The sequence below is a fragment of the Macaca thibetana genome, chromosome 1 (genome assembly GCF_024542745.1).
Source record: "Macaca thibetana thibetana isolate TM-01 chromosome 1, ASM2454274v1, whole genome shotgun sequence".
Lineage (NCBI taxonomy): Eukaryota > Metazoa > Chordata > Mammalia > Primates > Cercopithecidae > Macaca > Macaca thibetana.
Genome location: NC_065578.1, coordinates 215,481,653 through 215,553,741, shown reverse-complemented (window position 1 = coordinate 215,553,741; position 72,089 = coordinate 215,481,653). Strand labels below are relative to the sequence as shown.

The following is a 72,089-nucleotide window of genomic DNA, read 5'->3' as shown; positions in this document are numbered from 1 at the left end:
TTTCAGATTGTTGCACAGTATGGCTGGGAACAAAAGGCAGTGGGTGGAGGGTGAGGGAGGGGTCTTAAAATAAAGTGTGAACAATAGTGACAAAAATGAATAAGAAAACTAGTTGTGGAATAATATTAGCAACTCCATATGTAGACTAGACACCTCTTGCCCATACATTTCTTTCTCAGTTCCTTGGGAAAAGTCAAAAATCTTTTTTCCTTTCCTTTTTTCCTTTCAAACATCTAGTGGGGAGTGTGTGTGTGTGTGTGTGTGGTGTTAGTATCACTAAGCAATTAGTGTATCAGCCTCTCTTAAACATTCACTCTTAGTGATCAAATTATGTTCGAGCCCACCCAATTTTTCTCTGAGAGTTCATCACGGATGAGCTGAGTGCTGGGTGTTAATACAAACAACAAGGCAACACACAGGACGCAAGGGGAGTACCGATTTAGAGAGAACTAACACAATTCAATCAAAGGACGTTTTCAGTGGTGAAACATCTGTGTGCCTTATCCCAACAGCTTCCACCACCCCTACGCGACAGGAAGATGGGTTAATAAGCGCGGAGCCGTCTGTGACGCCCATTCCTCCTGGAGACGTTGGTGTCGGGGCAAGAAACAAGAATGAGTCAAGCAGAGTTAGAGGGCGGGAGCGACTGGGGAGCGCGTGGAACCGGGCTCTGTATTTAGGCTGACAGCTCCATAGCTGGGGTGCTATCGGTGGTCCTCAGCAGATTTGGAAAGCATTCTAATGGAGGCAGGTAGAACCGGAGCAAAATTGCCTGTACACCCGTTACAGACACAGTCTGGGGGGACCTTAGAGATGGATGTCGCTGACTCTGAGCGCGCTGAGAGCGCAGCCTGTGCGTCCGGCAGCCCTGGTTGACCATGTGCATGTGCAGACCGCTGTTGGCTGGCGGTTGCAGCTGTAACTGGGCATTGCCCAACGCTGCCCTGCACGGTGGGGCGTCCCTCCCTCCCTCCTGCCCAGAGCTGGGCTCAGGCGGCCCGTTTGTGGCCACTGCCGCTGCCACCGCTGCTGCTGTTCCTCAGCTGTCCGCAGCAAGGCCTTGTGTTTGAAGTTGGGCACAGTGTGCCTTTGAGGTGGCTCTTTGGCCTGTTCATTGCAGCTGTCCCACTTGTGCTGGCACAAAGCAGCTGCCGGCCCCCTGCACACATCCTGCCCACAAAGCCCGGCATGGGCCTCATGCCCTCAGGTTCCAGGGGCTGCGGAAGCCACGCCCGGCTGCGGCTGTGGATCGTGTCTAATGTCCAGCTCGGCTCTGGCAGTTACCTTTCTGCCAGTTGTTTAGTACAACCTGAGCCGAGGTCACGAGGCAAGTCTGATGCCCATGTGGGCGGGTGAGTGGTACACACGGGTTCTGTGACTCTGGAAGGCTCATAAATGGGAGCCTCTGATGATCACAGGACAGGAAAGGGACGGTGGAACTGACGGCAGGGTGTCACTTCTACTGGGAAACAAGTCAGAATCTGCTGGTTGTGAACAATGGGTTGGTAGGACCCCAACATTTCTGCAGGAGCACAGTGTGTAAATCACTGACTATACAGGACACTTCAATGAAGAAGGCTGGAAGAAAACTCAATCCTTTCTACTTCCCAATGCAGCAAATGGGCTGAGCTTACAAGGTAGATAAAACAATGTCCATGGTCTCTATCTCTGTTACAGGCTTCAGCACACAAACTGCTCCCATGGGACTGTGCCAGGCACTAAGGATTATATTTATAGTATATTGAATTGAAAATATTTGCCACAAGTTCGGAGCCAAATTTTTAAAACAAGCTCATTTCTAGACCACTTGTGTGGTCTTGAAAATTCAGCCTGCCTGAATAAAATAAGAAAAATGACAGTAATTTAATATTCAATCCTGCTCTATATAAACGCAGAATAAAACAGGAGGTCAGCCAGCTGATGAAAGAGGTAAAACAGTGGATGAAAAAGCCATATTAATCAAAAAATTATCATTTTGGTGAGAACTGACCCTTATCTTCAAGATACAGTATAAAAGGGAAGGTTGATAAACCACCAATAATTGCCATTTTCAACTTGATTTTTCTGATCCTTGTATGAATTTTAAGGGCTTAAAAATTAATACCTGATTTATCAAAATCAAAAATTTCCAAACTTAAAAACCTATTTTTTCCTTAAATTTTAGGTTCACTCACAACTCTCATTATTCTATTTAAGCATCAAATACATTTTTCCAACTACTTTTAAGAGTCCTTTTACTTCTTAATTAAATTACTTTGAATATCTAAAATTGTATTTATAAAAATAATATACTCTGCTTCGTTTTAAAAATGCTTCAATTGTCTGATAAATAAACAAGTTTCCCAAGTATCTACATTGCTGTCTTAAATCTAATAAAAAGGAAACTTTTTCATATGATGAATCTTAAGCCTCTTTAAACTTTTTCTATATTGTTTACAACTTTGGTAATATTCTCTTATATTTTTCAACTTAGAATCATAAGTCAAATTAATTACTTCCATTTCCCATTTTAAACTGAAATGTGAAAGTAGAATGGTATTCTGTTACATATTGAAATGTGCCCATTTTTCTTAAGTATTCCAAAATTCAAATATAGCAAACGTATACTTACTCTGCCCAAATTTAGCCTAAAGTCTTAATATATTGGTTTGATTTATTTTAAAATTTAAATATTTAATGCTATAGCTTCCCAACGTTTTTTAAAAAATTTAAGTTATCCACTTAAAAAAGTTTTGTTATCCTAACCCAAGCAAGTTTATGGAAGTTTCTTTAAGACCTAGGACTTGATTCTTGCTGCTACCATGATGAGACAAAATGAAGTGTCTTTATTGTCACTCTAACAGGTACACCAAAACTTGATAAAGAGATTGGTCTCTTGTCCATGTTCCAAGACTTAAGTCTTATTTAATTTTTATCATTATTTAATTTTCTGTCCACTCTCTGAAATCTGCAATTCCCACCAAGATGTAACTAACTCCCTCCACTATATTAGTTGGGTTTGCCTTTTTGACTCTTGAAATATGTGAATGCCAACTTGCGGATTTCGAATATTTCCCAAGCCTTTGCCTGCTTGACCCTGTACATACAATCAAAACAATCTAATGACACGACACCAGTGTGCCTCATTGAAGACAATGAAAGAAATATGCTGTTGATGAAGGCTACCTAACCCAGCCTGATGAGTAGGAGCTGGCAAAGAATGGAAACCTCTTGGCTAAATTCAGGTTTTACCGAGAACGCCCAGATAGCAGTGGGGACAATTCCTTCGACAAGACTTAAGGCAAGGAGGTGGCTGCAAAAATCCTGGTAAGAGATATTAGGCAGTGAGAGGTTATACACAAATGAGTGGGACAAAGGGTGATAGACTGACAGGTAGAGAAAATAAGTATTTTTCAAAATCCAATGTCTTCAAGCTTCAAAAGTGCTTGAGTTTTGGCTGAATTTTTAAATAAGTATCTGTAGGTAGATATTCTATGTTGTGGCTTGAAGTGCGAACAGAAAGTTCTGAATGACTGCTGTATTAGAGTTGGGTAGGAGGAAAAAGTTGTCCTCTTCTAGGAACACTCAGGAGCCAGCTGTGTTCACACTCCTTTTGCAGGTCATGTCCTTTAGCTTAAAAGTCATCTCTTTCTGTTTTCTCAGGCTCAGTGAGGGTGCCCTTTCCTGCACTCTCACAGTGCCCTGTATGTCTTCCTTAAATCACATATACAAATTTGTAATCAGGTAATTATTTGTGTAATTACTTGGACAATATATTTCCCACTCTGTGAGAACTAGAACCATGTCTGTCCTGTTCACTGACACATCCCTGGTAACCTAGTACAGGGTCCAGCATCTAAGAGTCCTTGGACATCAGAACTCCAAGCTCTTCAGCTTTTGGACTCTAGAACTCACACCAGCCACCCCAGATTCTCAGCCTTTGGCCACAGACTGAGTTACGCCATCAACTTCCCTGGTTCTGACACTTTCAGGCTTGTACTGAGCCATGAACCCAGCATCCCAAGGTCTCCAGCTGCAGATGGTCTGTTGTGGGACTTCTCAGCCTCTATAATCATGATAGCCAATTTCCTTAGTAAATCTCCTCTCATCTCTCTCTCTTTTTAAAAAAGAACCTTCTAAAATGTAGGCAAGAGTGTCAGTTTAAAAGCTACAAATGGAACGAAGGTGGTCAGGAAGTGCAGACTTTAGACCTGAGATTCTACACATTTCTTATGAGCAGCTCTCAAAACAGTAAGAAGAAAAATAATTCCTTTGTGAATTATGTCAACCAAATGATTAGAAGTCTTACTAAGTCTAAAACATTTTAAATGGTATTATAATGTAAGGCTGATGAGTAATTTAATGTTTCATGTAGACATTTGTTAAATACATTCAGTGTAATAATTACTTTGGATATTATGTTTAAAAAATACAAATTATAAAAAAATAACTTTTTTCTCTTGCTGAGGAATTCTGACCCCAAGTCGCACAGGAAAACTGGCTCCTTAAGTTTATTGCCAGGTTTATGATGCTCTGATTTATAGTAACATTTAAAAAATACAAATTATAGGCAGGTTTGATATCACAAGGGACATGTGACTTCTAACTTCGGAGTGAATGTGGCCTCTCACGTTTATTACCAGATTATGATTTTATGATGCTCTGATTTATAGGGACTGCAAAAGTTCCTATAAGGCATTCTGTTCTTTATCACAATCATCTTTGAATCTTTATTTATGATCATGTTAATATTGTGCTTTAGTATTTTTGTGTTTCTGACAATTTTATGGCCCATGAGAGAAGGATCCTTGGTGCGTCTGCTCCGCCCATAATTCCTGGCCTTCTAAAGTAACTGACCTCATCAGAATTCATTGAAACAGTACTGTTACTTCACATAAGACAAGAACAAGGGGCTATGGGCTTTTTAAATTAAGTAGACATAAGCCAATGACAAATTCCATGAAACATATTCAGACATGATTACGAATCTTAAGAGTAAATTGGAATCTGAAATCAGTGGCTGCCTCAGGTTGTGAGACCCCTGGTATTTCGGAGCCTCCTTTTAGAAACAGGAAGTAAGGGGGCCACCAAGCGGAGCCAGGGTACACTCCTTTATACCCTCAATCTGGTGCTTGTTGAGGGCTGTTCCTGTTCCAGATGGAGCTATCCACACAGAAGCCATTCTCTGGGGGGCAAGGAGGCCTGATCACTGGAAAGCACCTACTCAATGTGAAACTTCTGGAAAATTCTGCTTGTACTCTCCATAGAGAAAATATTTATCTGGGCCAAGATGTGAATTAAAACCAACAGCTGTCCCCACTGGCCTTGTGGGAAAGCAAACCAAACAGAATTTCTGATGTTCCTCACTCTCCTCATTCTCAGTTAAAAGAGAAAGGAGGCCTATTTGCCATTTTCTCAGAAGTGTGGGCTTTCCAGAGATACGCACTTGGTTCACTTTCATGTTACATATATATATATATCTTTGTTTAGTCATAGTGAAGAGGAGTTGGGTTTTAAAATGTCAAAACCCTGGCCTCAAGACAGTGGGCGTGGTTCCCGTCCATACAGCACAGAATTTCAGGACAAGGCCATCCATGAGAAGAGCTTGTTAACCTGGAATCCCTACCTGCTGTCTCTAACCCTCTGGAGGAAATCGGAGGTTCTGAAGATAATTTGGTAAGTCAGCAAAGCACAGGAAACTCACACTGCCTGCCGTGTTTTTAAGGAGGAGTGACCCCTGATCTTGAAGTCAGCTTCTGGAGTCTGGCTCTTTCCCATGACTTTCCCTCTGTGTGCCCTGCAGGCAAATGACAGTCCAGGCTCCCTGCACTGCCGCCCCTGAGAATGGTGAATCGGGAGCAAGAAAAGTACATTCACACTCAATCACATGAGGCAGCCAGCCATCCGTTCCTGAGGGCCTGGATGGTAAGCTGGCAGGCCAAGCAATAGGCTAGAAATTCAAAGTCTATGGATTTTAATCCCTGCTGTGCTGTGTGTGACCCCAGGGTGAGCCTCTTAACGTTCATCCTGCTTCAGTGTCCACATCTGTAAGAGGGAGGACTGGTCACACAGCTGGCAAATATTAGCAACATGTTGCTGTTGAACTGATGGATGAGGGTTCCTCAGAGCTCTGTCACTTTCTCCTTAGAGGATGGGGAAGGCTTCCAAGGCATGAATCTGTCTAATGTTTTGTTGGATCCTTTGCATAAATGCCTCATCCCTATTTTAGATAAAACCTCATCTTATTCCTCTACTCTTGGGCATCTCTGACAAGGCAGGGCCCTGGCTGCAGTTACCATTGGATGCCAGGATAGGCTGAAATCACAAGGGGGAGACTGAAGAGTGGGGGAAGAGAATGGGAAGGTTGGAGGCAGAGAGGGGCAGAAATTAAAGCTGTGCCCAGGCTAGAGGGGCTCAATGTCTTAAGAACACCCTGGGACTTAGACCCAGACAGACCTGGGTTCGAACCTCCCATGCAGCTGTGACGTAACTGCCCTGTGGCTCATTTTTCCCATCAATAAAATGAAGGATGGCTGGGCACAGTGGCTCATGCCTGTAATCCCAGAACTTTGGGAGGTTGAGGTGGGCAGATCATTTGAGCTCAGGAGTTCACAGCCAGCCTGGGCAACATATAGAGACCACATCCCTATTAAAGAGTAAAAAATTTAGCCAGGCATGGTGGTGCATGCCTATGGTCCCAGCTCCTCAGGAGGCTGAGATGGGAGGATCTCTTGAGCCCAGGGGTTCGAGGCTGCAGTGAGCGATGATCACATTACCGCACTCCAGCTTAGGTGACAGAGCAAGAACCTTTCTCTAATAATAATAATAATAATAATCAAATAAATGTATAAATAAAATGGAGACAAGAGTACCTACCTCAGAGCATTGCTGTGAAGATGGAGCCCATAAGTCCATGCATAGCCCTTGGCACACAGTTGGCATTGATAAGTGATAGCCCTAATGCTACTGCTCAGATGTAGAGGGATTTTACTTTTTATTTACCATCCTACCTTTTTCTGTATATGACTCATAGTCTAAATCAAGAAATCAAGATCTTGCTGGGAGAAGGAGATCTGGATTTATTGCACATTTTTAAAAACAATTTCAACTTCCATTTTAGATTCAGGAGGCACAGGTGCAGGTTTGTTACATGTATTGCACATTCTTTTTTTTTTTTTTTTTTTGAGACAGTGCATGGCTCTGTCACCCAGGCTGGAATTACATCACTACAACCTCTGCCTCCTGGGCTGAAACCATCCTCCCACCTCAACCTCCCGAGTAGCTGGGATTACAGGTGCAAGCCACCATACCCCTCTAATCTTTATATTTTTGGTAGAGACAGAGTTTCACCATATTGCCTAGGCTGGTTTTGAACTCTGAGGCTCAAGTGATCCTCCTGCCTTGGCTTCCCAAAGTGCTAGGATTACAGGTGTGAGCCACCACGCCCAGCCCTTGTATTGCACATTCTTTATGGCCCCCGGGGAGGCTGCCTTCCCTCTCAGTGTTTCCATGCTGCCCCTTGACTCACAATAAAGCATCAGCTCCTGCTCTAGCATGGGATGTGACTTGCTCTGGAGAAGAGGCACTGAGTGTAGCCAGAGCAGCCTTTAGAAGCAGAGCAGCTGGGCATAAGTTCAGATGCATCATGGAGGACATCTGCTTGGAGGAGCGGACAGGGAGACAGCTCATCCCATGACATTAGGGCTGCTTGGCTGTTTCCACTCTGGGTTCTCAACTCCTTAGAGGCAAGGATCCTGCTTCCCAGGGATTTCAGAGAGGAAATAAATGCCTGTGAAACACCGAGCACAGCGACAGGCGCACGGTCCTCACGAAATGGTCCCTACTCAAAATTCAAATGCTACTGCTGATCATAATGCTAATGACATTCGTGATGCTTATATTCTTAAGGTGAGGCTTTTAGGAGACACTCGATAAATGTCTGTCAAGCTGAAAAAAAGTCTGTGATGATCATTTACAGAGTTTATTCCTTCACCGCCTGGGTGGGTTGACATCCTTGAGCCTATAAAGTAGAGAAGGATGGAAAAGATTGTATTTCTTCTGAAACTCCACGAAATCTTGTGGCTAAAGCTAAGAAATGGTGTCTCATCATTCTAGACGGAAGAGCAAACACGCAGGAAAGTTCTCATGATTTCCCCTGAGTCACCTAGTGTCTTCAACATCCAGAAGCATCCACTCTCAGCAAAGTGGAAGCTTAAAAGCCGTTTTAGTTTGGAACAAACATCGTTCTTCTTTATCCATTAATATGACATTGAACCACTTCAACCTTCCACTCTTTCACAGGTCAAACATGGTCAAATATTGACATCATAATAATAGAGATCAATTTCACAAACATCTATTGCATTGAAATAAAAGAAGAAATTGATTGCCTAATATAGATGGGTTTCAGTATCCATTTTTTCAAACGAGAGCCTTGCAAGAAGCCAACAGTTCTTATTCTACATCCACAAAGTTGTCACCAAAATGAACTACATTTCCCTTTCTTCAACAGCCTGTACATATGTTTAAAAGACTTTGGTATCGGTTTTATGATTCATTATTTTCTCAGGCTTACTCTGGGAATGCTATCATTGAATAAAAATTTATTTTTATTTAACAAACACTCAGAGCTCATGATGTGCCAGGCACCGTTCTAGGCACTTCATACACATTAATGCATCTTATTCTCTTAACGATTCTAGTGAGATAGGTACTATTATTATCCGTGTTTTACAGATGAAGGAAGTGAGGCATGCAGAGGTTAAAGAAGTTTGCCCAAAATCACAAGGCTATTAAATACTGGAGGCAAGATACACCTCTTGTCACTGCTATACTGTCATTTCATGCCAACAGGTGAACACCAAAACAATGACTAAAAATGGTATAGCTTTTCTCAGCAGGATTTCTTGACTTCCTTTTCCCCATCTTCTTGGCTATGGGGTGTTTTTTTTTCTTTAATCTTTCATTAATGGTTTGGGACCTTATTATACCTATTCTTTCATTACGAGCTGTTGAAACCACCACACTTTTTATTTTTTAAAGATACTTACGGTATATAAATAATTAAATAGCAATTTCAACTCCCCATATAGTCGAGCCTAAGAGGCATTGTACAGTTTGGGTCTCTGTATTTATTCATTCCCTCTCTTCCTTCTTTGAAAGTGTTGGTTTTCGAGATACTTACGTAGAACCCACATTTCACTATGCATTTACTTAGCTGACAGAACACAGTTACATTCATTGGTTTCTGCCCACACTTATAGTCCAGGTTTTCCAATAGCACTATTAAGTATTTAAATGAATTCTTTGTGAATATATTTATATATCTGTACATTTGCATTTAATATAGACACAAATCATTGTTTGGAAGATTGCATTTTAGCCTGTGGTGATTTACAGGCTCATAATAGCAGTAATAGCATGAAAGAAAAATTTTCAAATTTATGTACAGGTAGCCAATGCTGAGATCATAAATTAAATGACAAAAAGCAACTAAAATAGTCATCAACACTCTGGCTGGGTGTGGTGGCTCATGCCTGAAACCCCAGCATTTTGGGAGCCCTGTGTGGGAGGATTGGTAGCCTGAGACCAGCCTGGGCAACATAGTAAGACCTTCTCTCTCTATAAAAAATTTTAAAAATTAGCTGGACATAGTGGCATGCATCTGTGGTCCCAGCTACTTAGGAGATTGGGACAAGAAGATTGCTTGAGCCCAGGAGTTTGAGGCTGCCATAAGCCATGATCATACCACTGCATTCCAGCCTGGGCAACAGAGTGAGACCCTGTCTCTAAAACAAAAACAAAAACAAAAACAAATTCTTTGTTTGCCTTCGACCAAAACCCTAACCTGTCTCTGAATAAAGAGCATATTTAATCAAGTCATGAAGCTTTCTAGAAAAGCAGCCCCTGCATCTAACAAGACATCAATTTCTGAACAGCTTAATTGAATTAACGAGAAGATTATTCACTTGGCAGGATGTTGTGTGTGTGTGGTGGAGGGGGTGGTGGTTGTTGATCACAGAGCAGCCAGATTCAGGCACAATTGGCTACTGCTGTCAATTTAATTAGTAGTATAGATCCTGTCTCAAATAGTTCTTCATTCCAGTATTTGGTGTTAAAAGAAGAATCAATCATCCTTGGTCTGTTTGGTTGAGTGCATAAGTTACTTCTCTGATATTTAAAGATGCCATATCTTTTTCTCCCCATTCACTCATTCAACCACACAACATTGAACACCACTATGTAGCTAGGAACTGGGGCTACAAGATGATGCAGAGTCTTTAAGGGTAGAAACATTTGAAGTCATTTAGGTGAACTTGAAGGAGAACTCCTTACTTTGCCTCTGAAGAGATTTCCTTTATGGACAATTTCAGGCTTCATTTTGAAAATGTGTGAATAACAACTTATTAAAATGTTAATGTCAGAATTTTAGGATTCGCAAAACAATGCTTTAAACCTCTAGTTTGTGGCATTTACAATTATGTTTCCTGAAATGTTTTGAGTTGTGTTTTTTTCCAGATTGTCTTTTCATGTGGTAGATGGGAGAACAGGAACTTCTCAATGGAGTAATTCCACAGAGCAGGGTAGGACACTGAGCTGGTGATAACCAGGTTGGCCTGATTAGAAGAGCTTCTAGGCACAGCTCTCCAGTCCCCAAATCCCCAACTCTCACCTGACTTTTCACCACCAGAGCATCATAATTTTGGGTCTCAGATGCTGAGGTAACATCAGAAATCCCAGATAATACTGGGACAGGGACACCTGGAGTGGCGGTGGGAGAAGGACTGTAGAAGGGGTAGTAGGCAGAGGAGCTGGAGGCACACCTGGGTCATACTCTGCAGCCTCCAGTAACTGGCCTTCATTAGACCTCCTCATCCAGAGATGCTTAGAGAGGAGGACCGAAGGAAGGCATGTGGCTTTCCTCTCCTTTTATTGTAAGAGAGAGGCTGCCCTTCCAGATTCAGATTCAGGGTCGTTAGCACCCCTTGAGTGAAGACCCTCTGACCATCTGCTCTTTTGTGACCATCACACACCCGTAAGCATCAGCTCCAGGAATGTGTCTTCTTCCCGGGTGGTGAGCTGAGCAAGTTCGTCTCCAGGGCCAGCCTCTGTGCTGCTAGCGGAGTGGCTAAGAGCAGAAACAAGCTGATGAGTGGGGCCTAAAGCCACAGGGACTGCTCTTTATGAAAGTGAATAAATAGTTAACGAGGGAGAGAGCTCAGCCTCACCCATCTCAGCAAGCCCAGGTATAAACCCTGCACCCCTCTGCTGCTCTTCCAAGGCTACCGCAACAGCCTCTTAGACACCAGCAAACATGATTTTATGAATGCTCTCTAGATGGGAGCCCAATTAGTTTTTGCCCCATAACGTTAGTGTCTTCAAGCAGCCACGTTCTCATCTTCAATGGTTCTTAGCTAAAATGAACATCTTTATTTGTATATAGTAACTGATGAGAGTAATTTGCTTCAAAATAGACGTTATGGTTTAAAGGACAATCTATGTGCTTAAAACATTCCAGAAATGCCATAATTAAGCTGTTAAAAGGATATCATACGGAAAATGACTTATATGTGAGAATGTGTAACATAAACCATATTACCTACAATTTCTCTAAATGTTGAAAGGATAAGTATTAGCCCGTAAAAGTGATTTACGCAATGTCAATTCCTTAAACAGAAGGTGTTCCGGTTACCCATTGCTGCATAACAAGCTACCCACTGGTGGCATAAAGCACCAACAGTGACCGTTTATCGTTATTGTTGTTGTTATTGTCTGTCCTGGGTTTGGGAGGCAGACATAGTTCCAGTTGACATTTCTTGCTCAAGGTCTCTCAAGTGGCTGTAGTCAGATTACGGTGACCGAGGCTGGAATCATCTCAAAGTCTTGCTCACTCACATGTTGGGCAGTTGAGGCTGATGGTCAGCTGCTGTATTAAGCATGTCTTTTATCCTGGTACTTGGACATCCAGGGTCTTGCTGGCACTAGAGGGACTTCCCCTCCCAGGGCCAGCTAATTCATAGAGATAATGAATGACTTTCATATGCAAACCAACCAATCCAGAGCCCTGTACCCCAACCACCTCCTTTATTGAGCTTTTCCAGCTTGGGCCACTTACCTATCTGCTCAGGGACCAGACAACTAGAGACTACCCCTATATCCTAGAGACCACGGAAATTACTCAAGCCAATCCTAAACCTCCTCAGCCTGCCTTTCTGTTCCTTCCCACAGAAGCTACAATAAAGACTCTTGCCCACATTTTCCCCTCACTCTCTCTGCCTCCTGACCATCCTTAGCACTTCCCTGTATCATCCCCCATGGTGTGGTGTGCCTTTGTTTCCAGGGATCCGTGAGGGTAAAAACTTCTTCCTTCATAAGAGCCATTTCTGTGTCTATGTGTGTTACCGCACTTTATTCAAACAGATCGCAGGTACATTTTCAAACAGCTGGGACCTCAGCCATTGGCCAGATCGCTGGCATGTGGTATGAGGCTTGGGCTTCCTTACCTTATGACTGTTGGGTTCCAAGAGTGAGCATCCTGGGAGAGAGAGAGAGCTAGATAGAAGTTGTATCCACCTTCTAATGACCCTCACGAGTCACTCAGCATCCCTTCTGTCATGCTTTCTTTGTCAGAAGCTAGTCAGTAAAGCCAACCCAACTTCAAGGGGAAGGGAATGAGATTTCACCTCTCAACGGAAGAGTGCCAAAGAGTTTGCAGCCATGTTTTAAAACCACCACAGGTGGATTTTATTCATGGATCTGTTCATGAGTCCTTAAATAACCAATGAGCTCAGCTTAAGAAGAATAGTTTTGCTCAATTCAGATATTTCCATATGTGGAGATCAGGTTCCATTTTTGAAACGGTGTCTTTATCCCTCATCTTCCACTGTTTCATCATGGCAACGTGCATATTTTTAAAATTGTACCTCTTTTGATATTTCACAACTCTCGATGCTGTGATCTTCAATGCCTTAAGCAGGGCTAAATTATTGAAAATAATTTGAAATGGTTTTAAGTCCCAGTTTGAAACTTTATTTTTTCTTCCTGTCAAGCCACTATCTTAACACAATTTGGAATACAGTGTTCGCTTAAAGAATTGGCTGTAGGCCAAAATTAAAAACAAAAACAAACATTTAAAAATCAATCAATTAAAATGTAAAAATTAGGCTATGTGGAACATGAAAAGTGGTTATTAGGATTTTTAGCTGTAGTGTGACTTGACTGACAAAAATTTCTGTTTTTCTAATCAAATGGTTGCTTTTATTTTTATTAATTTATTTGAGAAAAAGGACTTGAAGAAAATGGTAGAGAGAGCACTCAATCTCCTAACTGATGAGTAAGTGATTAATTCAAAATTCTTGATGACCCATTTTAAGACATGAGATAGGGAAAGAGGAAGGTTTTTGCATAGTGCTTTGGTTTCACTGGCAAATAATACCACAGTAGCTAAATCTACTTCAAGGAAATATGATAAAGGCATTAGAAAGGTCAATCTCAGCATGAGAAAAAGGCAAACCTAGCTGCCTGGAAAATCCTTTAAAAATATCCAAAATTAAATGAACATTAGGGTTTGGAATTAAGGAAGCCGGACTAAGCATAAGAAATGTATAGATAAGTCAATAAAAACAAAGCAAGAAGGGAGATGTCACTTAGTAAAGCCCTGAGCCGAGAGAGAAAACACTCTTCCAAGAAACATCATAAGAAAACATACAGAAAACCCTTTTCTCATTTTTAGATGGGCCTCATGGGCAGAAGACATGAAAAAGGCAGGGGTTTGGAGTAGCAACTTGGTGCCCAGCTAAACAAAAGAATTAGTTTTTACATCTACAGGTTCTGAACGCTTCACCTCTTATGGAATTTTTCCCATCATTGTGGAGATAATAGCTCTCCTTTTTGTGACTTGATGAAGTGCAAAACAATTACAGAAGGCTCAACATCGCATTTGATAACACCAAAGAAAAGGAAAGCAGAAAGTCTCCGAGGAATTCAGTCTCTGGCATCCAAAGCAGATGGCTTGGTGACGGCCCTCCTCCTCTTGAAGGCTGCAAGAGCATGGCAGGAGTTGGTGTCAGGAACAGTCTCGCCCGAGTCTCTATGGCGTGAAATCAGAATATATCCATCTTTTCTTCATTTGGTGAAATAAGGTGTTTTTTAAAGTGTTTCTTCATTAGAAACCCTCTCTGTTTAGTTTTCTTTCCTTCCTTCCTCCCTTCCCTTCCCCTTTCTCTCCTTCCTTCCTTCCTTCCTTCCTTCCTTCCTTCCTTCTTCCTTCCTTCCTTCCTTCCTTCCTTCCTTCCTTCCTTCCTTCCAACAGAGTCTTCCTCTGTTGCCCAGGCTGGAGTGCAGTGATGTGATCTCAGTTCACTGCAACCTCCGCCTTCTGGGTTCAAGTGATTCTCGTGCTGCAGCCTCCCAAGTGGCTGGGACTACAGGTGTGCGCCACCACGCCTGGCAAATTTTTTGTATATTTAGTAGAGACGGAGTTTCACCATGTTGGCCAGGCTGGTCTTGAGCTCCTGACCTCAAGAGATCCAGCTGCCTGAGCCTCCCAAAGTGCTGGGATTACAGGCATGAGCCACCACGTTCAGCCTTCATTTTCATTTGTGAGATAAAATGTCTCTATTTCTTCCAATTTTCCCTTAAGTCATGAAGACCAACTCTGGTCTAGATGCTACGATTCTCTCACAGTTTATATTAGCTGAACAGTTTATATTTGCTTAGGCACACCAGGTTCTTTGTTTAAACTGTAGCACTCTCTGCTAATTATTATCTTTAACCCATGGGACACTCTGACCCTCAAGATCTTTTTCCATCCTATTCCAAAATAACAACAACCACTTTCATATTGGAGTTTCTGTCCCCAGGTTTTAAAACGCTATAAATTACAGAGTACTTCAGAACAAATGACATTACATTTATCTTGTATTAGAGTTTTTTTGTGTACATGTCTCATCTTTTCTATTAATTAAAACTCCTAATTGCCAGGAGATATTTATTTCTCATTATTGTGGCTTTTATATTGTTCAATCAAAAGCCTTGCACAAATCTCTATCAACAGTACATTATGTTGTATCTATGTGTATACTACATATCAACCATCCCATTGTATAATCATTACTCATACTTTTCTTTCCTTCTTTTTTTTTTTTTTTTTTTTTTTTTTTTTTTTTTTGAGACAGAGTCTCTCTCTGTTTCCCAGGCTGGAGTACAGTGGTGTGATCTTGGCTCACTGCAACCTCCGCCTCCTGGGTTCAAGCAATTCTCCGGCCTTAGCCCCACTGAGTAGCTGGGATTACAGGTATGCACCACCAGGCCCAGCTAATTTTTGTATTTTTAATAGAGATGGGTTTTGCCATGTTGTCCAGGCTTGTCTCGAACTCCTGACCTCAGGTGATCTACCCACCTCAGTGTCCCAAAGTACTGGGATTATAGTCATGAACCACTGCGCCCGGCCTCAATATTCACACTTTTCTATCTCCCCACTAGATTGTGTTTCTGTAACTTATCATGCACACAGTAACTGGCACTTACGATGCATGCAGAAAATGTTTCTGAATGAGATGTTGGTTGAATAAAACTTTTGTTGGATGGATAGATGGGTGGATGGATGGCGTAAGTGGACAGACGATGGAAGACGGATGGGTGGATAAATGGATGGATGGATGGATGAATGGATGGGTGGGTGGGGTAGGTGGATGGATGATGGAGGACAGCTGGGTGGATAAATGGGTGGATGGATGAATGGAACATCAACTTGTAATATTAACCAAAAACTTTTTCAGAATAAACTTGAACTTATACAGGTTTGTTCTTCTATCTTCATTTTAGGCAATCTTAAATCTCGTTAAATGGTTATCCAAAATTCTAAAAGTCATGACTAAATTTTAGAAACATATTTGCTTACAAATAATAAAGAAGGGTAGCGAAAGAGGTCATGCTGAGGTGACTGATACCGGTGCCCTGCCCACTCTACGGTGTGCGTGCACGCGGTGCTATGTTCAGGCTGGTCAGATGCTGCAAGTCTGTGAGCACTAAAATATCCGCAGAAACACATCGTTTCTGTGTTCGTTATTTTCCAAATAACAGCAGCAGAATGCTTTGGGAAGAGGTCGTGAGCGACATGGAGGAGGAAGTCGATCTGAAATGCCTGAGGAGGTGGAGAAGAAAAGCCAGAGAGAGCGGAAAGACCTTGGGAAGAGAGGGCTGGAGAGGCCAGACGTGAGAATCCAGTGCCCCGCTGCCACCTCGGCCACACGGAGGCATTTCGCGGAGCCTTGGTTCCCTCATCAGAAAAACCGAGGGGTTGAACTGCTTCGTTTTTGAAGTTCCTTCCAGCTCTAAAATGTCTTAGTTGTAAGCAAGCCAAAATAAACAAAAAATGGTATCACTTCATGCATATGCTCTTCTAAATATCCCAGTGGGAAAGCACAAAGCCTGTGTTTCCAGCGCGTTGCTTCAGAGATGCCAGTTCACAAGTCGCTCTTTAATCTCGGGGACATTATCTGAATTCCTGATGAAAGTGAGTCGTAGTTGTGTATGGGCCAGGGTGTGTATGTGTGAGAAGACAGAGAAAGAGCAGGAGAGCGAGAGAAAGAGAGAGAGAGAGAGAAACAGACAAGGGTAGGTCCTCTTCAATATTTGGACTATGATCCCTGTGACTACAAGCGAGCACCGCTCTCAACACCATTTCATTCGTGATCTGGTTCACTTGGTAATTTTCAAGCCTCTACAATATATTAGGTATAAACACTTCCAAAACATTGCCTCTCCCAATTTCTTTTAACAAGGACGGAAGAATTATCTGCACTCACATAACACCATTCTACTGTATTCTTCACCTCTTTTTTTCTTAATCCCACAGTATCGGAGACATGCACGCATCCTGTTGTCATCTTTGTTTTTAAACTGTCTTAAAATACAAGCAAAGGAAAAAGTGATCCACAGATTCAAAGAAAGAAGGAGATGTGGTTAACACCGAAGCTGCTTTTTTGTGGGAGCACTTACAAGTCTAAAATAAGAATCTTAAGTGCCATTTGCCTGGAAAAGAGCGTAGCAGGAGACAGATGTTTCTCTCATTATTTTTGTTCAGAGGCACCACTGCTGCTACGACATGTCACCATCCGAGAGGGCCACCAGCAAAGGGAAGGACGGCTGTGCCTTATTTACCCTGTGACTTCCAGCAGGGCCCAGGAAAAACAATTGTAGCTTACAGTTTTTAAAAAAATTTAGAAGCCATGGCTTTCAGAATAAAGATATTGAGCAATCATCTGTTTCTAATGTCATGAGACAGATCTCACTTTCCTTTCTTCCCAACTAGTATCTTCTGTTTTTCTTGGTGGGGAGGTATTTTTGTAAGATGCTGAAAACGAAGCAGAGAAAATGGGCAAAGTCAAGGTCAGATGCGTATCTCTCCTTTGGTCTATTTTGAATCATACATACCATTTTTTGTATGTTCCAACTAACTCATGGTGGGGCTTTGCTGAACGTTAGGACCTCTGGGCATGGATGATGTTGCCGAGTTTTCTCATTCTGTAACAGCATAAGCATCTTTTACCAGGTTTACTCAAGTCCATCCTAGAGAGCCAGACCTGAGCAGCCCACGCTCCGGGAAATGCTGCATTCTTTCGTGTGTCGGGCAGGATTTCCTGCAAAGGGTCAAGAAAACATTCTTTCCTATTGTCTTGGTTTAAACTGTAGAAAGCCCTTGTGTCCAAATGGAGACCCTGTTAGTCGCTGCTGTGATAACTAAGGGAGATGGACAGGCCACTCTTTGTCACTGTACCCAGCCCCCCGATGGTCACCTTCACAGCAAAAGCAAATGAGGAGACAAGGTGTTTCTGTATCCGTCGCTGGGCTCACCATGCCTCACACCCCTCCCATTCACCCAGTTGGTAAAACAGGAAGAGCACAGCTGGAACCAAATGGAAGGAACAAAATATGAACCAACTCACCGGCAGTGCTGCTTGGTTGATTAGCATTCTTGCTTAACGGCATGTTTATGATCTATCGCTTTATGAATAATAGGAAAGAGTATCAGTGTGTAGAAAAAGTGGAGGAGACGGCCAGAAATGACCCTGTGAATCTTGAAGGGACAGTCTCAACGTCTTGCCTATAAGGGATTAGCAATAGGGAGCCAGCGGATGGATTAATGATCTAGGATATGAGATGCCAGCAACTAACAATGGGAATAACAATAGAAGCAGTGAGCAGGAAATCTTGGCTACGACTCTCAAACTCAACAGATCTGAAGCTCTGCCCACCACAATCTAGAGCTGTATCACAGACATCTCTCAGCTGGAGCTCCCGTATTATTCAGCCACTGTCTTCCCACTCCCTCGATGTACTTGAAGCAGCTTGCGCTACCATGACTCTGCAGGATTTGTCTGTGGCTGTTTAGAGATGAACATCCGCAGTGAATACATCAGAGCTGTTTGCTGGGTCAATCCTTCCCAGAATGGCTCCATTAAGAAGCTACATTTCAAGGGCTTCTTTCCTTATCCCTCAGAACAACCCATTTGCTATGGTCCTGAGTGCATAGCAGAAGTCAATGCCTACCAGAATCCTGAGAATTGAAAAGCCTTCTAAAAAGGCTTCTAAAAAGGCTCAAAATGAAAGTAAGTGATGCAGAAAAATATTCTCTGTAGAGTTGCACGTTGGTTTTTGACAAAAGGTTTGCCTAGCTTCTGGCAAGCATTAATGGTGGTAATATGTCACACAAACAAACAAAAAGGAAAAGCAGCATAGGAAATGGATGTAAGGGTCTTTTCACAGTGTCATAGCAGCTGGGTGTTTCCCAGATTGGAGAGGAAAACAACCCACTGGTCCCATCATCCCTAGTGGGGCCCTGTGACTCTCTTGTCTGACCAATTAATAAAGTCACCAGAAGGCAGCTACGAGGCTAAGGATAGTGTTTCAGATAAATCCCAAAAGTCAGCTCCAGTCTGATGAATCCTCCATTAATACTATTAGGCAGGGGGAAAAAAACACCTTATTTTTTATTATCATGCATAATTTCAGAAATGTTGGTTAAATTAGGCAGTGATGAATTGACAGAGAATAATTCTATGCACACATGTGAACACACACACACATACACACAGAGTGGTGTCTAGGAAAGATGACTAGAATAGAAACTAGATCCCCATCCTCCAACGAGTTCATGGTAAGGTCTCAAGTCTGCGTCTCCACCAGCTTGGCTGAATTGAATAGGTTTAGAAGCATTCAGTTTAATGCATTCTGTTGAAGGCACTGTTACAGATTCTGCTTTTTTCTACCAAGAAGTTACATAAAGGAGCTTGCATTCTCATCACTGAAAACACACACAAAATTTGTAAAATATCACAATCCAGGCAGAATATTAGAAGTGCCAAAAGGTAAAAACAGTATCATTTCATTTACGTAAAGTACAAAATAGTCAAAACTAATCTATGCTATTAGAAGTCAGAGTAGTAACTATTTGGGGAATGGGGTGAATGATTCCAAGTGGCTTCTGGAGTGCTGGTGTTTCTAGAGTAAGAAACAACTAAATCTTGTAGGGACAAAGAGATTAAGGCCCACAAGAAATTCAACCTTGTGAGGAAAAGACAAAAAACTAAATGAATGGGGCAAGGTTTCCTAGGAAATTCATGGGTGAGCCTTGGGAGAACATTATTTTTCTTTGATTTGCCTTTCCGTTACTTTGATCATTGCTTTCATTAAAAATAGTGTTTGATGGCTGAGTGCAGTGGTTCATGCCTATAATCCCAGCAGTTTGGGAGGCCAAGGATCACTTGAGTCCAGGAGCTTGAGAGCACCCTAGCAACATAGGGAGACCCCATCTCTACAAAATTTTTTAAAAATTAGCCAGGTGTGATACTGTGTGCCTGTGGTCCCAGCTACTCAGGAGGTTGGGGTGGGAGGATCGGTTGAGCCCAAGTGAGTTGTGAGCTGTGATTGCAACACTGTATTCCAGCCTGGGCGAAAGAGCAAGACTCTGAAAAAAATAGTGTTTAATATCAATCATGTTATTAAGATATTTTGCTTCAAACGGGTACAAGGGATTCCATTGTACATGGTCAAGTAAGGCAAAAGTAATTATTATTACCACAGTATGGCGCTGAGATTAGTGTCCTACAGATCACAATGAAAGGAAGTATACCCTGACACCTTTTCACATAGGCCCAAGTTCAGTTGGGGGAAATGTCACGGAAAAGAAACAAATGAAAAGTCTTCCGTGTCTTTATTTCTACTTTCACTATTGAACATCATGAGATACAAAAGTCACAGTGTTCGTGTGGGGCCCGGATCCTCCTGGTGAAAGCACAAATCCAGCAAAACTGTCCAGCCTCTCAACAACATCAGGCAAGGTAGTTATTTTTGGCTGGAACCTTACCATAATGCAGTTTCGCTTCAACACAAAACTTTGTTTTCATACATTTCTCAAAGATGCTTATAATATTCCTAAGGAAAAGAATTCACACACAACTGTGGAAACTTTGTCCTGGAAAGTAGTCAAAAGAGATGTAGTTTGGATCAGAGAAGGAATGTTAAAACAGTATTCCTGTCAAATAAAGTCATCTACTTCAGAATCTCCAGCATTTCTTTCTATTATTTGATGAAGGTCATAGAAGAATTGGCTAATAAGCCATTTCCCTTGAAGATAGTTGCTGAAGTCTTTCAACACATCTACCTTTTGGTTTCTGTCCATTAGGTGCACACTGATGCTATCAGAGAATTCCTATGCTGTCAGTCTTTTCTGGAAACCTCAAAGGCCATTGACATCTCCAAAACTATAAAAGAGTTTTGTTGCCAAACACAAGCCTGACTTGGACACAAGATCTTGATTACTTGTTGAGTTTATGAAGCACATGCTATGCTTAGCATCAGTGCACCTGGTTTTACTTCTGCGGTACATAAAGAAACACCACATCCCATCGTGTCTCATTGCTTTTGACGTTGGCATGTGCTCACCTCTAAGACTTGACTGATGATTTTCAAATTGTGTCCACCACTGCTTCACATCTGATAATTTCAGCAGTGTCAGAGCCTTGACTTACCCATTAGCTATTTAAAAGACTTTTGTCAAGGATGTAAAAGACACTATGACATTCTTCCTTAATCCACATAAGTTCAGCGACTTTCCAAATGGCAAGTCTTGAAGTATTTGGTTTAACCTCAAGCATGAGCTGTTTTGTTGTTGTTTGCTTGTTTGCCTTAAGAAAAAACAAAGGTTCTTTCCTAGAACACAGAAGAGATTATTCACGGGCTTGAGTTACTTAGTGGATAATTCTTTCCATAACATTGATATCGATCTTTCCATTCAAGACCCTACGTCATGATCATGGGAGTCATCACTCTGGAAGAAGACAACGTGAGCAGACAGTTATGTAAATGTTCTAGTTCTAAAGGAAGTGTTCTGTAGCTTGAAGACTCAAGGGTTCTGTAGCTAAACCTTATCAATGTCTTTGAAGGAAAATAACCCATCTGTGGTAGTCAGCCTCTAAAATGGTTCTCTGTCATTCTCACCTCTTTGTATTCAGATCCCCGTGTAGTCCATGCCTACAATAAGTAGTGGCGATCAGTGGAACCAATAGGATACTATAGAAATGATGATGTGTCATTTCTGGATAGGTCATCAAAGACATTTGGGTTCTATATTCATTTATGTTGATTGTTATTGGTGTCCATTTCTAAGTATACTATTTTGTAAAGTTATGCCTCCCCCCTCATTCAGTCAATGTATCTTTTCTGAGCCCTATAGCTCCCAGTGGCATATCTGGCACCCACTCGCAGGAAATCAGTGTACCCAGCAAAGGGATTGGGGAAAACCACGAAGTAGCTGAGCTGCAACGACTCCGCCTAGTGACACAGTATCACGGGAGTTCCCTCTGTCTGCTCTGAGGTTGCCCAATTCTGCCTGACCCCCAGTTAGAGAAGAAATCTGTTTAAAAAGAATCACTGAGATTAAGATTTCGAGTCAGGGCTTTATGTCTACTTTTTGTGTAAAACACGAACAAATTTTGGCTAGGTATGAGGTAAATAATTTTTAATCTTTTTCCTAGACTGCAAGATATTTCAATATATTCAAGCTTTGCATTTTGCTTTCATTAATTAGTGGGGACATCTGCATTAACACAGGATCATTAATTTATGATCTAGTAGATCTTTTCCACCTCTCACTTCGCTGATGAAAGAGAATGAAACAAGAAGGAACTGTTTGATCAAGACTTCTCCCACAGATTCAAAAGATGGCCCTTGAATAACATTAAAGATATTGATTTTGCTGTTGTCTATTTAGTTTGCTGTGAGATAAACATATTAGCCAAAAATGAAGGCATTAAAATTCAGATTTTTGTGTTACTGTCTGCTAAATCATTAACATGAAAGCATATTGTCATACTCTTTAAATTCTAGATAAAACCAAATGTCAGTAATGTCAACCGAAGGTGTACCATTTCTTGAAACTAAAATCACAGCTTCCTCTAAGGGACTGTCAGAAAATATAACTGAAATGATAAATAGTTTTGTTGCACTTACTCATTTAGGCCACATCCTCATCTTTCCATATTCATTTTCTTCTCTGTCTTGGTTTGAGTCTTGGTGAGTTTTCCTGATGCAACACGTTCCAGAGGCAGTCAGAGTCATAATTCCAAACAGAATCCTCAGAAACAAAAAGTAACATGTATACCAAGTAGATTAGTCTCCTGTTGCCGCTGTAACAAATTACCATAAGCTCAGTGGCTTAAAACAACACACATGTATTGTCTTACTGTTCTGCAGTACCGAAGTCTGGCACAGGTCTCACTGGGCTAAAATCATGGAGCCCAGAAGTTTGAGACCAGCATGGGCAACATAGTGAGAGCCCATCTCAAAATAAAAAAATTAAAAAATAAACTAGCTGGGCATAGTGGTGCATACCTGTGGTCCCAGCTACTCAGGAAGCTGAGGTGGGAGGATCACTTGAGCCCAGGAGGTCAAGGCTACAGTGAGCCATGATTGCGTCACTGCACTTCAGCCTAGGTGACAGAATGAGAACCTATCTCAAAAATATAAACAAATTTAAAATTTAAAATAAATAAAACCATGGTTCCCAAAAGGCTCTGATTCTTTCTGGAGGCTTTAGTGGACAGTCCATTTCCCAGCCTTCTCCACTTTCTAGAGGATGCCTGCATTCCTTGACTCATGATTCCTTTCAAAGCCAACAACTGTAAGTTGAGTTCTTCTCATACCACATCACTCTGACCCTTGCTCTGTAATCACACCTCCTCCAGGCTCTTCTTCTGCCTCCCTCTGCCACTTTCAAGAACTTTTGTGATTACATTGGGTCACCTGCATAATCCAGGATCATTCCCCATCTCCAGGCCCTTAATTTAATCACACCTGCAAAGTCCCTTTTGTTGTGTAAAGTAATATATTCACCAGTTCAGAGACTTTGTTTGGGGGTGAAGCATTATTCTGCCTACCACAGTAATTTTTAGGGTGTCTAAAAATAACATTTTTAGGATATGGTGCATTCTCCCTCCTGAAAAATTGTGTTTCTAAGTTATAAGAAGCCCATGAAAAATCAAGAAATTAATCCCATTTACAGTAACTACAAAAAAATTACTTAGGAATAAATTTAACAAACGAGGCGAAAGGCACCTATACTAAAAACTACAAAACATTGATGAAAGAAATTGCACAGGACTCAGATAAATGAAAAGATACCTCATGTTCATGGATTGGAAGAGTAAATGTTGTTAAAATGTCCATACTACCCAAAGTAATCTACAAATTCAATGCAATTTCTATTAAAATACTGATATAGTCCGCTTGTTTGTTCCCTCCAAATCTCATGTTGCAATGTGATCCCCAGTGTTGGAGGTGGGGGCTAGTGGGGGAGTGTTTGGGTCATGGGGCCAAATCTCTCATAAACGGCTAGCTACCCTCCCCACGGTAATGAGTGAGTTCTCTCTACTAGTTCACATGAGAGCTGTAATTTAAAAGAGCCTGGCATCTCTCCTGTTCTTTCTCTCGCCATGTGACTTGCGTATTCCCCTTTTGCCTTCCTTCATGAGCAAAAGCTTTCTGAAGCCTCCACCGGAAACCAAGCAGATGCCAGTGTCATGCTTCCTGCACAGCCTGCAGAATCATAAGCTAATTAAATCTCTTTTCTTTATAAAGTACCCAGCCTAAGGTATTCCTTTGTAACAATGCAACACAGATTGATACAAATGCCAATGAAATTCTTCACAGAAGTATAAAAAACAATCCTAAAATTCCTATGCATTCACAAAAGACCCCTAATGGACAAAGCGATTTTAAGCAAAAAGAACAAAGCTAGAGGTATCGCACTACCTGACTTAAAAGTATACTACAAAAGTATAAAAACTAAAACAATATGGTACTGTCATTTGTTTTTATGGAGGAACAAGAAAAAGAAAACCAAACCAAAACAATATGGTACTAGCATGAAAACAGGTACATCAACCTATGGAATAGAATAGAGGGCCCAGAAATAAATCCATGCATTTATAGCCAACTTATTTTGACAAAGGTGCCAAGAACACACAATGGAGGAAAGAACAGACTTTCAATAAACAGTGTCGGAAAAACTGGATATCCACATGCAGAAGAATGAAACTATACACATTTCTCACTATATACATAAATAAACTCGAAATAGATTAAAGTCTTAAGTGTAAGACTGGAAATGATGAAACTGCTGGAAGAAAACATAGAGAAAAAGCTCCAAGATATTGGTCTGGGCAATGACTTTTTGGATATGACCTCAAAATCACAGGCAGCAAAAACAAACATAGACAAATGGGATGACATCAAACTAAAAAGCTTCTGCACAACAAAGAAAACAGCAGAGTGAAGAGATAACCTACAGAATGGGAGAAAATACCAAACTATACATCTGATAAGGGATTAATAATCAAAATATATAAGAAACTCAAACAATGCAATAGCAAGAAAACAAATAACCTGATCTAAAAAATGGACAAAAGACCTGAATACACATTTCTTAAAAGAAGACATACAAATAGCGAACAAGTATGTGAAAAAAATACTCAATATTACTAATCATCAGGGAATGCAAATTAAAACAACAATGTGATATCAATTCAGTCTTGTTAGGATGTCTATTATACAAAAGACAAAAGATAACAAGTGTTGATGAGGATGCGGAGAAGACGGAACACTCATACACTGTTAGTGGGAATATAAATCAGTACAGCCATTATGGAAAACAGCATAGAGGTGCCTGAAAACATTAAAAATAGAATTACCATATGATCCAGCAATCCCACTACAGGTTATCTAACCAAAGGAAATGAAATCAGTATGTTGAAGAGATATCTGCACTTTCATGCAGCACTATTCACAATAGCCAATATATGGAATCAACCTAAGTGTCCATCAATGGATGAATGGATAAAGACAATGTGGTATCTATACATAATGGAATACTCTTCAGTCATAAAAAATAGAATGAAATCCTGTCACTTGTGACAACATGGATGAATCTAGAAGATATGTTAAGTAAAATAAGCTAGGCACAGAAAGACGAATAAGACAAATACTGTATGACCTCACTCTTATATGGAATCTAAAAATGTTGATCTCAGTAGAGAGTAGAATGGTGGTTACTAGAGACTTGGGTAGTTGAGGGGAAGAAGGCAGGTAGAGATGTGGATTAAGGCATGCATACTTACAGTTAGACAGGAGGAACAAGTGCAAGAGATCTATTGTACAGCATGGTGACTGTAGTTAATGACGATATATTGCTTTCTTGAAAACTAAGAGAGTGAATAGTGTTCTCACACAAAAATACCTACGTGAGGTAATGCATTTGTTAGTTAGCTGTATTTAGCTATAGCTATCCCACCATGTATACATACTTCAAAACGTCATGTTGTATGTAATAAATACATACAATTTTATGTCTATTTAAGTAAAATATATACATTTTTTAAAGAGTGGAAGAATAAAAAAGAAGCAAATGAATCTCCCCAGGTCTGCATCCACTAAAGTATCACACAGACAGACCATGGCAGCCAACAGCAGGGGTCTGTGCTTTCTTCGCAACAAACTTCCTGATGATCTGAGCATACAAAGATCAGGGAACACACGGTCCATGAAGCAGCCCTATCTAGAGAGGGAGCTTGCATCTCCCAGTGCTATTGTTGCTACTGTTTTTAAGGTTCCATGGAGTTATCAAGCATTAGTCCCGTAAGTGTTGCTGTTATATTTAAGAATTATTAGAATTCAAAACTTAAGAATTATTAGAATTAATTTTTAACTATAAAAATTAATAGTATTTGAGCCATAGGGAAGAAATGAACATCTTAAATTTGTTACACATGAAAGAAATAAGGAGGACAGCCAAGATTTCTTTCCATTTGACATTATTCTTGTCTCTCTCCCCAAGAGGCAGGCATATAATGGATCTACATTTTGGATTACATTAACCATTGGATTACGTTAACCATGTTCTTCCCAACAGTCATTGTTTATAGACCTAAGCAAGCAATACATTTCTTAACTATGCCTTTTTCCTACTAATACTTATGTTTTCCTACTGAAATTCATGTTTTCTTATTTACGAGATATATAAGTGGTATTTATGAAACCAGGATGGTTGCATCACTCTGACCGTATGGTATGGGCTCAGTGATTTCATACATACATGAAATTCACCCAATTTTGATCAGATTAGAAAAAATAAATAAAAATGAAATAGCTGCAATTATAAAGCTATTTAACTGGCCAAAAGTTTCTCTCAAATCTACATTCCACATGTGAATTTAGTACACCTAAAAATGTTACCTGGAATTCCAAAGATGAAATAAGATGAAACAGGGTTCATTTGGACTTCTTACATAGGAGCCAGGGCAAAAGTGAGTAAAGGAAGATTTATTTCTCCACTGGGTAAATGGCACAGATTTCCTTTTGATGGTCAACCCTTTCCAACGCAGAAGGAGCCCTGGTGTTGCAAACTCCACCCTTGATCGTAAACATAGGCAAAGTTACAATAAGGATAAATCTAAGACATGTGCTGCCCACATTTTGCTTCCTATTAAAGCATCTTGGACAAATGAGAAGGGAAGACAGAATATTTTTTCAAATCCTACAGGTGGTTTCAATTACTCTATATGTTTGTGTAATTGCTCAAATGTTACCTACATAATATTGAGAGCAAATAATCTTTTGTAAAGTTTTTAAATCAGCGTTGAATGTTGCCTGCACCCTCTTTAGCATAATCCCTTTTTCTGCATGCAAAAGCTGAAATATGCCGTGTTCCTGTCTTACCCTTTGCCATCCAGTCTCAAGAAGCTGGATCTGACAAGCATAGCATTTTTAAAAAGAAGGGGGGGGTGCAGGCAGGGGACTGCCACCAGCTGTTGCTAATAAAACAACTGCAGCCCCTACATTGGTAGCTTCCTCCTCTAACTTCATATCCCTGTAGTGATGGCAGTAATTGGGCGGGGGGTTAAGGGGGCATTTCTCTCTCAAGGGACACAATACGAATATTAATATTAATGCAATATCTGCTCCTTCAGATGGGAATGGATAAGATGAAATGATTTAAAGGAGGCTTGATCAATCATTCCGTTTCTTGGCAAGAAAATGATGCCTTTGCATTTAAGAAAGAACATCTGGGTAGAATCACAGTGGTTAAAAGAACTGGGTGGTTGGCAACCCAAAATTCACCTTGACAGAGTGAGACTTTCCCTTCACTCTGAGACCTCTGGCTCTGCTGGGGGCAAAAGCAAGACTTTGAAGTTCCTGCCTTGAAAATCCGCTCTTACCTTTTGGCATTTTTCTTTTTTTGTGACCTTGCTCCTCACTGAGAGTCTAGGAAGGCTGCTGGGGTAGCTGGTTGACTTGTCTGATTCTGAGGAAAGGATGGGTGCCCTGAGAACCTCTCTGACTCGGTGACCCTGCATCTGGCCCATGAACCTCTTTCGGTTCCCAGCGTGGTTTGAGAAGTGTCTGCAAACCAGGAGCTTTTTGGAGCGATGTGGACAGTGAGTCAAATCTTTCAGAGTCTGGGAGGGTCAAGAGGTGGCTGCTCACTTATGATCAGGGCACTAGCGAGGCTGCCACACAAAAGGAGCCTGCATATAGCGAATAGATGTGAGTTTCTTAAGACTAAATATTTCAAGGTTTTGCAACTGAAAGCACAAATGAAGTCTTGTGTAGGAGACAAAGATGTGTGGCCTCTGGGAGGGGGTGGGCACACTGTTCCTTCTACTGTTCTCTCTCGGAATAGTGATGTTGCCAGCATGCAGACATTTGTGACCTGCAACCCCCTTGCCAGATGCTAGACGGCCGGTAGTTAACCAGAGAAGCGACCTTTTCAGTGACATCCTTGCCACCTATTCACTCCCCACAGAAAGGCTTTTGAGAGTCGGAGCTGGGGATACAGAGGAAGGTGGGGCTCGTCAGGGCAAAGTCAGCACACAAAACAAATTTGGAGGATTACAGGGAAGGCTAAGGCACTCAACTCCAAGTCAACAGAGGGGGTAAACATTCAAAGAATCTTTCCAACTTAATATGAGTTTTCAGGATCAAAGTTACATCCTAAGAGATATACCCCATTTTCCAGAAGAGCGTTCACCCACACGGAACTCATTCCTTTGTATTTATTTGTAATACCTTAATTGCCCAAACCCCCTAAGACACCCTTTGCTATCCTTAATGTAGTAAGGTTCATCCTAGATCAGAATCCTGGCAGAGCACCCCGGGAATCAACTTATCAGTTATCATCATTCCTAGCACTCTCCTTTTCCATTATTCCCGGCATCTTTCATATGTTATTGCAACATGCGTTCTTGCGAAGTATTGAAAATGTCACTGACATCACCAAGGAGCACTTCTATATGCACATGATGTGACATTCCTTGTTGTTAAAAAAGAATTTTCTTGTTTTCCCCATTAGAATGTAAACTCCATAATGTCACTGAGTCCTCAGTGCCTAGAACTGTGCCTGGCATATAATAGGTGCTCAATACATATCTGTTGACCAAATGAACTAATGAATGAACATAGATCTATTCTCCCCCATCTAAGAGCACAGAGCCTAAAAAGACACTACACAGATGACCAAAAGCAGAAGGCTGACCGTGTTAGGCAGTAGAAAACTGGCCAAGTTTCATTTCATAAGATGATGATTGATTCGATTAGTATTGTTGTTCCATTTTGGGACCACAAGCAGGTGAGATGCTTCAAAGCCCTTCGTGGGAACATGCATCCATACACGTGGTTTCTAAAGAAACACCATTCTACTCTTTAGTACATTATGTTATTGCTATGGAAACAGCGATATTTTAAAGAACACTGGAACTTTCCAAATACAGTATTTATTCTTCTTGTACTAGCAAAATAATGTGTTTCGCCTAAGAACTTGTTAGGTGCCCTGCAGCTAAATATAAAGAGACAGATTCTCATCATGTGTAAGTCTAGGGAAAAATTTGGACCACCAGCTTTTCAAGATACATTTTAAAATAAACTCAGCAAAACTCTAGACATAATTGGGGACTTCAATGAAACACTTAATATGTTAGATTTGTTTTTGAGTTAGAAAAACTATTTATATTTGAACCCCAGAAGCACCCTCTCCAGAATACAAGCTGGCATTGCCTTTGGACTTTTAGACGACCAACTTTCCTTCTTTCTTTTTCCTTACTTCATCCATACCTGCATTAGTGTTGAACTGGCTATGTGGCCCCACCTTTCCTGTACCAATGTCACTTTTTTTTTTTTTTTTTTTTTTTTTTTACGGAATCTCGCTCTGTTGCCAGGCTGAAGTGCAGTGCTGTGATCTCAGCTCACTGCAACCTCCGGCCCCCGGGTTCAAGCAATTCTCCTGCCTCAACCTCCTGAGTAGCTGGGACTACAGGTGCCTGCCACCACGCCCGGCTAATTTTTGGATTTTTAGTAGAGACAGGGTTTCACCATGTTGGCCAGTATGGTCTCGATCTCCTGACCTCGTGATCCGCCCACCTCAGCCTCCCAAAGTGCTGGGATTACAGGCGTGAGCCACCACACCAGGCCCAGATGTTACGTTTTAACCAAGAGGTTATGAGACAAAGCATGAACCCGTACGTAAGCTTTGACAGCAAAAGAGAGAAGGGCGCTAAGTAGGATTGGATGAGCGTTATCAAAGTGCCACTCAATGCTGGTTCACATACATGGAAGTTCAGTATCATTAATAATATCCACTCATACAATTTTGCCTTCTAACTGATCTATTTTTAAAGCAAACCTAGATAGATGCATTTTTAAAATCTGCTGATAAGAAATTAGGAGCCATTTGTTAAGATGTACATTCCCAGCATTGTAGTGATCATAATTTCTCCCCTCCATTATGTGCAAAATTGATAGTGTTTTAATGTTTATTTTTTGTTTCAGTTATTCATGTGCCTCTTCTTCACTAGTGATGGAAAGAACACAGACTTGAAGTCAGCGAGACCGACGTTTGCCTTCCACCTTTGTCATGTGAGAGCTGTTTCCCTGGAGCGAATTTCAACCTCCTTGAGCTTCGTTCAGTTTCCATCTCACAGAGTCACCCCGAGGACTACATGAGAACACATGTGAAGGACCTAAAACAGGTCTCAGTAAACAATGAATTCTCTTCTTTTCCCTGAAATTATAAAATGACCATGGCATATCTTTTTATTTTTGTCAGCCTGTAAAGTACAAGGGTCTTTGAAACTTTCAGCAGTTGGAAGATTTTAGAATCGTGTTTCCATGGACATAGTTCACTTTAACCAAACATTTCTCCTGATAGTAATTTAGCTCAGGTAAAAGATAAACACTCATTTGACGAAATATATTGCTCACATTTTTATAATTTGTAATGGATGTGTCATCTAAGCAAGAGATCAAAGGACTTTGCAAGTAAAAAATACTTGCAATTTGTAAGGATATAGTTAACTATTGTATTTAATTGATAGGTAAACTAACTTGTATATTCTGTCTACCTTCATGAATGGTAAATATGTGGTAAACATACCCCACTCTCCTCTTCTGCAACCTTACCAGCTGTCACAAGTTGACCACAACACCGTTTCCTGTTGATCCTCCAAATTTTCAGTACAGTACTCCAAGCAGCCACCACCAAGCAGGAGTTGGTTTATTAGTTTAAATCTATTTATCTTCCTTGAGTTAGACTATTTTCCAAGTGCTGGCTACATTAAAGATGTATTTACATAATGGAACCCAAAGGTTTATTTGCATACCTCTTTTCTATTGAGTTTTAATATTCAATATAGAATATCCTTGAAAATGTACTTATTCAGCATTTTAAATTGGGCCAGGCACAATTAAATTCCCAATACATTAACCCCCAGAGAGAAATGATTTCCTGAAAATTCTTCCTCTCTCCTATTCAGCGAAAATAATATGCACCCAGTTCCCCAAGAACTCTCTCCACCCCCACACTGGGCCCCATCTTTCTACTTACTGTATTTTACCTTTGCTCCCATCTCCTGCCTACTCCATGACCTGGCTCCATCAAGTTTCTGCCTTCTGTCTCTATCTTTAGTGTTTCCTTCTCCTGATCTTCTCCCACTCAGATTTCATGGGAAATTACCATCCTATCTGGCTCCTCCATCACCAGCACGTGATTCCTGATGTTATCTGGCCCTCAGGAGCCAATTCTACATAACCTCAGTTGGTTCCATTCTCCATCCACTTCATCAGAGCTTCTAAATCTTCTCAGTCTCCACCTCCTGGCTCCTTTGACTCAACAGATGCCAACCTGTCATAGAGAACACAGGTGCGTTAGGTATGGACTGCCTCCACTGTCCTGAGCTCTGCCTGCTCCTCTGCATCTACTTGTATTGACTTGGCCTCAACTTCTTTCTTAACGAGGTCCCTGCCTCCCCTTGGCCCCTGTGTCCCTCATCTTGTCCTGAACACTATGCCATTATTTTCCTACCTCTCGCCTAACACACCTTTGAAATTTTTTCTTGCATGAATTCCCTTGAGCCTAGAAATGAGACCAAGAGAATTCCTCACAAAAATAAACTAGCAAGCAAACAATAACAAAACGGAAAAAAAATAAACAAAAACTAGAACTTAATGCTGCCAAAATGCTTGGAGTTTCACCTAAAAATGTGTGCTTCATCTCACCTCTGTGTGCTTTCCATCTTGCTCCCTCTGCCTGGGGTGAAATTTTACCTATTTCTCTACATCGAAATGTTGCCCACTCTTTTTTTTTTTGACAGGGTCTTGCTCTGTTGCCCAGGCTGCAGTGTAGTGGTGCAATCACAGCTCACTGCAGCCTTGACCTCCTGTGCTCAAGCGATCCTCCTACTTCAGCCTCCCAAAGTGCTGGGATTACAGGCATGAGCCACCACACCTAGTGTCTGCCCACTCTTTAAGACCCAAATCAAATTTATTTTCCCTCCCAACATCCATCCCCAAATGCAAATAGCCACCTGCTTCCCTGGACTTCAGTAGCAACCTATGCCTCTCTTACTGACCTCATCTCTTTTTTCTTCTTTGTATTGTAATTACCCGTACATCTGATCTCATAACTACTGGAAGTTAAATAAGGTCCCCAGAGTGCCCAACACATGATTATAGATAGTAGGTACTTACTTAGCAATGACCACTTTAGAGGGGTGAGAAATCTGATGCACAAAAGCCTTAGCAACATGCCTTAAATCACAAAGCTTGCAAGTGGCAAGGTTGCCACCAATTTTAGTGTTCTTTCAACTCCTTATACACCAAATGTTGCTTCAATCAGATCACAATTACACAATGTTTGTGCTCTGTAGCAAGTTTCTTTGAATATCTGCCTTCTGAAGACTTTTCAGTTTATTTCATGTTGCACACAGTAGGAGCTAAATTATTGTTGGATGAATCAGTAAGTGAACAAGTTTGGGATGGTGATATTCATAAAGCTTAAATTTGTTATAGGTTAAAACCAATCAGAAGTGTTTGGAGAGTGGGCACATCAGGGAGGACAACACCACTCCCCGCCAGCAGCATGCTCATGGGAGCCAAGTGAGCTGTTTGCTGTGCACTCCGGGACTGCTGCCCCTCAGCCCAACCACAAGGTTCCATTCTTTTTTGTTTTGCTACATTTGCATATTTAGGATTTTGACAATTTAACATATTTTTTAAAATTATAACATAAATGCCATTTCCTCTGAAATCTAGCTGTCAAATTCTGATTCTTAAGGTCAAAGATGAAAAAAACATCAGTCATAAGGAAAATTATTAGATGATTTATTTCTGCTCCCAAATTTCACACCCAGGAAGCATCTACCAATGTTGAGCCAGAAGATCAACTCCAGATGATTAAAGAAAACTGCTCAAGGACATTTTATTAGCTGCTTTTCATAAGGTCAGATAGAATATAAATTCCAATATATGCACAGCTGGGGACAACCCTGCTGAAGAGAATTTGGGTGGCTTTGTTGCTTTTTGAGTTATTGATAGTAATTGATGTTCACCTGGATCTAAGTTTTATTCTCTTTGACAATGATAGGATTATGTAAAAATCCTATAGCACCACAGGTATTCTCAGGAGATCAAAGCACAGCCCGTGGGTAATAAGCAGTTTGCAAGTGCTGAGGAATGTACATTTTGTTATTGAATGGGACAATTTGTGATTCTGAACAGGGCCGGTGAAAACATTCACGTGAACCCAGAGGAAGATTCTATTATCCGAAGAATGTAAGAGCTCTATTACACCTTTCACACACACACACACACACACACACACACACACACACACACAAAGAGGTTTAGTAGCAGATAACCACACTCCAACAAGAAAGGGAGACTGTTAGCCCTCAGCAGAAATTTCCAGTAACTGCTTCACCGAAAAGGCTCTAAATAATCACGAAAAGGTAAACTGAAGGATATAAAGGAATGACTGAGCACATTTAGGTGAGGCAACTAATGCCTGGCTGTGTTTGTTTCTTATTCCTCACTGAAAAACAGGAATTGTGTTTCATGTCTGTGAGCAGGAGCTATAGGACTGAATACAGAGATTAAAATACATCATAATTGCTTCAGTCAAATGAGCAGACTTTATATATAAAAAGGACCTGTAAGTATAATTTAGGCAGTTTTGCATGGAAATGAAGTATCAGTTACAACTCCAGTTTCCAACTACCTTATACAAATTGCCTCCCCAAAATGGATATTTTAATCTCTAATTTATTAAAAGATGAAATGTTGGAATGTTGGATAGATTGAAATCATTTGTCAGATCACGAAGTCCTCATAACATTTCTCAGCCTTAATAACACATCTGCTCTTAGAATGTGGTCTCTTGATAATAGCTGTCTGAAAGTGTCTGAATTTAGGGATTATTTGAGACAACAGATTTCCTTCTATTTGGAATTGAATGCGGCATCTGCTCCCTCACCGTTAGCTTTGTGTGATAGTCTCAAGGCATTCATAAAAGGGCAGATCATTTTGAACATTATAAGAGGGAAAAAAGACCTCTGTTGACAATATGAGATTCAGAAAGAGGAATTAAGAAACTTTAAGGGTTGTATTTTATGTTTAAAAATGTTATTCCATAGTCTGTTTTGCAATCTGGAGAGAACATGGTAGCTAGAACTAGAGTAATGCAATCTTCCAAAACCAACAATTTAGAAAAAACTTTCATAGAACGTTAAGTGGAAACTCACAAAATTTTTATCCAATTTGATTCAGTACAACCAACAGAACTCAGTGGAAATGGACAGCCACGATCCTTCCAAAGACCATATGCCAAATTAAGTATCCAACTGCAAGACTAGACTAAACAGAATGAAAAATAATACATAAAAATTACCTTCTCCATTTCACTTCTAAGAGAAAATACTCTAAAAGAGGAAACCATAACAAAACCTTTCTGCAAGTTCAAGGATTAACTACAGATACAAAGAAATGCAGGTCAAGCACTCAAACATCTTTGGAGGAGCTTGACTGGTAAGGAAGAAGCCAGAATCAGGCTTTTTTAATTTTTAAAATTAATTTTTAATTTTGTAATTTTAATTACAAAACTACCATTTATATTTGGGCAGATTCATTTCTAAATGAGTGTGTTGCCCTTTTATTTCCACACGCCCACAAAAATATTCTTTACATTTAGAAAAAAGTGAAAGGATTACATATCCTCATCCTACAGATAGCTTCACAGATGGCATTAATGGATCCATAACAACAATGAGATAACATTTTCGCTTATCAAACCACACTCTTCCATGAATTAGCCCATATTACACGCACATATACAAACATATACACAAATAATACATAGATTAAATATAATGGCATTTTTACTAGAGTAGATCCTCAGATTGTGTAACTGTGTGAGCATGAGTATAATAAAAAAACATGAAAATTGAGCCTTCCTTGAAAAAATACAGCTGTCCTATCACTGACCACATAGGACAACACGTAGGCATTTTGGAACAACCGAAGGTGTTATGAGAAACACCTCCCCAATTGTCTTCTGTTTCTTCAGGGTGTTCTTATTGATCTTTCTGTTTCATTTGACACCACTGACTACCCTCCCTCTGGGAACCTTTTTGCCTTTGGATTTTCTGCAACACTATTATATCTTGGTGCCTCTTGGACAATTCTTCCCTGAATGCAGATTCTTTCCCTCCCCAGAGGAGTTCTCAAAGGGCCGGGGTTGGAGGAAACCATATCTTGTTTAGATATGTGTGGGGCCTTTTCCAGTTGTCCCAGTGAGTGGAGGGGGCTGCTGACATTTAAAGGGTGGAGGAGGTGGGGAAAGGGGATAGGAGCAAGAACTTTAAATGGGATATATGGAACAGTTCCACATGACAAACATGTGTTATGTCAAAACATAAACAGCGCTACCCTCTACTGAGTGGGAAACCAATCCTTGACCTCTCGTCCGTTATTTCCGAGCCTCTACTCTTGAGCTCTTTGCCTCAACAGGGGTCAAATCTCCCCTGTACACACAAGACGCCCAAATGTGGCTCTCCCACCTCTTCCTTCAGTGCTACTCCATGCCCTTCATTCACTTCGGTTACTGCCAAAGATCTCGTGGGTAGTAGAGACTCATCTCCACCCAGAAGGTGGGCAGATGTCTAATATGTTTTGCTTCCTTCTTTCTCCTTTATTGCCATATCGAAATGATTGGGTTCTGCACATTCTTTTTGTCTATAACTTCTTTTGGAAATGTTTATTTTCCATTCCCTTCCCTTCAACCCTTCCTACACGCTGTTGCTACAATCGTCCTTATGGGACACTCCCCACTGTTTTTGGTAATTCACTATGACAAATCTTGCCTATCAGTTCTCATAGGTTGAGACTCAGGTTATGACTGCTCATCTCACTCTTAATGACTTCCACATCTCTTTCCCCATTTCACCTTTTATCTTTTCTTTTCTTTTCTTTCTTTCTCTTTTTTTTTTTTTTTGAGATGGAGTCTTGCTCTGTCTCCCAGGCTGGAGTGCAGTGGTGCGATGCAACCTCTGCCTCCTGGATTCACGCCATTCTCCTGCCTCAGCCTCCTGAGTAGCTGGGATTACAGGTGCCTGCCACCATGCCAAGCTAATTTTTGTATTTTTAGGAGAGACAGGGTTTCACCATGTTGGCCAGGATGGTCTCAAACTCCTGACCTCAAGATCCACCCGCCTTGGCCTCCCAAAGTGCTGGGATTACAGTCGTGAGACACTGCACTTGGCCCACCTTTTATCTTTTAACATCCCCTTACCTGGATCTCTGTCCTAGCCAAGCTTCTCTGCCTGACAGAATTATGTGAGTTTTTCATTCTTCTATCCATACCCTGGTAACTATCTCTAATGCACTAGCCTCCTCTCCTCCATCTCCTCTCCCTCCTCACTTACAGGCTCCATGTGGAGCCATGACAGAGTCTGAGAAAAAAAGGGAAAAACCAGTAATATCAACCCTGTCGTTCTTCAACATTTTGACATGTTGTTCCCTATTGATTTTTTTGTACTAGTTGTGATTTTCAAAACTCTTGTGTTCAAATATGCTTAATTTGACTCCTGAGTTTTTTGGCACCGTTTTAAATTCGGCACCAGATACAAATGCCTCCTTTGCCTCTCCCTCTTCCTAGCCCTGCACAGAAGTGCAGCTCCCTTGCCTCCCACTCTGCTCCTAAACGGCGCCTCTGATGAAGACCTTCAGTGTTGACAGCCCTCTTGATCTGCAGTTTCAGCGCTGATCTAATCCTTGTCTGCTGTCAAGTATACTGTGGGTATACGTTGCCATGGGAGAGTTCTTGTCATCCACAGGGGTAGGGCATTTTGTCCCTCTCTCTACGATCAAGGTTCCCATGCTGTGCTTGCCACAGGGCTAAATATCTCACCCTCCACTCAGTGGGTGCTTAATAAAGAAATCCATATACATCACAGAATACAAGAGCTGGACAGAGACTGAAACCTCAGATAAGATATCAAGATGCAATAATGAGAATGTCGACCTTAAAGAACACAAGAGAAACAGACGGGCCAAAAAACAAAAACAAAAAACAAAAAAACCCCACTCACATGATTTTACTATTATTTTGCTTTAAAAAGTGTCTGTGAATAGGTTAGATGTCACTTGTCAAGAATCCTGGAAGGACAGAAACAGAAAAGTGAAACGGGCATTGGCACTGTTAGTGGGTTACGGTCTCTGGGAGGTGTCTGAGCACCCCCTGGGTCCTGCTGGGCCACAGCGCATTTGTTACGTTACAACTGCCATTCCCAACTGCCGGGGGCACCCTCTCGGTTCAAACAGTCCATCTCTTTCACAGTGAAAAAGAGTCGAAACAGCTCCTCCTACCTCCGCACGAAAACACATGGCTATCAAATAACAAGGTTAAGTATTTCTGAAGCATGTGGCAGAATACATTAGTTTCATCTCACTGGAGAAAGAAGACGTACCATGTTTGAAGACAGGCACATGGGAATCTGAGGGTGGGGCTTTAGGAACTGAACAGGATTTGGTGACACAGTTTTGAAAATGAGTAGAATCAGATATTCGGACTCTTGAACTTCACGCTTTGGAAAGTTCTGTTCTCTGCCCCTCCCCCAACAGCATGTAAATGAGTTCTGATATTCAGAGACTGGGCAGCTGGGAATCTCGGTCAAACCTGCTGCCTTTCTTCTCAGCGTCCTTTATCTCTTTCCTCCTCCCTCACTTTCCGTTCAGCGACTCCCCTCTCCTTTCCCACCCAAATCCCCTTCCTCACACCCAGATACGGATAACAGCCCTAATGGTACCAGAGCAAAAATTCGGTAAGCCTGAGAGCAATAAATGATTCTTTGGTGTGGCTGCCTTTCTCAATAGTTTCAATGTAGGATACTTTTTATGCAGAGCAGACACAGAAATTATACAGGACCTGTTTCAGACTCTTCTAAAATGCAGTCACTTTTCTTAAGATTTGATTATTTTGAACATTAGACAGGTGGCAAAAGAAATACAGGAACAGGAAAAGACGGATTAGTAAACATGAATTCCGTTGCTGTTACTCTGGGACACACTTGGGGTAACTACCCAATTCCAATTGGGTTATTCAAAAGAGGCATTAGATTGTCCAGTTTTTATAAAAGACAGCAGATTTAGGTGAGATTCCTCAGAGCTACACGGGATGTTGGGGGGAAGGCGCTAAGCTGCAAGGGAGGCTCTCCCTGGGTCTCCCCCCCCCCAGAAAGGCATTTCCCCTGAGCTATTAGCTCACTGGGTCTACTGCCATCTGCAGAACTTCTAGCACAAAAAATTTTAATTTACCGAACAAATAATAACTGGTAGCTGGTAAGCATTCTTGTATCATCAATATTTGAAAACCCAAAAAGGAAGACATTTGAAAATCGTTATATATCTGTCCAAACAGTATTTTATGTTTTCTGACCTCTACATGACAACATTTCAAAAGACCAGTGTCAAGTATGGATGTCAGTCTGGCAAGCTCAGATATTATAAGGAAACTTTTATGGAAACATAAATAACATGTATATAGATTGAAAGGAAGGAGGAGCATACAACCCAAGGAGATTACAAGAGTTTCAGGAACATCAAAGAATAACACAAGGGAGTGTATTAGTTTCCTGCTGCTGCTATAACAAACTACCCCCCTACCGTCTGGTGGCTTAAAACAACTGAAACTTATTTGCTCAGAGTTCTGGAGGCCAGAAGTCCAAAAATAAGTATGACTGGGTTGAAATCAAGGTGGCGACAGCTGCCACACTCCCTCCTCAGGCTGCAGGGGTGGACTTGTCCTTTGCCTCTTCTGGTTTTGAGTGGCTACCACTTGTCTTACGGCTGCATGGTCCCAATCTGCCTCCGTGGTCACCTCGCCTCCTCCTCTTCCATCTGTATCAAATCTCCCTCTACCTCCCTCTTAGAAGAACACTTGTGATTACATTTAGGCCCCACCAGGACAATCTCCCCATCTCAAGATTCTTAACCACACGTGCAGAGTCCCTTTTTCCATGTGAAGCAACATTTACAGGTTCCAGGGATTAGGACCTGAGAATTTTGTGGGCGATTATTCTGCATACCAACCGTAGGAGGCTCAGACGCAGGATGACTTACTGGGCCACGTTCACAGAGGGAGGTGATGGACAAAGGAAGGACAGTCTTCTTTCTTAGGGATGAAACAAGTGGAGCTACTTAACTTCCACTTTGCTTCTAGTTTTTCCTAGATGGGGAACAGTCTTCACATTTGAGATGGTTGAACCCATACCCTTGACAGACAGTTAAAGATCAAGTTGAGGTTGGGCGTGGTGGCTCACCCTGTAATCCCAGCACTTTGGGACGCTGAGGTGGGTGGATCACTTGGGGCCAGGAGTTCCAGACCAGGCTGGCCAATACAGTGAGATCCTGTTTCTAATGAAAATACAAAAATTAGCCAGACATGGTGGCAGGTACCTGTAATCCCAGCTACCAGAGAGGCTGAGGTGGGAAGATTGGTTGAACCCAGGAGGCGGAGGTTGCAGTGAGCTGAGTTCGTGCCACTGCACTCCAGCCTGGTGACAGACCAAGACTCTGTCTCAAAAAAAAAAAAAAAAAAAAAAAAAATTATTGAACAGAGATTGTGAATAATGTGAGATCACATCAAGTTTAGAAAGGATCTCTAAAAAGGCTGGAATTTAGGCCCCCAAACCTGTTGTACAAGTATAGTGTAAATATTAATAGAAATATATGTGAAACGAAATAAAAATGAAAACATAAAACTTTGCGCCTACTTCAAGATTAATACAAGTCAGCATTATGCTCTAGCCAAAGGAAGATGTTGTCATTGCTGACTGTTCCAATCATAGAAGTAGAGTGTCCTAATTATGGGAATAATAAAAATTGTGGAAAACATGTTAGAGTGGAGAGAACATGAGTCAAGTCGACCTTGGTGACATGAGCAAATTACTTACAATTTCTAAGGTTTTCTTTACTTACCTATACTACGCATGCCTTCAAGGGTTAGTATGAGGAGTAAAATAAATAAAGAATTAAGGGTCTGGCACCGGGTAAGTTTTAAATAATATGAGTTCACTTCTTCCTTTCTCCTCCTTTCATTTCTACTGTAAAAGGCCAGTAATGGATGAATAGTGAGTTAATTTAATTCTGGTCCCCACATTTTAAGGAATGCAATGGCAAACTACGGGCACAGCCAAGGGAAGCGTGCTAGATCGGTGAAGTGGCTGGAAACTGCATCTCATTGTGATAATAATATCTTACGTTTTCATAACATCTGACAATTTTCAGAGGGTTTGATTCCGCAAAACAATACTACTAGGTAAACAGAAAAGTGTAAAAATGCCATCTTATACATGACTCTATAAATGACCAGAGCAATTAAGTGGCCCACCAAAGGTCACATCGATCATTCGCAGCAACAGGACCCCAAACGCAAGTTTACTGAGCGCTCACCTAGTCATTTCCTCTTTCTTACAAGCAGTGGTGGAGGGATTGGGAAAACATTATTCTGGGGACACCTAAGGGAAGATGTGATAACCGTCTTCATGTGTTAGCAGGATTATCCTGTAGTAAAGGGAACAGACTACTCCCTCCAATGTACAGACCAGGATTCATCGGTGGAAATTACAGTCAGACCAACTTTGGCTCAACTTCAGGGGGAGCTTTGGAACCATTTGTGGTAAGCAGTAATAGACTCAGGGTGACTAGTGAGATATTCAGGAATGCAGAGAAGGGCTGCCTGCATCAGGGTATCAGTTACACTGGCCCGTTCATTTATTCTAATGTTAAACACAGGATTATTGAGCAAAACCCTGTGCTGGGCATTGTGGGAGATGGAACGATCATTAAGATGTTGTTCCCAACCACGCGTCTCGCCTCAGATGCCCCCTACAACTTTAGAAATCATACGAGGGTTTGACATTTTTATTTAAACAGATTTTTAAGACATTTGGGAAAACACAATTGGCATCAACAGTGGAGACTTCAGCAACTGACAGAATGATGCTTTTACCCACCTAAATGCTGCTTTATTTCCCAATGCCGAAAGGACATGTGGACAAGTGTGTGTGGTCCTGGGAGCACCGTGTTCACCTTTCTAAGCTAGAAACCGACACCATGACAAGGTGATGAGTGTCTTCTCTGTCTCTGTTCTCCTTCTGAGAGAAGCCATTCTGCTTATTCTTGTACAGTCTAGAATGGTAGCTGTAATTTGGAAGGAGGTCAGGTCAGTTTCTCTAATTCTGCCTGTCCTTGAAATGGTTAGAATGTAACCATGTGCTATTCTAAAGTGTTTCAATATTTGCATTTCTAATTCCTATAAATTATAAGGATTTATTTTATGAAACTTGGAAAGATCACTATTTGTCTCGAATTATACCAGTTTCGCCGGCATCACACCAGAACACAGAATTGTGGAACATATGAGATAGAAACCTGACACTCAGTTCTCTGCGATGTGTTAAACAGAGAAAGAAAAATAGTACTGCTGTATAAAAAGCTGGATAATCAGTCTCCAACCTCAAATTATAAGATTAAATCAATAAAGAAAACAATGGAAAGTGTACACTCACATCAGAACTGCTGAAGAGAGTGTAAGGGGCGTGATGGAGATGGAGGAAGGCAATCAAAGCAAACATTCTTAAATTGCTACTGAATGTATAATCTGGATTAAAAATGGATTTTTGCTCAAAACCATTGCTCATGTATATTTCTCTTAAAACAGCATGTTGAAGTATGTTTTGAGTGTTTGGAAATTGTTGTTATTGTTTCTTTTGAAAAAAAAAAGTCTGGCACTTAATGGCACATAGAGAATAATATTTTCAATGATTGAAAGTAGAGAAGAAAGACAAGAATAATCTTTTCCAGCAAATGAGTTTTACAAGCTAGCCCTACTCGTCCGCAAGCAATTTCCAGCCCACAAGATTTTCCCAGGCCTTCTCACATTTTATTTTAGTTTCAAAATAATGATGCATCTGGTGACAGCATGCCATCAGAGCCTTAAGAAATCACCAAAAACAGCTCCCTGGATCAGAGTTCCAAATTTTATCAAAATTCTTACTTCCCACAGACTGATTTATCACTGATATGATCTCCCCAAGCCCCTATCTCTCCCAAAGAATGCAGACCTATGATGAATCACTAATTAAAATAGACCTTGAATTCTTCATTTAACTGCTGCATGCATACAGATTTCTTCTTTGATTAATGATTACTTTAAGAAGTAAAGATTTAAAACCTTAATTGTTTCCAAAAGTTATTATTTCATTTTTTTATTGCTTAAAATAGAAGTGAACTACAACTTTAAGGGCTTGTGAATGATTAAAAATTTGCTTCCAGCAAAAATTTTTTTTTTTTGGCTCGTGCCTGTAATCCCAGCACTTTGGGAGGCCAAGGCGGGCAGATCAACTGAGGTCAGGAGTTCGAGACCAGCCTGACCAACATGGTGAAACCCCCACTCTACTAAAAATACAAAAATTAGCTGGGTGTGGTGGCATGCGCCTGTAATCCCAGCTATTCAGGAGACTGAGGCAGGAGACCTTCCTGAACCTGGGAAGCAGAGGCTGCAGTGAACCAAGATTGTGCCATCGCACTCCAGCCTGGGCAACAAAGCTAGACTTCATCTTAAAAAAAAAAATTGCTTTCACTATAAGAACTACAAAAAAAAAAAAGGTGATTTTTTTTTTTTTTCTCTTTTCAATGGCTTTACAGGACAGAGTCTTGTACCTCCGGAATAGGAAAAAGACTGTTCTAATTGTATTTAATTAACAAAATATTAAATTAGGATACAATCCTCTTACTTGATTCATACCCTTCCTTCCAGCACTCATTTCTCATCTAAACTGGAATCGTGAGGTTAAAAATAATGGAGTTTCACCCAGTTTTGACTCCCAGTCTTCTTTCTGAGTCTGCAAATATTTGGCTATCATGGTCTCAAATGACTTATTGCTAGAAGAATGTAATGCCAGAAGACTATTTAGAATTGTAATGGTTACAGAATCCTAGAGTAATGGTTATAGAATCTTAGAGGGAAGGAATTCTGCATCCTCCCTGTGGGTCTTCACTTCTGTTCAAAGAAAAATCTATCCTATGTTTTAAAGGGCTCCAGCGAAACAGATTCTGTCATTTTCCTTGAAGACACATTCCTGTGTCTCACAACTACCTATATGGGAAAATATTTTATATATTTAAACTAAATCCTTCATATTCCAGAAGACATTCATTTATTTCCCTCCTGGGGAACATTGAAAAATAGTCTGTTACTGGCCTCTGCATAACAGTCCTGGGCCTTGGAGACTGGGAATCACCTTGCCCTGCCTCTCTCTCTCCTTCATGTCAGTTAATCTTCCCCCACTGTCCTGAGCAAATACTCCCATTACAGATGATTTGCTTCAAAGTCTATATTCCATGAGTAACCGCTTTAAGAAATCTGAACTAAGTATTTTAATGTTAGCACAGCACTCCTCTTTTAGGTGTTGGGCCTGGGCCCCCTTTCTCACTGGCTTCAGTAGCTGTACCATCACGAGCAAGTTGCTTACTAAAGTGGAACTAATAACGCATTCCACAGAAGTTAGTTGACAAAACTCAGGGAAATAATGCACAGAAAATGCTTAGTTCATTGGCTAGTACACAGTAAGTCTTTAATAAATGTTAGTTTAATTTTACATCAGTAACTTATCTGCTTGATTATCAAATCCATAGACTTAGATGTCGGGCTGTTATACACTTGGGGAATTACCACGGACTGGAGAGTTGGCCTCTTGTATGTGTCTTTAAAACTCACGTGACATCTAAGTTAAGATTTAATATTGGTTGACACCAAGCCTGATTCTTTTTGATACCTGAATCACTTCCTAATAACATGATGAGCACCAACAGAACCCTAGCACCTTGGAAAGGTTTAAGTGGACAGAGGTTAAAAAGATCCAAGAAATGTCTCCTTCATGATTAATTTTACTTACAGATTTGGGCTTTCTAGGGTAAGTCTTTGCAAATGCTTGTCTCACTTATTGCTAAATGTTAACATTTTCTTTAACCCATCTGGAGGAGGGTGAGAGTTGAGAGTGTCCCTGATCAAATCCAGAAGAGACTATTAGGATGTAGTCCAAAACACGAGATTCAAAGAAAGGGTTGATGCTGCAGGATCGTGGTTACAGTGAGATGGTGTTCAGGAAGCAGCTGAGATTCATTGCTATGAGCAGCCTCACTTTGAGCTGGGTCCTGATTTGGGCAGGGAGCTCAGAAAAAGGAGCTGATTAAGAGATGCAAGAAGGGAGAGTTTCAGGAACACAATCACACGCATCCTATGTGTTGGGGACAGCTTGGTTTACACCCACATCTCAGAGAGGGCTTTGCTTGAAGAAGGTATGCTATTGTGTGCTGAACTGGGAATGGGGAAAACATTGGCCTAAATTACACTTGTACTTTCCAAAGCATTAGCCATCAAGTGAAAATTTTATAAGACTCTCTAGGGTACTTCACATAGTTGAAGCACACTACATTGAGTGTGCTAGGAAAGCACCTTAGTTCCCTGTGCTGTTGAAGTTTCTGCAGTCTCTAAGTTCAGAGGTACTAATGAAGGCTGTCCCGACACAGGGATCATGGATCTTGCTCATACATGCACAAATGTGGCTAAGAGCAATCAACCAGGCCCGACTGCCTTTCTTTACTTCCCCCCTCCCTCCCTCCTTTTTTCTCTCCTTTCCTCATGCAAATATCAAGCAGTTTTGCTCATTCTTTAGTTCTGGATCCTCTACAGATTTTCAAGTATATCTGAAATGCATCCCAATGATGAAAATCTTAACAGCAGAAAACACTTAACATGGGATATTTATTGAGATAAGATGAAAAAGATGTTTCCTTAATTTTATTTTTAAAATAGTATAAAATCTATGTACACAAGGCTATACTAGATAAGTAGAGAGAATGATGGGTTGATCTAACTGTAGCTGTAGAATCAGAAGGAAAATATTTCTTTTTTAGGGTGATTTCTCAGAATAAGCCTTATACTTTCCAGTGTTCACCAAAAACGCAGACAAAATTACAAGGTTGACCCTTTTTTTCAATCTATTGCCTCTCACTACATAGGCGTTGCCAGAAGAGGAAGCATGTTGGTTCAAACTTTCAAAAAAAACCTATTTCTGAAGGGAAGTTGTACTCTAAATGATTATTAGATGTTAAATTAGATTATTATTATTATTAGATGTTAGATTAGTAGATGTTCTTTCTAGCAAAACCTTGGCAAACAGGATAAAATTTATGATTTGCAGGTAAAATACCAAGAGGGTAGAATTGCCTACTCACCGCATCAAATCCTAGTTTTGATGAAAGGCTCCTTTCAAAGTCTCAGGGTCTCATTTCCTAGACTTGGAGCGTGCCAGAGCTGGAAGGACCTTGGATGGTCACTAGTCTCAACCTCTAGTTTTACACTGGGGATCTAGGACCCCCAAGAGAGATAAGTGACTTGTACAAGATCCCCAGTTAGTATTATAATTAGCAGAGCCAGGATTGGAAGGGTGTTCTCCTGAGTCCGGGCTGAATGCTTTTTCCGCTACAACATTGCATCTTCTCTTGACAGAAATGGAACCTGCATCAGAAGAAGTCTCCTGAGAGATGCCATGTGGGTTTTTTTTAAAGTGTGATGCATTTTTTAATCCACTTTGAGAAAAATGCTGCCAAACTCTTCTCTAGGGAGTAGAGCCTCTATAAGGGGAGGAGGAGATCACAATGAATAATCATTCCTTTAACACCTAGACTGCATCCCAAAGGCCACAGCCACCCTGGGGAAGATGATCAGATGTGGAGCATCTGAACTGGGTGAGGGAGAAAAAGACACAGAGAAAAGTGGAGGAACTTAGCAGTCAAGGGATATTGGGGTAGAACTGAAAAGTGAGCAAGACTAGAGAATGGAAGAGGTATAGGTAGTAGAAGAGAGGCTCAGATCTTCTCTCTCTATTAGAAATATAGTATTTTCTTTATACATATGAAATGCTTTGTGACAGCCAATGAGAGCACAATAAAGAACTAAATAGATGCCTTTTGGCTATGCTAGAGTATTGGGAATCCAGTATCTACGTATGAAATGCTTTGTTACAGCCAATGAGAGTCCAATAAAGAACTAGATAGATGCCTTTTGGCTATGCTGGTATTGGGAATCCAGCATCTTTTTATGTGTGTGTGCTTTTTAAATTCACTAAACCCTTGGGGAGTAGGAGACAGTCTGGGAGAATACAGGAGTCAGGATAGGGGTCAGATGAAAAGAAAAGCATCAAGAGGTGAATAGAACTGAAACATAATGATGGGGTGGGACCAGTGCAAAGTGCTTTGTGCCGAGATCAGTGGTGAAATGTTGATCAGTTTCCTTAAGACTGATAAATTCTGAGGATTTCTCCCTTTGTTTTAGAATAATTTCAATTAGGTTTCCCTTGGTTTACAAAAAAAAAAAAAAAAAAAGTAGTTTTAAATTAATCTAAGCCTACAGAATGAGTCTAGGTATGCCAAACTTGGTACATCAAAGTTCCCCCATAAGACTTTTAAAAATCGCTGTATTTTCCAGATAGTATTCATTATTACAATATCTAGCATATTTCTATACCTGTAGTAGGTGCTGTGTAGATAAGATGCTTTAGGAGCCACCCAATTGTTTGTTAATGAACTTAAGATAGTATACGTGCAATACCAAGTTACTGCTATGCGCATATTCAAGAAGCATTTTTTTCTCGTGTTTTCTTCTCTAAACACAGTCTCAGAATATAAGAAATCTGATGAGATCTCACATCTAATTGATTTGTTTTTCTTTCTTTTCCCATCAACGTTGAGAAGGATCTTTTCAGCTATTCCCAGGAATCACGTGGCTTGATACTTCTTAAATTTTCCTCTGCACTACCTGACCACAAAACAACGCAATGATGGGAACACGTTCTTTCTTTGAATGAAATTCACATTTATTCTGAGAGCAAGATTTCGGGGGTTTGCCTGCGACCCTAATGATGAATCCAAAGACTGGGCAAGAGAAAATAAAAGACAGGTCTTGCTTAAGGGTCTTTCTTACATTCTTGAATGCAGACCATCTGGGTCCCTCCACAGAGAACTGCCTGCTGCCTCTGGAGAAGACAGCTCCAGCAACCACAGGTGCCTGCAGGTTCCTCAGACTTCCAGAGTGTTCCAGGGAAGGGCCTGCAGCTGATGTTGAACTGCAAGAGCAGTCCTGAGTTCCAACCACATTTTCAGTTATGACTTCTTCAAAAGAGAGCATCTGAAAAACACAAGATCGTTTCTACTCACATGAAAACACATTCAACAGAGAAAAGAGAAAACCGCTGTCCAGAGACGTACTTAATTTCCATCCTACATTCGGACAAACCCATTAACACTGCAGGTGGCTTGCAAGGATAGACCCCCAGGCTGAGACAAGTCTACCGCTGAGATTTTAAAAGTTACCACATTGCGGCCGGGCGCGGTGGCTCACGCCTGTAATCCCAGCACTTTGGGAGGTTGATAGGGGCGGATCACGAGGTCAGGAGATGGAGACCATCCTGGCTAACACGGTAAAACCCCGTCTCTACTAAAAATACAAAAAAATTAGCCGGGCGAGGTGGCGGTGCCTGTAGTCCCAGCTACTGGGGAGGCTGAGGCAGGAGAATGGCGGGAACCCGGGAGGCGGAGCCTGCAGTGAACTGAGATCCGGCCACTGCACTCCAGCCTGGGCCAAGTTACCATATCTTCTCACAGTGAGGACTTTTCTAGGGAAAAAAAATGTAAAGGGGGCATCATATTTCATCCAGATGAAATACAATTCTAGGCAAAATTTTTTTATTTAAAATTCAGTCATGATAAATTTTACTTTGTTTCTTTTATTTCTAGTACGTAGTTTTGAATAGAAAATTTTATCATTTTCAAATACGACTTTTAAAACAATCCTAACAGGTACTGTCGCATTATTATTATTATTATTATTATTATTATTATTATTCAAATTTCAGGAAATGTACTTCTGTATTGTTTATTTGGAGTAGCCTAAATGTGTACCATCCTTGAAAAGACTGCTATGTTTTGTTATCAATTTGAATTAAAGTGCTTAGAATTCAGTATCACCAGCAGCAAATGACCTTTTTAAATACACCTAATTTACTGAGTCCATTAGGTTTATGATAATAAATAAATCCTCTGCAATGCTTCATAATAACAATAATGCCTTTCAAATGATTCTGCACTTAATGGCCAATTTCAGAGCATTAAATGTTGTTAACAATCAATTTACTGGATATTATTGTGCTTCAGTTTATAAATATCAAATTATATAGGTCATAGTATTACCTTTGCAGGCCAGTTGCAGGATTTATATCGATGTCCTGTAGAATAATTGCCAGACATTTTATCATGCTGTTTCTTTAAAGAAGTCTGATTCTCGGCAGGTTCCTAGGCTTTTGCACTGACACTTTTCCCTAACTTTTTCCCCCTCAGGATCAGGTAATTAAAAGGGTATTGATGCAAAGGGAAGCCGAGCACCACATGGCTTGGCAAAGTGTTTCCATAAAGTTCTGTCCTGTAGCTGTGGATACAAACTCAAGCTGGTCATGTGCAGAACTCCAGCATGTCGAGCCCACTACCCCTCGGCACAGCCAAATGTTTCAGCAGCTGCCCTTTTGTCCTGTTTCTTAAATAAACAAAGAACAGATACAAATTAATGACCTAAATTTATGGCAAAACACACTGCCTTCCCAGAGCAAATAGCCTTAAAAGAACAGATGCTAAAATAACATTTCTTACCCACAGACCCCCAGAGAAGACACGTCTGTAAGCACGTTAGTTCATATTCTATAGAAACTAATAATTTGTAGAAATGTAATCGCATTGTGCAATGTCACGCTTAGGCCAACTTCACGAGCTTCCAGGCATGGGCAGAGGGCACTCACATGGTTTGTTCCACGATCCGCCGCTCCATTCTGCTCCAGGATCTTAAATCACTTTATTTCACCTTTGCATTTTATTAGGCTTTTTTTGCCCTGAAAGATCCAAAGATCATGTTTCTAGGATTTTAAATCATACCTGATGATGGGAGTTGATTGACATGATCGCTACTATGATTTCTAAAGAATGTCAGGAATGTCAGGAAATCTTCTTTGTTTTGCTCTGAACCGCAGGACAGAATTGTAGAAAAATGGGGTTGTTCTTGTTTAACTCAGTTCAAAATTTGCTTTCTGCTTTTTTTTTTTTGGTCTTAGTTTTTGTTTTAGCCAATGCCAACTACACATAACAAAAAGCCGATGGAAACAATGAAAACCTCGCTGCCGACTTTGCATCCAGAGCCTTAGCAGTAGCTTCATCATTTATGGCACATGGGGAGGAAGCTAGGTCACCTCCAGGCAGGCATTATAATGAAAAGGTACAGTATGTTCATTGGCCACACGTTGCGCATTCTCTTTATCCCACACTGTACAATATTTCCCATCTTATTCAATAATTTAATATACATTTTCTTGTCAAGCTTCTTGGCAGCAGGCTATGCAGCTTGCAAGATGGACCGAGAATGCCACAGGTGGGCTGATTAGCGGGTGGCATTTCTGAATTCTAACAAGCTGTTAGCATTATGTCTGTTTGCTTTAGGTACAGATGTGAAATGATTTGACAGTAGATTTCAGAAGTGTGTGAGTACATTTTTGTATGTCAAACTATGGAAACACGGGGTTTTAAAAATTTCACACATTGATGGGATGTATTGTATTTATTAATTTCAGAAAGTATATGCCACTGACATGGCATAAAAATTAAAAAGCAGTCTCCATAATGTATAAAATGAACAGATTGAATAAACATCCCACTCCCAGTTAATCAGAAAGTCTTATCTCGCGCTTCAGAAGAAGTCAGAGGTTGGAATAGCTCAGCCAGAAAATAAGTGTCTTTGGAAAGTTTGTTTTAATTGGTCTTATAGTATGATGGTGATTAAAAAAAAAAAGACAGAAAGAGAAAAGAAGCAAAAGGGAAAAACAACCACCACACATAACAAACTGCAAGCAGAATGCTGGCCGGTCACATTAAGTGACATCTGCCCTTGTCTAAAATTTCAAAGGTGATTTCAGGATGGATAAAGGAAAGTCTGCCTAACATACAAAAGGGAAATTTAAAATAGATCTTAGAAATTTAAATTTCGGTATATGCCAAGGCTACATTGCAGACGTGAAAACTGAGAGACACCCAAAAGTTAGAGCGTGAACTGGCTGGCATCTAAAGGTCATTCCAGGTAACTCGGGGGAAGAAGCCCTTTCTTTCTTTCTCAGGACGGCTCAGCCATGAAGCAGGAGGGACTCAAAGGCAAATACTCGTGCTCAGGCTTACAAGGACAATTCCGCTTTGAGGCTATGGCAGAGGATTTGGATGGTTCCGCGGTACTGCAATGCATTCTGTTCCCCAGCCCTTGGGGAATCCATCATCACAAAATCCATCCCCGCCTCGACCTGTGGCAGAGCCTTACAGTAGCCGTAGATGGGAGGATGCCTCCATCCTTCTTTGGGAGGATCTGAGAAGTCCCTCAATCACATTGTAATGGGTCAGAAGGAAGACTTGAGCATAGCAGACCCCAGAGTTAACCCCAATTGCATACCCAGGAAGCTCCGGGTGGGCAGCAGGGATCCCCCAAAGGGACATGGGCAACATGGGTCAGAATTCTGTTGCCATCAGGCACAAGAGATGGGGGCTTCAGGATGGAACAGGATGGAAGTGCCGGGCAGCGCATCTGTCGTCAGGCGTAAGGAGTCATCACAGTCGGTACCAGGCAACATGAAAGAGGCTCAGATTTTTGTCTCCATCATTACCGTGGACTGTAAGAGGGCTAAATGATCTTAAAGTATAGCTAATACGGCACTCTGAATTTACAGATGAAAACCATGGCTTAGAGAGGGAAAGTGTCAAATCACTTTACAAGCAGGGCTGCATTTGTTCATCGCAGCAGTGCTATGAGGTGAACAGAGAAAGCATGCTTCCCAGGTGAGTAAATAGACTCGGGGTGAGCCGTTTGCTCACGGTCGCACAGCTGGGCTTCTAAAGCCTGAGTCCACCACTGCAAAGTGGTCACTAAAGTATCTTTTTAATAATCACATTCATCTGATAAATATTTCCTGGGCATTGACTTTGTGTCGGACACTGTTATAGGTACCGAGAATGAGCAGGGAATAACATAGACAAAATTCCTGCCCGTGGGGATTCTGCCTGCTGGTGGGAAACACCAACAATAAACAAAGTGAGTGTCTTGCATAGCAGTTAAGAAGGTGAAAGGGCTAGGGAGGAAAATGAAGCAGCCGTGGGTGAGTCCGAGCGTGGAGGGTTGGGATGACTGTGGTCAGAGAAGACCTCCCTGGAGGGAGAGAAGCAGTGAGCCACACAGAGATTGATCAGGGACTGGCATTCCAGCCAGAGGGAACCAGTGCAAAGTCCTGAGCCAGGAGCAACTTTACAAGATCCTGGCACAGTGAGTCAGTGTGGCTGGGACAGCCGAAGCTGGGAGACAGTCGCGGGGCAGCAGTCACAAGGCAGTCTGCGCAAGGTGACAAGTGGGGTGTGGGGCCTTGAGGCCATTGTAGAGAAAAAAAGCATTTCCAAAGGTCATCAGGGGACTCTCGTTATTGTAAAAATAATATATATATATATATATATGGTTTTTAAGAGACAGGGTCTCACTCTGTTGCCCAGGCTGGAGCACAGTGCCTATTCACAGTCGCAGCCACACTAGAGATCAGCATAAGAGTTTTGACCTGCTGCATTTCTCATCTGGGCTGGTTCACCCCTCCTCAGGCAGCATGTGGTCCCCATAATGATGCTGAACTTAGCGCAGTCTCCCCATGGGCCAACCGCACTTACAGCCCAGAGCTCCTGGCCTCAGGTGATGCTTCTGCCTCAGCCTTCCTGAGTGGTGGGGGTCCCTAAATGTCTTATATTCTTTATCCTTTTTTTTTTTTAGATGGAGTCTCACTCTGTTGCCCAGGCTGGAGTGCAGTGGTGTGATCTCGGCTCACTGCGAACTCCGCCTGCCTGGTTCAAGCGATTCTCCTCCCTCAGTCTCCCACATAGCTGGAATTACAGGCATGCATCACCACACCCGGCTATTTTTTGTATTTTTAGTAGAGACAGGGTTTCGCTATGTTGGCCAGGCTGGTCTCGAACTCCTGACTTCAAATGATCCGCCCACCTCAGCCTCCCAAAGTGCTGGGATGTCAGGCATGAGCCACCGTGCCTGGCCCTAAATGCCTTATGTTCTTATAAAGCAGAGCAGTCTACATTCCACGAGACAGACTTCCAGGTCAGCTTTTGGAGCCCAACTCATTTAAAAATGGGAGCCTTCCTTTCTATATGAAATAGTCCAGAAATCACACTGACCTTTCTTGGGGGTCAAGCACTGTCAAGCACTTTACACACACAATTGGAACCTTCTCTCGCTCAAAATGGCCCTTATAAATTTTGTCATGGTTTTCCTCAGTGTATCATGGTCTCCTCCTCTTGCCATATAAAATTGTCTTTCTTAGACATCTCCAACACTTTCAACAAGCAACAATTAAAAATAATCGTCATCTTAGCTCCTAGATCTTAGAGACTATATTTTCCTGTCTTCTTTTTTAATTAGTTTTTCTCATAATAGGCCTTTGGCTAAAAAGATATTCCACAGCCTCAAGTATGACAGTTATAAGAAAAGAGGTATAATATGGCACCCACGGGGAAACCCTTCCTGACTCACCTCAACCTGAGGATCTGTGTCATCACCCCTTCGCCTCAGTGGCTGGTGTATTGCAAGGGCTTAATCAAAATCTGTTGACTGTTAAAAGGCACTTCCATCAGAAAAAGAAAGTGGCCACACAGCATAGGAACACTGTTTTGAATTTTACCTTCTCAATACTATTGGAATGTGGGTTATTTCCTCCTCCATCACACAACCTACTTCCAGAAATAGCATGTGCAAGAAGAAGGTGACTCCACCCTCGGAGGGCTTGCAGCTAACTCCTGGGTCAGCATCTTGGGATGGGGTTTATACACAGACCCTCCGCTGGGTGTTATTCCTGGCTGTGGGGCTTTGATGTATCCCACCATCCAGGGGTGCCTAGGGAGAAGTCAGCGTCCACAAACACGGCCTGACCTCTCGCGTTTGTGCAGCTGCTGCGGGTTGTTTCGGCCTCCCCGCTGCAGGCCAGCTGCCTCACGCTGCCATCGCGTGCCTGCCATCACTCACCCTCACGGTCAGTCCCCAGGACCCAGCCGGCTTTTCCGAGGACTTGAAGCTTCCTCCGCCCCAACCCCGACCTCACCGCACACACACTACCTTTAAAAAGCCCAAGTCATGAAATAGATACCAGTCGACATTTATTTTCAGCACAAGGCAAAAAAAAAAAAAAAAAAAAAAAAAAAAAAAAAAAAAAAAAAAAAGATCTCCTTTAAAAACCAACACCAATATTTGTAAAGAACCTTTCTTTATTACCGAGTGCCATCTCTGTGCAGAAGGAGAATGCTGCTGGTCTGTCATGTGGAGGACCAGCACTTGAGTGATGCGTTTGGAGAGATGATGGATTTGCGCTGATCCATCCACACTCCCAGCTTGCCTGGTCCCCCCTGTGACCAATGGCAGGCATTTGCGAGACAGCTGGCGGGGTGAGGGGTGCAGGCGGAGGCTGTGCTACGGGCTCACTGGCCTCTGCACGGATCAAAGACTCATTAGCATCCCGCTCTCACCAAATCAACTTATTGGCTCAGACAATCTGTATTGCTTTAAATCTTCAAACAGCTATAAAATGTATTTGTCAACTAAGCAGGGTTAGGATTTGGTTTTTGACAGTTCCCATCCAAAGACAAAAAAAGTACACACCCCCAAAGCTGCACCTATTGCATATGTTGTCACTGTAGGTTGGGTTTTTTTGGCAAATACAAATTAAAAATTATATCTGAAAGTACTAAAATAGGACAAATAGGCCACAAGAAAACGAAGGCAATATCTCATCTGGAAGATCTGGTGACAAACCACTCAAAATGTTTCTGAATGGCTTATGATGCCTCAAGAATTTTCTGAAAGATTTACAAGATTGTAGCATTTACACTGTGACCATGAGTGTTTTCTAGTCTGTTGAATATTATTGTTTGTGTGACTCAGTGGATGAAATGAAAGTTGAGGACTCAAAAGACACTTCGTTTTAATTTAGATTCTACCACTGAGTGACTCCTGACTAATAGCAAGTTATTTTCCTCCTCTGTCTCCTAAATTTGCTGGGCACAAAACGGCAATTGCAAGAGTCCATTATTTGCCCTTTGGGTAAACTATGGAAAGAAGATTTTTTTTTTAAATGGAAGGGACTCTTTATGCAATAGGAAGGTCTAGCTACAGGATACTGAGAATTGCTTTTCTGCATAAGGGAAAATGTACTGCGGATGTGAACGTTACATTTGGGCTATGTACGTTTGCCCATTCTGACGATTCTCTGTGTAGGCTGTCCAGTCTGCTGGAAATAGCTGAGGCACCAATCTTTCTGCTGTTCATTTTCCTTTTAAGAATCCTCCGGTTCCCATTACGTTATTGCCTGGAAGGAAAGGAAGGCAGCAGCCTGTTTTCCAGTTGGAGCCTGATGCGATCTGTGTGGTTCCTGGGTACTGAGAGAGAGCTCAGGGAAGATGCAGGCTTTGTGACTCTCACCCTCCAGCGAGGCTCCAGTGGCGATGTCGGCCATGGCACTGGCACCTCGGTGAAGGCTGCTAGGGCTGTGACCTCCTGTGACTCTGGTCTACCTGTCCAATTCACTGAGATGTTAACCCTGGGACGGCCAGCCTCTTGGTTTGGTGGTGTCAAATATAGACATGGGGGAGGAGAGAAGAAGAGCAGTCATTTAGTTAGAGCCCAAAAGGAAATCATGAAAACTATATAAACATCTTTTTTTTAAAGGCTTAAAAAAGCCTCACGTTGCACGGAGCAAGCAGGAAACAGCTGTTGAGTGGAGGGGGTAATGGATGGCGGGTCTGGTGAGCAGCGCGGAGGAGATGGCTCTGTGGTCCTGGGCAGGGGTGAGGATGCTCCTGCCAGGGGAAGGGAGTGCATCAGGGCAATCAATCAAGTCAGGAATTTCAACCATCGGGTCTGCAGTGAGGATTTGCTTCCCAGTGGGTTGCATTTTCTCACTCATAATTCTCTTCAGTGGAAAAGAGAAAGGAAAGGGGGAAACTTTAGGATCATTTCTATTATGAGGGGATCAGATTGAGTAAAAACACTTCCCATTTTAAAGCTGACCTGTCATGAAGGACCTTGTGTCTTTTCCTCTTTGCTAAGCATGTAATTAGGCACTTGAATTCCTAACCACAATACAGAGGTTAGATAATGGGTGTACAGTTGTTTATAGGACTTAAGGCTGACTTTAAAATCGGAGATGCCTGCTCTATGAGTCCTTAGACGTTTTCTGAGCCTGACTGTTTCAGATTTTCCATCCTGGCACTTCTGTCCTCTTATGCAGTGACTCCCTGTATGGTATTTTATGCAAATTAAATAGTAGGTCGACAGGCATATTAGCATTTTTAATAGTTTAAATTATTTCACTTGAGTATCTATAAATTAGATTTTTCAGATGCTTTGCTGTGTATTCATACTTACTCATACAAGGTTAAATTTCTATTAGACTAATAAGCCAGTGCATTTCTTAAATGATATTAATAAAATATGTGTAAGGAATTTTAGCTGGAAAGTGTGCTTTTACATCCAGATTGAGCATGTTGCTAGTGTTGTGTTGGGTTTTTTTTTTTAATCCTATACACTTTACTAAAAATAAGTTTACCAAAAGAAAAGTCTGCTTTAATTTAATTGTGCTTTAAAAAATCCCATCATCTTCCAGGAATTAGTTACAGTATCGTTAGAATTTGAAACCATAGTCAGCAAAAGAAGAACCCCACATAAAAGAAATTGTATGATCAGGATGCAGAAACCTATGCATGTACAGGTCTTTTCACCTTCATTTCCTGGGCTGGGTATTTCACGGTTAATGGTGAAAGGAAGGGATTTGGAGACAACCTGGTGCCCTGCTAGGTGGGGTGGAGGCTTTGCTGGGCGCCATGGGATGACAGCATCCTCTTGACGCTGATACAGAGAGAAGGGTCATCGCCATGCCAGGACAGTGACAGCAGGGGCAGCTGCCACCCCCACTGGCACATGCTGCTTGACTCGGTGCCTAAAGATAACAAAACTAGAGCCATAGGAAAACAGAAGAATTCCATTAGCGGGAGCGTTCATCCTCGGGGAGAGGTGAGCAGGCTTCAACCTGCCAAAGTTCCGTGAGTAATGAACGGCCCCGGAAAATTCCTGGATTCCACCGTTTTCCACTGTCCTACAGGGTTTTCTATGCCTGTCAGCAATTTTAAATGTATGCTTCTCTGTTGCCTTCCCGACTGCCATGCTGAATTGGCAGCTTGGAAAGCTGAACCTCCTCTTTCCTGGAGGGGGTACTTTCCTCAGTGGGAAGAGCCGTGTTGAACATTTAGGATAGAAGAGGAGAGAAAACTGGGAAAGGAGTGATGTAAATAAAGGCAGTAGGGATGTAAAGGAAGGAAAGTTTAAAACACTGGAGTTGGGCTAGTGCAGAGCAAGAGGGTAGACAACAGGCAATGAGAACAGTACCTGCCTTCTTCAGTAGAGATCCGGGGCTTATTCCGAAAACATTTTAAAAATAGAAACCCGGAAGTACGAAGAAAAAAAAATTCATCCAAGCAAAGAAAAGCGGGACTATGGCAGTGAGACAAAAATCTGAGGTGCACAAAAGTCAGAACGTTCGCGGTGCAACAGGGAAACACCATAAGAGGAAGGGAAACCTAGGTATCTACACGTTATAGACCTGAAAGTCTAGGGACAGTAAGAAAAGCCATCAAAAGAAATTTAAATCTTAATTAATCTAAATTGTTTGGCAGTGTTATCTCCAGGCTACCTGAACTTCTGGATAATTCCAGGTTAACCTGGAAACTCCTGAGTGTCCTGGTAAGTACAGAGGACTGAATGTAGTTAACTCTTTCCTTAAAGACTGAGGAATTCTCCTTGAGGTCAAGTCATCGTGAACTTCAGTTCTTAGTTTTGCTGGACGCCTGTTTTCTCAACTGAGCCCAGTGTTGAAGAGCATGGGCTCTGGAGGGAACCTGAATGCAAACGCTAGCTCTGCTCTTTACCAGTTGCAGGACAGTAACAGCAACTTATTCATAGGATCTTGTGAGGACGGAATGAGATAATGGATATAAATCAATTAGCACAGTGTCTGGCACACATTAACACTCAATAAATCTTCGTTGTTTTATTATTATCACAATCTCCATTCTACACTAGGAGCTACAAAAGCTCTGTTCATCAGTCTGAATATGTTTATCATATCACCTCTCTCAATCACACCTCTGTTTTCTCAGGCTCAATTCTCTCTGCCTTTAAAATAAGATGTATTGGGAGATGGATGAGGCAGGCCAGGAGAGGAGAGGGGATTTTACCAATGGAAGATTCCAGAAAGGTGAGCCACAGTTCATTTTTATTGGTATCTCCAGTGTGATGAATTATTACGTATTTAGGCACAAAGTCATATTTGTGAAATGCCTTCCATTGCACTAATCCTAAAATGGAAATCCACCACTACCTTCTGTTTGCTGTCTCCCAACGCTGGGGTTCTAGTTTCTAAATGAACTCCACATGCAGCTAAGTATCTCTGGTGGTGGATGAAATTTTTAGATTATTTTTAAAACATTGTTTAGCCTTAAATTACTTCATAAAAATAATACAAAAATGAAGTAAACAAACCAAAAAAACTCGAAAGCACTGATTTTTGTGGACCACCGACCCAGGGGCAGCTCCAGACACTAACTCAGGGTCAGCTTCTTAGAGACCCAGGAGTCCCCTCTCCCTACTGCGTGGGAATGGAGTTTAGCATGTGCCTACTCAACAGGGGCCAAGACACGGGAAGCTGCGGGGCAGACAGCGAATACGTTTTCTGGTGAAATCAGAGATTCACATGGACTGCATGGAAAACCTGTGGGGTAGGAAACCGACTCCCCACCTCAAACAGGATCTCAGGGAATCTGATGGGTGAGTCTTAGAACAGATAGATGCTCACAGTCCCCATTTTATGCTTCTTTTAGAAAATGGTATTTAACAGCCCAGAGACTCGTCATGTGATGCAGGAAGCACACACCATCCGGGCCCCTCAGGTACATCTTCCTTCCCCAGGACAAACCCTACTTAGCATGGAGGAGTTAACAAAATCACAGCCCAAGATGGTATGACAGCAGCTTGATTAATAACGATTATCACAGCAGATGGAAAACTGTAGACAAACTTTCCATAGAATGAGTCTACCACAAAATTTCTTGATGAGACAGAAGGATGGTTAGCGACCACAGACTTATTCCTTACTGAACGGAATAAAATTGCTGAATTTCTACTCACCCCTTTTGATAATTTTCACAGATCTCCAGTGGCTTACATTTGAGATTCAGACCCCTCATTCATGTGTGAAATATACTGCTTACTATGCGGACGTGTGATACTTCATAGGGCAGCGAACGGCGCGTTCCTCCTTAAATGTATGTGTGTGCATGTGTCTCTGAGCAAAAGTGACTACAAAGGTATTCTGTTCAGCACTTCAGCTTTCCAGTGGGTATGGATACTTGGACCTCTGCTGCTGAGAGAAAGCAAGTTTTACACCCACCACTAGAATGTTTTTTGATCATTTGGGTTGTTTTGCTTCGTCCCTGCTTTTGTTGTTTAATTTCCATTACAGCGCGAATAGCCTCAGCAGACGCTAACCATTAATTCTGGAACACAGAGCCAGCGTCTCTTTTTATTCCCTCCCTCCCGCCACAGCTCATCTCAACATGGAAGAGAAAGGACCTTGCCCTCCTCCTTGTGCCGCTGCTGGAAGGAGAAAGAGCCCTCCGTCCCCTCACGTCTGCTGCAGGACAGGGGGCCCAAGAGGGCCTCAGCACACTGGCTGCAAGACGGAGACCAGTGACCAGAGCCAAAGCAAGTGGAAAGCAAGGAAAGCCTCCTCTCTTGGATCCAAAGAGCCTCCCGGTGCTGGGTAAAGATGCCAGTCGGTGCGCGAGTCTTCAAATGTTGCTCTGCTCCTCCTGCCCCCATACCAAGGGGAGCCCCCTCCAGCAACTTTGCTTAATTAACCTGTTCAGAGAAGCTAGAAAACCCCTTCAGCTGAATAGTTCACAAATTGAGCCTCAACTGCCAGCAGATTCCTGTCTTGTATACTATTCAGAGTATTAATTATCCTATCAAATACTCTGTGTTCCTGCCCCACTCTTAAAGAACCAAAATCCAAAGGAGAATGCATTTGCTAAGCAAACCCAGACACACGCACCTGCACTGTATCAGTGAGAGGCGTCAGGCAGGGGAAGATGTGGAGCTGAGGCGTTTCTGTACCATGATTTTAAACGACTTGCCACCAAAATGGTCCTGGTGAAGGCCGAGGGGCTGAGCCAGAAGAACATTGACCAGGAGCTTGCAGGTCTGGGCTCCGGCTCCCGCTTTCACTCCTCACCGGCCTGGCTGCCTGCATTCCTGCCTGCCTGCCCCTTGGCCTAGTCACTTGTCCTCCCTCACAATCAGCTTCCCATCTGTAAAATGTGTCTGGAATTCACGGGACTGTTGCAAGAACCTATGAGATAATGAAGGTGGAAGCACTTTGTAAACTCTAAGGAATTACACAAGTGTAAGGGCCCTGGCCATGTCTCAATGGCATGACCGCTTCCTTGCTCGTGAACCAATAGGATTGGGAAGTAGGTTAGGGATGGAGGTGCCCTCTCGGCCTCACCTATCCCCTCTGAGATACATGTGTGTTTACCTGGCCCCCACTGATAGTGAGACTACCAAGGATGGCTCCGTTTAAAAATAGGACAACATGTATTGCCTATTAAAGAGGGAAATATGCTCTGGGGAAGGTTCTAAGTAAGAGTTTGGGGGCCAGAGGGTCAGGGTTGAAATCATTCCTCTGCGCCTGGCTGTGTGACACTGGGCAAGTTACTTAACCTCAATAAGCCTCCATTTCCTCCACTGTAAAATGCAGGTGGCCATAACATTGCCCTTCTTAGGGTTACTGTAATGATTAAATGAGAGAACGCATGTTAACCATTTGTCTCAGGACCTGGCACGTGGTCAAGTCGGTAAGAGCTACCCAACCTTTGTGCCATGGAGTTCGGAGCAGGCCTCCAGACGGTTGTTGGTAAATATGGTGGGCATTACGTGACTTGGTGGTGTTCAGCCATTCATTTCAGCTACTTTCTCAAGCCATCCAAGGCTTTGTTCAAATGCTACCACCTCCAGAAACCCTTTCTTAATCCAGTCCCCAAGCCTGCTCCCCGCGATGTAGTCATTTAACTGTTAGGTCGGGCCAGCTTCATGGGCACAGGAACTGTGCAGCGGTAAAGAGCCCTCACTCGCAAGACCCACATGTGGCTTCCTGCTCTGCTGTCTTTTGGATCAAGGGACCTTGTATTTTCACTTGGCACTGGGCCCTGCAAATTAGGTAGCTGGTCCAGGTTACAATATTTCATTTTTGCCCCAGTTCTGTCTCAGAAATTGTATAATTTGTTGTTGACAGGCCTTTCAGAATACACAATTTGTCCTCATTCTTCATGAATGCCAGAATTGTGACTTTGCCCACTTGCTGAATTTATGTTACCCCCAAATCAACACCGTGGCACTTTCACAATCAGGCGCAGATGTGTGCAGAGTGGAGAAAAACTCGAATCGTCCCACACACATGTTCCCACGTGAGGTCAAACCAGGGGATGCTCTGCCCGCTCATTTTAATTTTCAACCTGTAAACAAGTGTCCTCTTTGTGGTACGTTTAATGACACATTTTTTGCACCTTTGTGCTTTTTGTTGATGCTATTGCCATTTAAAATGGCCCCCAAGGGTAGGGCTGCAGTGCGTCTAGCATCCCTAAGTGCACAAAGGCTGTGATGTGCCTTATGGAGAAAATACATGTGTAGATATGCTTTGTTCACCCATGAGTTATGATGCTGTTGGCCATGAGCTCAACGTTAATGAGTTAACAATATGTGTTAAATATCATGTCTGTAAACAGACACACACTCACAAAGACAAGGCATGTATTGATCAACGGACAAAGATGTTGTGACCAGAGGCTCACAGGAACATAACCCTGTGTTTCCCCTAGGAAGAAGAGTTCAGTATTCACTTGATTCAGTGTTCACAGAGACTTTATAGAACATTACTACCAAGAATAACAGGAATTGCCTGTAATTCCTTTAAGGTTGATGACCCGTTTTATTTCTTTTCTCACCTTCCCATCATCACCTTGGCCCTCTTCTCAGTGCCTAGGAGAGTACTATGAATATACTGGTATTCAGAAAAGTTAACTACAGTAAGTGACGATTCTGTCTTTGAAGAAATATTAACAGTTGCTTGTTGATTCTGAGGTTGTATGGCTTGTTTCATACTGCATCACCCTCCCTTTGTGAGACTGTGGATATTTGAAAGGCTATTCTGCAAAACTTGGAGGGTACTCTCAGTCTTTTCCTTGTTGAAATGAAATAGTAGAGCAGGCGATGGTCATGGACTAATGCACCTAGATTCGTTATAGTCCTAGGACAAAATATTAAAGACCCAGACTTGAAACGTGTTAAGGAGAGAGTTGTCATAGAGTTCTAATGGGATCCATAGCAAACTAAGGGGTCTGTATCTTGAGGAAAATTCTGGGTAAGGGAGAGCTCCTACTCTGAGTTCCTCTTGAATGAACCATTTATAAGGGTCACCTGGAATAAATAGCGTGGCGAGAAATGGCATCCACTACTTAGGACAGAAGTTAAAGACTTCTAGAATAAATAACCTACTTAGCATCTATCTAAAGCAGATGGGATTATGGGATCCCAAGCCAGGAGTGACTCAGCATCTTAAAAACACAATGGATGAAATGAGTTTTGTCAGTTGTCACTAGGATAATGCTCATGTCCATTCTATCATAGGTGAGCCAAAGGTGAGCATCTTTTATTTTCTTTTTTTTTTAGAGAGGGGCTTTTACCATGTTGCCCAGGCTGGTCTCGAACTTCTGTGCTTAAGCAATCCACCTGCCTCAGCCTCCCAAAGTGCTGGGATTACAAGTGTGAGCCACCATACCCGGCTGGTGAGCCTATTTTCTAAGTACTAAAAATGCCTCTTCTCTATTGGCTGAGTCCAAAACCTGCTGAGGTCTATCATGATCCCCTTTAGGAAGAAGAGAATTTGACTTGGTTGTTTTATTCAAGGCATTTGAGGAATAACAGGTGTGTTGAAGGGTGTCAAAAGGAATGAGCATCTGGCACCTGGACCCAATTGCTCCTCCCATCCCATCTTGGGCCATCCACCTCCAGGTTCATGGTCCTGGCTGCTGGCTCTGCCCTCCTTCCTTGGAGGCATCTCCATAGCTAGGTAGGTTTCTTCCAAAGTGGCCGTCTTCGAAAGTAATCGGCACAGACTATGAGGTAAACAAGTAAGGCTGAGAGAGACCTGCCCCTGAGAAAGACAAAGTTCAGATTTGACAGACAACCCATTGAGGAGGCCGACATAAAAGCACAGCAGGTAATAAAGAACCTAGGCATGTGTCCTGACGGCTGATGAATACAATCTGCTAGACAATGTGTCTTTTGAGAAGAGAAATTAAAAGAGCCTCACCACCCTCAATGACGTGTCTCTTTGGGTTTGGCTGGTAAAAAGCAATAAGCTTATGTGAATTGAAAGGCAGGCAGGAAACAGGAGGTTTCAGCTGGAGGAGCGGCGGTCCATAAAGACCTGGCAGGAGGGAAGAGCAGGTAACACGTGCGGGTCTAGAAATAGTACACCTGGGTTAGAGTGGAGACTGTGAACTTGAATGTGGGATGGGAGGCGGGAATAAAACCTACATTACTCAATTGAGTGATATGATAAAAGCCCCATGAATTCAAGGTAAAGGACTATCTACTCCAGCAGGAGTGGGGATTTATCACATATCTTCCAGGAGGAGAAGGATATACTAAAACTGCAATTAGAAAAATAATAGCAACAGTGGTGCACAGATGATAGAGGAAAGATGAGAACAGGCAGAGAGGCCAGTCAGGAGACTTGGCAGGGAAAGAGGAGTTGGGGACCCGTGGCCATGATAAGGAGGAGGTTGAGTCTGTGGTCTTGGAGATTGGGTAGATGGAGGTAGGGGAGAGAGGAACAGGGAGAAGGAGGATTCAAAGACGGGATTTTGCGCTGCAGTGACTGGGAAGCAGAGGTGTTGGTGAGTGAGGTAGAGGGAAGATTTTGGCATGTGGTGTTTGAAGATGCTGGAAGCAATTGAAAGTTGGCAGAGTCTGGATATGACTTCATCTGAATTGCATTTCAGATATTAACTCACCAACCGTTCCGACTTTCTTTGTTACCTATTAACGTTTCTCAAAGAGAGTACGTCCAGGCCCTGATTTCTCAGACCTGGGGTCTTCTAGTCAGGGTGTAGCTTGGCTCTGATATATTCGTATGTGTTAAAGATGTTTACCCCCAAAGATTCTGAGTGGAGATTATAACATCTTTAGACTTCAGGCTACTTTTGGAATCAGTAAAATCTTTATCTTACTCTTTTTGCTACCTCCCTCCCTCAATCTTACCCTTCCAATTACACACACACACACACACACACACACACACACACACACGAGTTGAGTTTCTATAATTCAAAGCTCAGTGCTAGCAATGGTAAAGGATAGATACAGAGGTAAATAAGACACCATGCTGTCTTCAAAAGAGCCTACAATCTGGTGGGGACTCCCATGGTTGGCTGGATTGAGTACCTGCCAGGCAATGAACACTAAGCTAGGAGGCATTAGAGGTGAAGTGACCTAGTGGTTAGGCATGGATTCTAGGGCCCTGGAGCCAGATTAGCTGGGCTCAAAGTTTCGCTCTCCTGCTTATTCATTGTGAACACTTCAATCAAATGTCCTTGTGCCTCAGTTTTCTTATTTATAAAATGGGAGTAATAATAATTACTTTGTAGGGTTTTATGAAGATTAAATAAGTTAATAAATATAATCAATCACAATGTGTGCTAGGAGCATGTATGAGTTCTCATTGATGAGTTATTTATGAACTCAAACACTTTCCTAGTACATAATAAGAACTCCATGAATGTTAGCTATTATTATCTTTGCTCCAGGTTGCCATGGAATGAAGGTACTATGGCGGGGATTGAGGTAAGATCAGTGCTAACTCAAAAACATTCCAATACATCTTGTTAAAGGGTAGAGTGAACTAAAGAAGGATGTTATAAATCTCAATCTGATCCATAATCTCAAAACTGGAGACGATTTTTAAATGGCTGATAATTAAATAATCAATAATGATTAGAGCTGCTAATACAATTTCTTAATTTAGGCTTATCCCACGAAGAACCATTTAGCACTATTTGATTGTGATAATGACTTAGATTGGCCAGGTATTCCTCTTTTTGATTTTGTGAACTATCCCTGGAGATGTGGCTTATTGAAAACTTCGTTTCTAATTTTCTGTGGCTGAGACCAGTTTGCTATAATTAATAAATAAACTGATGGATTGTTGGAGATGTCTAGTTACAGTCAAGCAACTCACGGCACTAGATGAATTAACAAGAGGTGTGTATATGCAGAGTCACATGAGGTCAGCTAGGAGGCTGCAAGGATGAGCTGTGTGTTGCACAGAAATGAATTACAACACAGGAGCTGGCTGCTTTCTGTCCACCAAGCCACTGTGGTAGAGTCTAGGCCAGGCTGGCTCTCCCTTGGGCTCTCTGTAGCACTTTTCCATTTTTTTCTTGGAGATGCTTTTCAATCACTACCTTCAATTTGCCATCTGGTGGACTCCTAAGGACTAAGCTTGGATCGGGCTCCTGTTCAGGCTAGCTCAGGTAAGATGATTGCCTAGAGTGGCCCTAGATCACATCATCCAAAGGGAGAATATCAGCCCTAGCCAAAAATGAAAGCCAGAGGTCAGTACCAGTAGAATTGTGTCAAGCACCAAAACAGAGAGATAAAAGTGAAACTACAAATGAAAAACGAGAGATAAATCTGAAATCAAAAAGATTTGAAGGGGTCCAAGATAGCAAATGTGTGTATTCCAGGGAAACCAGTCCTGATGTGCAGGAGGATTCCAGGCCTAATCTTACTGGATACGAGCCTAGCTCTGGACAGGAGGGTAGCTACTTCTGCAAGTGTCTTCTCTACACTAAGCTGTAAGCCTTTTGAAAGGTTTCATGTGCATCTTGCCATTTTTGTGTCCCCCATAGAGTCTGAGATACGGCAGACACTTAGCAAATATTTGTTAAATGAATGAAGGAATGGTCAGTATAGGTGAGAATGCCACTACCAGCAATACTATTACTAACAACCACTAATCACACCTGTCACTTATTGAACATTGACTACGTGCCCAAAATCAGGCTAAGCACAAAATCAGGCTAAGCACAATATATATATATATTTAATTTAATCCTCACAAAAACCTTCTAAGGTGGATAAGATTCTCACCCATTTCATGAATGAGTAAACTAAGGCTTAGAGAAGTCATCTTTTCCAAAGTTGCACAAATAACAAGTGGCAGAAATAACAAATCTGCAAATGAACATCTCAGTCCATGAGCTTACCTACCCCAATGTACCATTTTGGAAGCCCAACCTTGTTCAAACCTGAATTAGAGTCCCAAGGTTGTATAGAGACTTTCCTATTCTCCTCTTCAGCTTCCCACCCAAACGGAGCTCACCGCCCCCCTTGTGTACTCTTCGGGCACGTCTTCACCAGAACACTCGATACATTGCCAAATCATTGTCTGTTTAGATGAGAGTCTTGACGGCAGGGACTCTTGTTCACTTCTGTTCTCCCATTGTGAGTAGCATAATGCCTGGAATACCGTAAGTGCTGAAGAAAGGTTTGTGGGGTTGATTAATTATTGAACTCTGAATAAACAATGGTCATTTCGAGGACTATGTTCTCTGGAGACTCTTTTGCTTTTGATCCATGGATTCCCTCATGTACGGCCTGAATGGTCTGAGAGATAAGATACCAGCGCTGTTTCAGAGCCTCTCAGCGGCCGCCTTGGGGGCTGGATTTATTGCCTTCTTGAGTGAAATGTTGGCCTTCAATTTTGCTGAGCTGTCAAGAGGTGATTTTAGGTGTGTGGCTGTTGATTGTCCCACAAGCTAACTTTTTAAGTCAAAAATACCACCCAGCACTGAAATGGAGGTTGGTTATGAGGTGTTAACAGGACCTCTGGGCCACCAAAGAAAAAGGGCTGGGGAAGCCAAGAGAAACACCCTGCTCCCAATTTTAAAATGAAATTTGTAAAATAAAGAAATAAAATGAAATAGTAAAATAAAGGAAGAAATTTGAAACTATAAAAAATTTAAAGCTTTTAGTGAAAAAAAAAGGAGGGGGGTGATGGTTAACAGAGCAGGATTTGAAATCAAACAAACTGGTTTAAAATTCTGATTCCTCATTGCCTTTGCTCTACAGGGCAAGTTCCTGACCATGAGCCTCAGCTGTCTTGTCTGTAAAGTGGTACTGGTGTCTGCCTCTTAGGTAAGCATTAGCTAATACATGTGAAGTATCTAAAACCACTCCAATTATATAGCAAAGGCTCAATAAAAGGTCGTTGTTATTCAAACAGTTAAATTGTATTCATTTACTTAATGAACATTTATTCAGCACCCACCCTATGCCAGACACTGTGCTTCACTCATTGACATAGAATGGTGAGCAAGTACGTGCAGGGTCTGTGCCCTCACAGAGCTTCATGGTGAATTGTAAAAGTAGGCATAGGTTCAGTGGGTTCCCTTTCCGTGCCACCCCACTTTGACACTGAACTCAGCCATGTGACTGGCTTTGAGCAATGGGATGTTAGACAACATATGCAAGCAGAGGCTTGAATAATGTGTGTGCTCTGTCCTGTTTGGCCACTCATAGAACCCCTGTTGCCACCGCTGTATGAAGAAGCCCAAGGCAGCCTGCTGGGTGGTGAGAGACACATGGCCTAATTGCCAGTGTCTCACTGGCCAACAGCTACCACCTTCTAAAATGTGAGTGAGGCCATCCTAGGACCATTGCTGCCGCTTGACCCACCAGCTGACCATAGACACTTGACAGAGCTCAGCAGAAATCAGCTGATCGGGCTCAGACCAGAAAAGCTACCCAGTCAGCTCATAGAATTGTGAGCTATATAAATGGTAGTTGTTTCAAAAATTTAGTTTTGGGTAGTTTCTTATGCAGCCAAGCTAACTGATACAAAAGTATAGCCTACCACAAGGGTCAATAAACTTTTTCTGTAAGGGACCAGGTAGTAAATATCTCTGCTTTGCAAGCCATAAGATCTTTGTTGAAACTACTCACCTCAAAAGGAGCCATAGCCAATATGGAAATGAGCCGTTGCAGCTGGATTTGGCCTGATGGCTGTTGTTTGCTGATCCCTGCTCTAGCACTAAAAACAGACATTATTCAAATAATCACAGAAAGAAATGTGTGCAGGTAAACTGCAATCACATCTGAGCAGCCAAGGCTCCTCGTGCTGTTAGAAAGAATGATCAGAGAACCTGCCCCAGGCTGGTAATTCAGTTAAGGTGTCTTGGTTAGATTTCCCCAGAAGCAGACCCTGAGATAAGGATTTGAGGATGAGCAGGCTAATCTCAGGAGCAAGTTATGAGGGTAGAGAAGTGAGACAAAGAAGAAAACCAATATGGGGCGAGTTAATCAGCAGGTTACCCACTGGGCAAGGGAGGCTTAGTCCCGTGGGGCCTTCAGGAGACAGGCTAGGTCCCCAGTGAGGGGTGAGGAAGCTGGGTTATATATTCTCCAACTCCCATCCATTGTTGTTGGAGGCTGATCTTGGAGGTGTCAGTTCTCTGCCGTTCTGTTCTGCCCCCACGCACTCCTGCAGCCAGAGAAAGCACTCGGGCAGAGAGGAGCAGCTTGCAGTAAGAAGCTGAACTGGGAGTGAGGCGTGCCAAGGAGATGTGGGTGGGCACCAGCAGCATCTGCCACAGAAGGCTTCCCTGTGGGAGGAAGGGCTGAGTTGTGCTCTAAAAGATGGGTAGGATGTACAGGTGAGAGAAGCCCCAGCTGAAGGGTAGATGTGGAGGAGGTCGCCTAGGAGGGAAGATACATAGAGAAATGACTAGAAGTCTGGAACTAAGCACTTAGGAAAATCCACATGTAACGTAGGTTGGGCCTGAAAGGAGGCTAGGGCTGTAGTAACAAAGTACCACAAACTCCATGGCAGAAAACAACAGAAATTTATTCTTTCACATTTCTGGAGGCCAGAAGTCAGAAATCAAGGTGTTGGCAGGGACATGCTTTCTCCGATGGCTCTAGGGGAAGATCCTTCCTGGCCTCACTCTAGCTTCTGGTGGTTCCCCGAAATCGTTGGTATTCCTCATTTTGTGGACACATCACTCCAATCTCAGCCTCTTCACCACATGGCCGTCTGCCCTCTGTGTGTGTCTGTGTCCAAATTTTCCTCTTCTTATAAAGACACCAGTTATCAGATGAGGGCCCACCCTGATCCAACAGGACCTCCATTTAACTTGATTACATCTGCAAAGATCTTGATTCCGAAGATCACATTCACAGGTGCCGGGAGTTAGGATGTGAATTTATCTTTTGGAGGGAATCTAATTCAACCTGTAACAGAGACAGAGAAGGAGCAGCCACAGATGGGAGGAAAGTCAGGACAGTGTAATGTACTGGATGCCCCCAGGAAAGCAGCACTTCAAGAAAGGAGCGAGCATCATAAATAAGATAAAGAGGTCAGGCGCAGTGACTCCCAGCACTTTGGGAGGCCTGAGGTGGGAGGATCGCTTGAGTCCAGGAGTTCGAGACCAGCCTGGGCAACATAGTGAGACTCCATCTCTACAAAAAATTTTTAAAAAATTAGCCAAGCATGGCCACACACACCTGTAGTCCCAGCTACTCAGGAGGCTGATCTGGGAGGATTACTTGAGCCCAGGAACTCAAGGCTACAGTGAGCCAGGATCACCCCACTGCACTCTAGCCTGTGTAACAGAGTATGACCATGTCCCAATAAATAAATAAATAAATAAATAAATAAATAAATAAATAAATAAGATGAAGACAGGAAAGTGTTCACTGGATTTAGAAACAGTGAGTATTCAACTCCATTAAGTTGCTGGGCAATGAAAGGGAGAAATCGAGGCAAAGGTTTATAGGGTTGAGGGAGGATTTTTTTAAAGATGGTGGAGATTGAGTATATCAGTGGAAAGGAGCCACTATTTTGAGGGGGATGTTGAATACAGAGGCAGCAAGCATATCACAGGGTCCTATGACACAATTAGACAGGAGAGGGTGGGTTCCTGGGACCAGGCGGCTCTGTAAGAGGAGGAAGGAGGAGTAGACGGGTGTAGGCCCCGGAATTCTCTCCTCTGTGCTTTACATCCCCATTCTTCCTGCCAAATGGTCCCCATTGCCAGTCTTAGAATGAAATCCACCTCTTAATAGCTACCAACTGATCTGCCCCCAGAGAGAGCTGTTATTCCATATTTTCTTAGTATTTCCTTTTTGTGACCCTTTGCCAATGTTTATCGATACATGTCTTGTGTGTCTACCAAGTGCCCTGCCTAAAAAGATTGCACTGAGAGGATGAAGCATAAGGCTGCAGGGCTTCGGGAGATACATGCATTATCCGATTCATCTTGAAAACGTCCCCATAAGGAAGCCAAGACAGAATTATTATCTTCACTTTACACAAGAGGAGATGGAGACTCCAAGTAGTCAAGTGCTCTGGTTAAGATCACATAGATCGAAACCCACATTCTTGGATATTTTGTTGGGGCTTTTTCCACTAAAAAGAAGAAAGGAAGAAAGGAACAAAAACACTGTCTTTCTTAATTTGATATTATGAATTTTTTAGAAGTTACATCAGAACGGGAACATTCTGGTTTCCTGGTTTTCAGGAATTTCCAGGAGGGTCATGTTTTTCAAGACTTGTAGAGTAACAAGGAATTTGCTTGGCCTTGACGTCCTAGAAATAATAAAGAGGTCTAGTGTCTTGGAAACTGGACTCGCCTTTCTTAGGAAGACCACACAACCAAAGTCAGATGAAACCAAAGGGGCCGGATGAAATGACCCAAGAACTATTTTCCCATCACCTGAGAGCATTTTCTATCCGGCAAATATTTACCAAGCTCCTATTTTGTGCCAGGAATCGTGCTCAGGACTGAGGGGTAAAAACGAATCTGAGGAATAGGCGGACACACATATATGTCTCATACCACTTGGTACAGGCTACCCTGGGGTCTAGGAACACACTCGTGTGCTTGGGGAATGATGATACCTCAAGGAAACTGGTCTGAGAAGAGCGGGGAAGGAGAGAGAGAAGGCCAGGAATGCAACAATAACAGTGATAATAAGGAATATTTATGTGGCATTTACAGTCTACAAAGCACTTTTACTTTTTTTTTTTTCATCTAATCTTTACAACAGCCCTTTGGGAAGTAAACAGAAAAGTAGTTTCCCCCACGTGGGTACCTCCGGGAGACGAGCTCTCCCTAAGCGGCAATATATTCAAAATGCATCCGGTAAGAAATCTACCCATATTATCCTACATATTCATTACACTCGTCTTCCTGAATTGCATTTGACAGCTTTTGCCTAGTTTAGGGGTACTCTAGTTTATCGTGTTTAGCCCAAGCAGCACTCCACAGACTGTCTTGTGCTGAAGGCTCCTAATAGCACCAACTAAACTCTGAATGTTGTTGAAGTCTCCAGCCCTGACTTCTCCACATTCTGCCTCCTCAACCAAATGCGTGTTATCTGTTAAGACACAGCTCCAGTCCTTCCTGTGCTTTTGTTAACCGATCCCCACCAGTGTGGACACCAAGAATTGATAGCCTCAACTGGAAAACTCATTCAGGCAAATTTCTAAGCAACTCTCCTAACAATGAATTTCCTTCTTAATGAAGTGATTCATACTCTCCGTTCATTCATCCATCCATTCATTCAATAAATTGATTGAATACCCACTGTATGCAAGACACACTGATAGACCTTGGGAAGGACTCAAAAATAATAAGACATGCTCAAGGTATTTGGAGTTTAATGGGAAAGATAAGATGAGCATGCAGATAACTAACATGTAGGTCAAAGTGATAAGTGAGGTGGTTTGCGCCTGTAGTTTCAGCACTTTGGGAGGCTGAGGCAGGAGGATTGCTTGAGCTAGGAGTTTGAGACCAGCCTGGGCAACACAGTGAAACGCCATTACCACAAAAAAATACAAAAGTTAGCCAGATGTGGTGATGTGCACCTGTAGTCCCAGCTACTTGAGGGTCCAATGTGGGGGGATCACTTCAGCCCAGGAGTTTGAGGCTGCAGTGAGCTAGGATTGCACCATTGCACTGCAGCTGGGTGACACAGTGAGACCCTGTCTCACCAAAAAAAAAAAAAAAAAAGTGATAAATGAGAAAAGAGAGTTAGGTTCATACATCCCTTTGTTTCTTCAGCAATCATTTTGTATGCACCAATTATGGGAAGGAAACTATGCCAGGTTTTGTCCATATGCTGCCTCATTAAGTCCTCAGGACTTGGAGATAGAGGCTCTTAGCTCCATTCTCCAGATGGGGAAACTAAGGCTCTCCTTACTTCTTTCCAACAGGAGGAACTTCAGGGAGGAAGGTTTTTGTTTGTGTTGGGGTTTCTTTCTTCGTTTTATTTTGTTTGTTGTTGTTCAAGTTTGAGGTTCGGGTAGGATTTTCACATT

General features: G+C 42.0%; 2 long non-coding RNA genes across 2 annotated transcripts; one reads left to right on the top strand and one right to left on the bottom strand.

Annotated features, from left to right (window-relative positions):
* Positions 1 to 16,869: 16,869 nt before the first annotated feature.
* On the bottom strand, positions 16,870 to 37,909 carry LOC126960728 (uncharacterized). Its single transcript, XR_007728100.1, has 5 exons — positions 37,827 to 37,909; positions 31,412 to 31,708; positions 22,492 to 22,615; positions 17,416 to 17,621; positions 16,870 to 17,335 (listed from the first exon to the last, which is right to left on the bottom strand). It is a non-coding gene; the product is annotated as an uncharacterized LOC126960728 (long non-coding RNA).
* A 24,369-nt stretch (positions 37,910 to 62,278) lies between these two features.
* Positions 62,279 to 66,780, top strand: LOC126960661 (uncharacterized). Its single transcript, XR_007728089.1, has 4 exons — positions 62,279 to 63,151; positions 64,513 to 64,549; positions 65,452 to 65,562; positions 66,067 to 66,780. It is a non-coding gene; the product is annotated as an uncharacterized LOC126960661 (long non-coding RNA).
* Positions 66,781 to 72,089: the final 5,309 nt, after the last annotated feature.